The 61,523-nt window shown below is 37.7% G+C and overlaps 2 protein-coding genes across 3 annotated transcripts; both read right to left on the reverse strand.

Annotated features, from left to right (window-relative positions):
- Positions 1-530: 530 nt before the first annotated feature.
- Positions 531-32,733, reverse strand: phf19 (PHD finger protein 19). 2 transcript variants are annotated; one of them, XM_046871933.1, is made up of 15 exons: positions 32,341-32,733; positions 24,376-24,579; positions 21,382-21,463; positions 20,931-21,026; positions 19,531-19,625; positions 17,942-18,090; positions 16,955-17,050; positions 15,991-16,059; positions 13,533-13,653; positions 13,156-13,223; positions 12,791-12,940; positions 10,295-10,361; positions 9,460-9,545; positions 7,463-7,558; positions 531-1,735 (listed from the first exon to the last, which is right to left on the reverse strand). In XM_046871933.1, exons 2-15 carry the CDS (start codon positions 24,553-24,555, stop codon positions 1,402-1,404), a joined length of 1,689 nt encoding a protein of 562 aa, XP_046727889.1. In that variant the 5' UTR covers positions 24,556-24,579; positions 32,341-32,733; the 3' UTR covers positions 531-1,401. The 2 variants fall into 2 exon arrangements, with proteins under 2 accessions (XP_046727889.1, XP_046727890.1); XM_046871934.1 differs by lacking the exon at positions 32,341-32,733 and adding an exon at positions 32,046-32,240.
- A 1,903-nt stretch (positions 32,734-34,636) lies between these two features.
- On the reverse strand, positions 34,637-58,696 carry traf1 (TNF receptor-associated factor 1). Its single transcript, XM_046870276.1, has 10 exons — positions 58,421-58,696; positions 55,050-55,131; positions 53,515-53,613; positions 49,156-49,317; positions 46,088-46,141; positions 45,843-45,911; positions 45,140-45,565; positions 41,409-41,586; positions 38,259-38,407; positions 34,637-35,209 (listed from the first exon to the last, which is right to left on the reverse strand). The coding sequence occupies exons 1-10, from the start codon at positions 58,609-58,611 to the stop codon at positions 34,991-34,993; spliced, it is 1,629 nt and encodes a 542-aa protein (XP_046726232.1). The 5' UTR covers positions 58,612-58,696; the 3' UTR covers positions 34,637-34,990.
- Positions 58,697-61,523: the final 2,827 nt, after the last annotated feature.

Consider the following 61,523-nt stretch of genomic DNA (forward strand, 5'->3'; position numbering starts at 1 on the left):
GTTGCATAGCTGAGAAAACGTGTTAATAGTGCAATACAATAAAGGGGGCTAAACATTTGTCCAATTATATACAGGTAAATAATAAAGTATATTTCTTTCTTTTCGTTTTTTTTTAAACATTGTAAAAAAAAAAAACCTCGCCGTACTTTTATGATAGTCGTTTTTTTTTTTTTTTTTTTAAACTAGCTTAAACATTTCCATTCAGGTGATACCCGGGCAGATTCAACATTAGGGTTCGGATACACGTTTCTACTGAAACAGTCAAATAGGAAGAAAGTCTTTGGAAGTGATGCGATAAACCAGGATAGATTTCAGAATATGTACACTAACTAGACTTTATAGGCTTTAACGGGCAGGACGGGTCTTTTAGAGGAAAACAACAAATTAGTGTGTTCTCTGTTTACACGCAGATGAATCAAACAAGTTCATCACTGTGAAACAATTCTGAACTGGGAAAGATGTATTTTTCAGGGATGAAACCTGTAAACACAGGATGGCGCAGGCAAGGGGGGGAATTTTGGAATGGGGGATCAGTTGTTTGGAACCGGTACGACTTTATTTAAAACCCTTCGCTAATAGTTATAATGGAGCATCGAGGTGGTGCGAGACGACGTTATGGTCGAGAATGGTCATATTGTGAGAATCCCGTGCGCCAAGGGAATTTCAGCGTCATGATCGTAGTAATTAATAGTAATAATAGTGTGTGGGTGGGGATAGACATTTTTAATGTTACCATCCACTAGAATGTTGGCCAATGTTCGTCCTGATGACACCCTTGAAGGGTCAATATTTAATGATTTGTGTCATGGCTATATAATATTACATCATTATATCTCACTGACATGGAAATGTAACCAGTTCACAAGTGCGAAAACTGACACTAGAAAGAAGAAAAAAAACAAAACAACAAAAATAAAAACCAGGTATTAAGTACTACGATGTTAATGGGCTGAATGGGACAAGTGAGTTTTGTGCTGTTTATAGTGCCCTGTCAACAGGACACTGAGGAAACTTCGTTACCCAACGTGGGGTAAGTGCTCAAGCTAGATGTGTTCTTGTATATATATTTCTAGGATCCTTTAAAAAACTACAATTGCACTAGAAAACTAGATTTTCTGGAACTCCGTTGTTTAGATGTTTGTGTAACATAAAAAGAAGAGAGATGAGAAAAAAAAAAAAAAGATAAACTGGTTTAAATCAATGTGACATTCTAGAACGCTCGTGTGTTCTTCAATCCCAACCCTGGAAATTCACAGTAATCCAAAATAGAGAGGAGATCTATCATTTTACTGCCAGTTTGACCAGTTGCACCCAATTCTTCTGTTCATTTGCACCACTGTGACTCCCGAGGCCTGGAAGTGAAGAACCCCATCTTGAACCTCATCTCTGTTCTCCTGCCCCTCAGTAAGGTGTTGTGCCTTCCCATTCCACCAGGTACTGAACCTTGCCCTCTGGCGTGACCCTGCGTGCCAAAACCTGGTACTTTTCCCCACATGTGAGCCTCCCTGCTGCGCCGAAGTAACTGGTGATAGAAGACTTGAGGTTGGAGAGAGACGTGTCGTCTTCACTCAGGCTTTCGAAGGTGTGGCTGTCGATGGAACTGCCCATTACATCCCTGGACTCGACCACTGGGGTGCCCACTGGACTCAGCTCGCTCTCCATTGCCTCCCGCTTACTGGCCAGAGCGCTGTAATTAGATGATGGAAGCTTCCTCTTTCGACTGCCCACGTTCTTCCTATACATATGGAGGTGTCAAATGTTTAATCCAAAGATGAATAATGCAAATAAATTCATACAGAACTAAACACAATTCACAAATAATATTCAAGTTTTAGGATATCATTACAGGACTTGTCAAGCTAATCATCAATATTTTTTACTTCATTGTACTTCATTCAAGTTAGTTCATAGTTTAGTTGTAAATGTTGAAATTAACAACTAACAAATTAACCAAAAACTACAAAACAGAGCTAAAGTTCATTAACAAAAACACCTTTTCCCACTATATTATGTTTTCGTTTGAATCCACACTGAGAAGGCGACGTCATTCAACGGAAACGTAGCCTTTTAAATGCAGTCCTTTCACAGTGTGGACTGTAAAAACGAGGCTTTCGAAAACGATGCCGCATTTTTAGTCATTACCCCAACAACTCAAAGAACTGTAAAGTGAATAAACGGCGGGCGGAAATAATTGAAGTGTTTCACGATTTTGCGCAGTACAGGGACGTTTTCAGATATTTCAGTGTGGATGAGCAACTTCTGGGAAACGATTAAAGACAAAAGTTTGGACGCGGAACGTTTTTAGACGAAAACGCTGTTTTCAAATGTATCCGGTGTGAACGTAGCCTTCGTTTTATATTAAAAACAAATATTTGTTACAAAGCTTTTTGAGGGGGACAGAACACTCACTCTTCCCTGTCAACCACAGAAACACGAGTCATGAGGTGGATGGATGGATGGATGGATATGCACTTATACAAGACTTGTATTAACTCTGGATTCTACAGTCAACTAACAAGCTTGTTCCTTATTATTCTGTGGACCAACAAACAATAGCCTTTTTAGTCAGACTCCAAAAACATAAATTTGGCAAAGCCTAATATATATATATATATATATATATATATATATATATATATATATATATATATATATATATATATATATATTTTTTTTTTTTAAGGAAACGGATGCAAGTAAACAAAAAGTTTAAAAAAAATTCATCTTTAGCGGAATCCATTTTTTGTAATTGTGCAGTAGTTGAGCATAATCGATGTTCAATGCAGCACACAGCAAACTTCCAGAACACGCTTAGGATTAGGACTGAATGCTCCTACTGATTTCTGTTTCCTAAAAAACTCAACCAAAATGTACTACAGTCACCTACCACTAGATGTTTGTCTTGCTCTGTAAACGGAATTTCTTTTCTGTTTCTTGGACTGAGCGCCCGGATCGGTGTACGCTTCGCCATTTAAAGGTCACGATGCAGATGGACCTCCTGCTCTTCTTCTTTTTTTCGCTCTACTTAATCTTTCTGGTAATTTTTAGCATTCTGCATAGTTGCAGGCTGAAATAACACGGCGCAGAGGGTCACACGCAGCAAGGCTATAAACCCTCCCACCGTAGCACTCCATTCGAGGGTGATTAGAGCTGCTAAAACAGGAACTAGACGCTGCAGTCGGAGTAGATGAAAGCAGGCGCATGGGAAGCAGTTACTCATAAGTGGTGTGTTTGATCTATCCCGCAGTGAGCAGCCGCAGCAGGGGGCATCCTCGTGATTCCAGAGCCGGCTTCCACCCAAAATGTGTTTTCAGGCACACGCATCCGTTCTAAACCCGCTGAGTATCGAGGGACTACTAAGGAACAGAAGACGTCCAAAAATGCATAACGTTGGAGGGGGGGATCATTCATACATTGTGGTAGTAGGAGGAGACAAACTTTATCTCTTTCACATGAACACTGATACACACACACACACACACACACACACACACACACACACACACACACACACACACATACACACTATTGAAAAATGTTTGCAGACACCTAGTCATAAATATGGTATGTGCTTTTTGAGCACCGCATTCCACATTTCGTCACATATATTTTCTCGTATAATTCTATGATGTTCCACTAGATTTTGGAGTGTGCTTGTGGAAATTTGTGTTCATCAGCCACAAGGGTGTTAATAAAGGCAGGTACTAATGTAGAGTAAGGAGGCCTGGGGGTGCAGTCAGTGTTCCAATTCATCCTAAAGGTGTTCAGTAGGGTTGAGATCAGATCTCTATAGTAGACCATTCCAGATCTTCCTCTATACACCATGTAAACCACATCATCATGGAGTTCGCTTTGGGCACAGGGGCATCGCCTTGCAGGAAGAGGTTTGGGTTTCCAAGTTTAAGTGAACGCAAAGTTGTTATAGCGCATCTAAAGACGTCCTGTACAAATGTGTGCCTCCAGATTTATGGTAACAAGTTTGGAGAAAAAACACATATGCTAGGAAAGGTCAGGTGTCCCAATAGTTTTGTCTATATACTGTATTTATTTATTTATGTTCTTTTTTTTAAATAAATGCTAAATTGAGATTTGTAGAGCTGACGCAGACCATTTACTGCACAATGAACTGACTCAGGAGATACCGAGCATCACAGTTGGGAATTAGATGTTTAAAAAAAAAAGAAAAACTCACAAATGTTATAAATATGCACCAATATTACATGTAATCTATAACTTATTTAATGTTTCAGAAGGAGTCTCGAACAACAGCACTGCGTTACAGTTAAAGGTAAAGCTGCTGAAGATTTCTGATGCAGGAAAGCTTTCAAAGCGGAGGGCATTATGTCTTCTTAGCGAGAAGACAAGCTGCATTAGGGGTCCTTAAAAGAGTGAAAGAAACTGAGGTTGATGAAAGATTGACAACATTGAAAAAAAAGGATTCCCTTCTCTGCTTTAGAGAATGATTGAGTAAAACGTTCTTACAGCCTTGAACTGCACGTTTATAGTCACTGCTCACTAATCCCTACAGCACATTTTGCCACTGGCTAGAACCTGAACTCTTCACAGACTGCCTGGATATCTTCAATCCAGAGACATGTTGATCTATAAAAGGCCGTCACGCGTAATAATCCATAATGTGTCATCATATTTCTGCACAAGCTGGCAGGGGTGGTTAACCAGCACTCAGTGAGCTAATGGGCAGCTGATACTCGTCTCTGGCTCCAGCACTGTGCATGCAGGGAGGAACAGGGTAGTGACATGACAGGAGTTAGGATCTTTCCTGGCCTACCATTTTTCAATACACTGCAGGGCATTAAGATGGAATTCATGGACAGAGTGCAAGAGTGATAAAAACCACTAAAACAACATGGGGTTATGGTGGAGGGAATTTTGTGTGTCATATTTTAAATAATTCGAATAAGACACGAACCTTCTTCGTCAGTCAGCCTGTTGTGTCGTGACAGCCATGCACGTTGTGTGTCGCATGCCTTCGAGGTTATTACATCATCAAATTTAACGCAGGACTACACTACGCTTTACAAATCCCTGTTTCTTACCGGAATGCAGCAAACCTGCTGTTTGTGCCTTCAGAGTGCACACTCAGTTCCACTGAAATCGTGTTTTATCAAGTTTACGTGGCTTTAACACTGAGTCAAAGCTGAGCAATAACACAGTCAGGCAGCAGAAGGGTTGACTCACACGCAGGACTGACCACCATGCGGGAGAGTGCAACCCAAAATCTCAAACCATGCTGCAGCCTTCTTATGAGTTCATTTAATATTTTGATTTTTAATTAAAGGCTTCCAATATTGACAAAAATAAATAAATACAAAATAAAATGTTGCCTTGCTATTCCAAAACTAAAAAAAAAAAAAAAATTATATTACACACATTATATATATATATATATATATATATATATATATATATATATATATATATATATATATATATATTTGTTTGTACACACAAATCTATTAAACTCTTTGATATTTCTCCAAATTCTGGTCTCTAACAATCTCTGCCTGTAAATAAGTAGGATATGCTGTTCATAAAAGAATTGTATTCCTCTCAAAACCTTCAAAACAGGCTTCACTACATGCTCACACACCCGGCTTTATGAGTACTTACTCATTCTCAATACACTGATCACGTAATATTATGACCATCTGCCTAATATTGTGTTGGTCCTGCTTTTGCTGCCAAAACAGTTCTGACCCGTCGAGCATCAAAAGCGTTACCTTCTTCAGCAGTTTAAGCTACAGGGGCTCGTCTGTAGGATCAGACCACACGTCCAGCCTTCGTGCTCCACGTGCATCATTAAGCCTCTGATGCCCACGACCCTGTCACCGGTTCACCACTGTTCCTTCCTTGGACCACTTGGACCACAAGAGCTGCAGTTTTGGAGATGCTCTGATGTAGAGCATCACAATTTAGCCCTTGCAAAGCCCATTTTTTCCTGCTTCTAACACTTCAACTTTGATAACAAAATGTTCACTTGTTGCCCACCTACTAACAGGTGCTATGATGAAGAGATAAATAAGTGTTATTCACTTTAATGATCATAACGTTAGAATGTCATAATGTAATGCCTGATCGGTGTTTTCCCACAGACGTGTTTGGTTTTTGTGTTCTGTTGAAACTCATGAGGTCGTTATTAATTATCAGCTTCAGGGTCACTGGTTTGATGAGCCCAGGCTACTTTCTGCCTTCAAGTGGGTTTCCTGTTCTATTCCTCAGACATGATCAAATACAACCATCTCAAATTCCAGCTGAAATGCAATCTGCCTTTCCAAATTGCCCCTATGGTCTGAGTATGTGGCGTTAGGAGAAAAGAGCTGCCATCCCTTCCAGAGTGTATATCGGCTTAGAACCCATTGTTCATGGTTCTGGAGCGACTGCTAGCGTGACCAGGATAAAGTGGTTAATAAATATAAGTGAATGAATAAAAAACATAGTTTCACATTTGACTGTCACAACTTCAGCATGAAATAAGTTGCCAAGTGGAACCCCAAATGTAGCAGAGCTTTCAAGTCAAACCCTTGAGCACTGCTTAAAGAAGAGTTCACCTTCAAGCGAACGTACTGAACTCTCGGGTTCAGAAAAGGGTGAAGAAAATCTTCGAAAAAAAAACTTCAAAAAACAAAAACTTTTCAAGTTCATACCACAAAAATTCCATTTCTTTTCTAACACATAATGAATGTTTTTAAACATACGAGTCGTCCTCGTTCCTCATAATTCAACACATGCTGAAGATACCGAGAATGATTCCTAATGAGTCATATCCCTAATTCCAGGCATCAAGACACAAAGCGTTTGATACCAAACAAAGAAAATGATTCACATGAAAAGTTTGTGCCTGAAATACCTTGAAAGGTTTCTGTAGAGGAAATGAGTGTGTTGCTGCCTAACCATGGTACTTCCTCCTATCCTTGTTGTACTGCCTTCTTTACTGTGATACTGTATTCTTTTTTTATATCAATGTAATTGCTAGTTGGACTAAAATATTGAAAAAATACTGAACTATGCATACTTTTTGTATACAGTAAACCCGCGATAATTCATGGTTTAGAACACGCTGTTTGGAAAATTCGCAAATTCTCATTTGGAACTTAACTAAGTTCCAGATTATCTTAACAAGTCGCCGGAATCCGCAGTGGGACCGAATGTTCAGGAATGTTAGGAATAACATTTTAAACTGTATTTGGTCAAACACTGTACACTATTATGGTTATAAAGTGACAATGTCTAGATGAATGCACTGAGGTACCATAGGGGCTGCGGGGGGGACTTCCGAAATTCTCGGATTTTCGTAACTCGGAACAGATTCCAATTAAGAAAGAAATTATTTGACAATATATTTGTTTGGATTATTTAGATAATTTGTAAAGCAATAGCAAAATCAAATGCTGTGCATATTCTACATGAATGGAGAGACCTCTGAAAGTGAGACGTGCAGTACCTGAAGTCATAGGACACGCTGGTAGTGGCAGAGCCTGAAGTGCTCGCTGCATCTGTTGAGTCCTGATCCATACTGAATGTCCGTCCTGAACTAGTACTATACGAGAGAGAGAGAGAGAGAGAGAGAGAGAGAGAGAGAGAGAGAGAGAAGGAATAAAAGTGACTTTACTTGAGGGCCCAAAGCCAACACAATCTCTCTGTACTGTAGAGTACACAACGCTGACTGCATCTCATCTCACAGGCTGGACGCCTCCAGTGTAGAATAAAAATTAGAATGTAAAAGAACCCCGTTCTGTTCGGGAGCCGAAACAAACACGGCCTTTTCGGAATGGTCGAACTCTATTTCACACTCTTTTTCTATTTCACACTTTTTTTTTTCTAGACGTCAACAAGCTCTCAAAAATTCCCATACTTGTGCCTGAAAGTGCGGCTGTGCGCCGACGGTCCCCGCACTGTTTACGGCACTCTTATTATTCAAGCCTGCTAGGGAGATGATAACCTTTACCAAGAAGTGTAATTAAATCGCCTCATTCTCCGTCTTGCTAAAAATGATTTCGGCTGGAGGAGGGGAGAAAAAAAAAATAAAAAAACATTTTTAATAAAACCGACAAAACCCTTTTAGACTACTCTAAAGGGGAGAGTATGCAAATTAAAGTGATTGTTCAGAAGTCAATAATTGGCTGCTTAATTCAATTGGAAGAAAAGAGAAAGGTTAAGCGTGCCACATGCTCAGACACACACGCCCACAGGAAAAAAAAAAAAGAGGGAGAGAAAAGAAGGAAAAGTCAAAGGAGCAGAGCTGGTGCTCAAATATTATTAAAGGATTCAATTATTATAATGCGTGTGGACAAAGAGGGGCGTTGCTCCACTTCTTAGACACTGCAGTGCAGATAAAACAATAAGGCCGGTGGGAGGATAAAAAGATGAACCTAAATGTTACAGCTACAGCACACAAACCGGGGCAAAAGTCTGCATAGCCTTAAAACGTGATGAAGAAAACATATATATAATTAATATACATTTAAAGGTTTCATCAGAACATTTTTAATTTCCATTTCAAAATGTACTATAAATGTTACCTAATAAATATTCGACCCACAAACTGCCTCCAAACTCCGCCGTATCCATCATTTTAACCCTCTCCATTATATAACGCATTATGATTGGGGGCTGCGGTTTTGCGATGGAAATTATTATTATCTTTTCTGAAACTCAATTTTTGCAAGCAAGTTGCGAGAAACAGAGTTCGAGTTTCAGTTCCTTTTCATTCACCAACTTGCAAAAATGGAAGGCCTTAATAATGACTACATGGCTATATACTATTTTAAAATTATAACAGGTTTAAAAACACATTAACGTGAATATATTGAGGTAGATTTTGTTGCAAATAGAAGGAATTACGGTCAGAGGTCCTGTTTGAGGAAATTAATCAGCATCATCTTCAGATTTACAGTATATGGACAAAAAAAAAAAAAAGAAGACATTGTTCTATATGTGGTAGAATTACATTTCCCTGCACTTAAAATAGGAGACCCTTCAGGAAGCTACTAGGAACTAGAAAAACTGTTCCAGCATCACAGTGCCCCACTGCACAAAGCCAGCTCTATGAAAATATGATTTACATGATTCGGAGTGGAAGATCTGAAATGGCCTGCTATAGAGCTCTGACCTCAATCCTAGATTCAAGATTTCTTTTTTATTTGTCACAAACATTGTTATCTAAGAAATACAACTGCATCCCAGGCCTCCTTCACCTCAACTACAATAGTACCGGAGTTTACTTGAGCACAAATTCATTTACACAACCACACTCCAAAATCTAGTGGAACATCTCTCCTGGAGGCAGCGAATAAACGTCCAACGCGCATATGAATCTTTTCCTCCGGTCCCCACAATGTGTATCTGAGATCAAGGGCTGTGTTTTCATATATAAAGTATGTCCACTGCACAGTGAGGCTTTAGTCATGCTGGGGCATTTCTTCTGTCCTTTAGTCTCACCTTTTTAAGCTCTGCAGCTCGTCGAGTGTAAAGTCAAAGATGTTAGCCATGTGGTGATTGGTGCTCCATGTGGATGTCATCTCGTTCTGCAGAGAAAGCATAAATAAACACCTCCACCACCACCATGTCCATTATCCTGTTTTGAAACGCTGACGCTCAGGTAGAACGGCTCTTACTACAATGGCTATTATTAATGCAACACTGGTGCGCTCTTTGAAGCTCAGTGTTTCAGGGCATTTGGGATGCCATTTGGCGCTATGTGCTATTAGCAGAGAGTGACAGGAGGTTGTTGTTAAAGAAAAACAGGCCTAGGGACCGGAACTCTGAGGGATTTGTCATTAAAAGCTTTAGAAGCGAAGTGTAATCGCTTTAGGAGTAGACAGACAGAAGAGAGAGTCAGTGTGTGCAGGAGAGAGAGAGAGAGAGAGAGAGAGAGAGAGAGAGAGAGAGAGAGAGATGAAATGTAAAGTCTGTCTGGCATGAGTGCAATGTAGAAAATAAGATTATATAGGAGCAAAGGGGTGTCAGAATGCGAGCACGAGTGTAAAGAGGAAGCAGTGAATATATAAAATTAAACTGGAGTGGAGTGCGGTTTAAAAAGTCAACGCTGTCATGCACTACAGACCCGAAGGGAATAATGTGCGGAGGAAAACGCAGCGGCGACACAACAAGCCAGGATTACAGCAGCCAAATCGTTCCCGTGTTCAGTCTCATGGCACAGTTTGACACGGACAGAAATCCGGTTCGGAACGGTGCCGTTAAGGTGCAGGGTGAAAACAACTCTTTATCTTGAGCAATGACACACTGTTGTAAGGTGGTTAGAAGCCGAGCTTACGTTGGGAATAGCATCCTCCAGCAGCCACTTAGACCTCTTCTTCCTCCGCTTCTCTGCAGGAGCACAACTAGCGAGGAGACGCAGAAGCGGGGAAAAAAAATAAATAAAAAACTTCACTTAATCATTAGAGTTCAGAGGTGCCAACTAAATCCTTGGAGCAGAATGTTATGAAAAACAGCTCGTGTCAGTGGAAGCGATGACTCCGTTCTAACAGGATCGCTGAACACGCAGTTGCCTGCGGAAACGTTTGGATTTATATGCAACCAGCTGAAAATGATGCAACATGTACACATGTATAAACATTAAGTATAGAAGAACTGTGCAAACTTATACTGCACAGTCCTGAATATACTAAAGGAAAATATTTAAACTGCACAACACATTTTACTCAGAAATACTTGCACCCCCTTACATACACTCCATGTAAAACAGGACTAAACTTTATAAAAAATAAAATAAACTAAAATAATACTAAAAATGTGCTAAAAGAAATGAGTATATTAATGAAAATATTTATTTAATTAATAAACATATTGCTCTCAGTGCGGTCTCGCACTGTAAAAACAAACAGTCAGTGATTCACCTCTAGAGGTCGCCCTTATAACGATAGCGGAAGAAGGGCGGAAAAACTATCTGTATGGATTTTTGCAGATAGCTGATGGTTCCAGCAATCGACTATTGGTGCGGATTAATCTGCAAAACGGATAAACCGGTCGACCTCTAGTATCAACATACCTAGGCAAGTACAATACATAAGTAGTGTTGCAGGAAAGGCATCAGGATTTTTCAAACTCATCTCCACGCTAATCTCTAATATTAGTATTTTGAAAACGTTTACTCAATTAAAAATGTCCAATGATGCAGTAAAAGAGACAAATATTCTTTTTTTCAATAAATAAAACTCTGCTTTGATATTTCAAATTTCCGTTTTTTTTTTTTTTTTTTTTTTTTTAAGATCAATAACTGCAAAAAAAATAAAAAACAGCTCCGGTGTTAGAAAGTTGGATAAACCCCCATATCTGAGATTTCGGACTTTCTTGCATTCTGTCTCATCCTTTAGTTTTTGAGCATAACACTTTGTGAAGTTGTATTTCAGGTTTTAAACCTTGAAATTCTTTTTAAATGGCTAATTAGGCATGGGCATTTCAGGCAACGTTGCTATTCGACTATTCTTTAAAAAATTTATGAAAAAGTCTTCAAACAAGAAGTGACGAGTACGGCACAAAACTGTAAACATTTATCTGCAGCAGTGTTGGTAATTTGTGAGTAGATGCACAGTGTGCTGGCAGAATAAAGTCCACCAAATAACACTTTCTACACCAAAGTTCTTGATGCTGTTTGAACAAAAGGGGTTGATTCATGTTCTTTTTTTTCTTTTCTTTTTTTTTTTTTAAGAAGTCTGTTTAACAGTCCAGGATATACATTTCAATTTTCTGATGTTGGGAAAAGTCTTTACAGAATTTTTGGGATTCCTTAATAAAAATTTTAACACTGGGAATCTGTTGTTGTATAAACGTTATTGGAAAATAATCACTTTTTATAAGCAAACTCATAACCTGCACGTAGCTACAAACCTGCTCAACGATGGATTATGTTTTGGTTGATGTTCTCATAACCATGGTGCCTATTGCACTTTTTCCTGAATGTCACAAACAATCCGACTGGTCTGGGTTCAATTTGAGAGTAAATTCTGTAAAGTGTAGGTTGTACAGAAGTACTGCTGTATCTAAAACTGCCTGACTGAACATAATTCGAAAGAAAGAAAGAAATAATAATGAAGATATTTAATGAGAAATTTCTTCTCTAACAAGGCGTAAACGTCGAACTGAATGGGGAAAATACGTGAATTTAAATGTGTTTTATTTTTTTTTCCAGGGGAGCATTAGGTAGGGGAAGAACATCAACCAGCAGGGGATACCTGGCATAATTACTTCCCTGCGTGGGACTTTAATCCCAATCAGCACTTCAAAGCCATGCGGATAAGTAAAACAATTTTCATGTATTCGCAGCTGAGATGAGAACGATGAGAACTCGTGTAGGTGTTTGGGTAAACACGCGTAGCGTTGTTTCAAACGCAAAGTGCTGCAGTCTGCGAAATCTGCGCACAGGTGCGTGTTTTACAAGAGATGAGGTTAATATCCCAGACCTGAGCTGTGAGACTACCTGTGGCTAAAATACAAAATAAGGGACATACAGTTTCTTTTTCACTTCAGAAGAAGTGCTTTTACTTAGCATGTAGTGCCAGTGCTAAATGTTCAAACTAAACTGTTGAGGCTGCCTGAACGAAAACAAGCTTAGAGCACACTTATGACACACACACACACACACACACACACACACACACACACACACACACACACACACACACACACAATGTGATTTTGCAGGTCTTATAATGACATAATATTTAAATCTGTTTAATCTGTCAGTTATATTGTGCATAAATAGTTGCGCGTCTATAACTATTGTATCGTATCGTTCTCTTCTACCACTCACCCGTTGCGCGTCACTCCGTTCTTGCAGCCTCTGCGTCCTTCGCTCTTTGGGGTCTTCTCTGGAAAGAGCTTGGAGGGGGGGTTGGGGGGAACTCTCGTCCTCAGCCGAAAGATACATTTCCTCTTCTTGATCTCCTTTCCACAGAGAAACCTAAACAAACGTGTTTCTCATTAGAGCCACATTGCATTTTCATTTAGAAAAAAAAAAAAAAAAAGAGGGCATAATTTAACCCTTTATTATGAAGAACAGAAAATTTGAGTCTGTATTGTTAGAAACTGTTAAATTAAATTGTTAAACTGAAACCTGTCCAGACAACCTCTTTAGACAGACAAAAAAAAAAATAAATAAATAAATAAACATCTTACTTGCTTTTGTAGTTGTTAAGAGCATCAAGGATAAGCTGGCCTCTCTCTGAGGGAGGAGTGTTCGCAAGCTGGAGGAACAAGTATGAAAAAACACAAAAAAAACAGCCTTTTGGCCCACGGGTCTTTGCAGAAATATTACTATGATCCGTCATTTCTAAACACAGACGGATGAGTGCGACCAATTTAACACTGATGTATTGTTAAGCTAAGTATGCCAATGCATTTTGTCATTACACACACAAAACAGGAGAGCTGATTGCCTTTGTCTGCACTCAATACACCATGTCTGTGAACGCATGCCAAAACTACAACCAATTACACAGTCGGTCAGGAAAGAGATTTGCATCTGTTATGAAAGCGCTCTCTGGCTGTGTGACCTTGCCCAGCTGGAAATGATCCCAGTTGTTGCTGATGAAGCTGAGGATCTCCTCCAGTTCAAAGTACTTTTTCTTACTCTGCACTCCCAGGTTGTACAGGGCCAGATGGACCACATCCACCCTGACAAAAAAAGAAGACGGCGGTGAAGTTAAACAAACTTTAACATAAACAAAACAAACAAACCAACTAACAACTCCAGCCTGGAAAATAATCTGTTTATGCTGATCGGTTTATCTGTTTACATTTCTGATAATTTGTTGGTTGGTGTTGCATTTGTGATGTATAAGCCTTTGGCTTGTGCACCAAAATAGCATTATTTCAGCTCCAATGTATTTAAATTGGAGTTTATAAGTTGAATCACCTCAAACAGAAGTGATAGCAATAAGGTGTCAGTGTCAGCAAATTTCAATTCAAAAAGGCAAAAGTTTTCTTTCGTACTCAGTAATACGTAATTTTATTTAAATGAGAAATCAAATATAAAAGTAGCGGTGATGGTGAAAATGTGGAACAATGTGGAAGGTTTGGAAGCTAATCTATTGGAACAGAGTGTTCAGATGAGGATGTGAGGGATCTAAACAGACTAAAGGGACTAAAGCACTGCTGTATCACACTCTTTAGATAAAAAGTTGAAAAAATAAGAACATATAAATAAATAAACACATTACAAACCACGCCACTGAAGTTCACACGTTGATTACAAAAACTGGAAAAAATTCCAAAATTTTCAGACAGCTCACAGTCAATCTCCATTACTGTTTGCATGCTAGTTTGAATCCTAAACCTCTGTGGCCAAGAGATTAAAACCATTTAAACCTTAGATTTTCTTGTCAGGATGAAAGCTAAATTATGGCCATAATGGAATTAAAGGGCCAATGAAACAGCACTAAAGCCAAGCAAATTATATGACAAGGTCTTCTAAATATATCGTTTGTTTAGAATAATGATGCTAATCGTTTTATTAAATCGTTTTTTAAAGGGCATTAACTGAATTACTGACAAGAAAAAAGGTAACGTGTGACACGCATTAGGAAGCTTGTATTGTAATGGCTTATGGTGATCTGCTCTTCAACCAACCGACCTTCATATAATTAGTAAAATAATCAAGATGCATGTGGTTTTCTGGAATTACACTGCAATTTGAGGGGAAAAAACAGTTTTCAAATCATTCACCGTCTATTGTTTAAGATACAGCCACTTTTGGCATACAGACATTTGGCTGAGATGGTTTGGTGCCACATGGTCCATTAGAGAGAACCTTTTCTATACTGTTGGGAATGGTGTCTTCTGGTATGACACCCCCACCCCCCACCCCCATCCCTACATCACGAAGGCTCATTGGATAACTAACGAGGATGAGCTTGATGTAAATGATGTACTATGGTGTTCCCATTAGTCGTATCTTAACAGTCTTTTTATGGCAGACAGATATAGCAGTGCTGTTCACTATCAAGACTTGAACACATTTCTTCTGAAAGATATTTGTTTCATCACTTCTATACATTTCCAAAACCCCTTGCTATCTTGACAGCAATGTGTACTGAAGCTGTTCTCAGACTTGTGATGGTGCAACAACTGTATTTATTTATTTTTCTTGCATCTCTACAGGCAGTGCCCGACTTACTATGGAGCTGCGTTTCGATAATCTTATTGTATCTTGAAAATATTGCAAGTCGAGACATGGCCTAGTACACCCAGGAGTCTTAAACAAATAACAGTACATAATTTAGCAAAACAGAGCGCTTTATAGTACCATACGGTATAAACACGGTACACACCGATCAGGCATAACATTGTGACATTATAACATTATGAGCAGTGACGTGAATAACACTGATTATCTCCTCATCATGGCACCTGTTAGTGGGTGGATACATTAGACAGCAAGTGAACATTTTATCCTCAAAGTTGACGTGTTAGAAGCAGGAAAAACGAGCGAGTGTAAGAATGAGTGATTTTAACAAGCCAAATTGTGATGTCTAGACGACTGGGTCAGAGCATCTCCAAAACTGCAGTTCTTGTTATCTGTACTGTCAAAAGTAGTCTAAGGAAGAAACAGTGATGAACCGGCGACAGGGTCGTGGGCGGCCGACGCTCACTGATGCACGTGGGGAGCGAATGCTGGGCGTGTGGTCCGATCTAACAGATGAGCACCTGTAGCTCAAACTGCTGAAGAAGTTCATGCTTGAAGGGGGACCAACACAATATAGTAGGCAGGTGGTCAAAATGTTATGCCTGATCGGTGTATATATGTGTGGCTGCTACTTTTGCCTGCTGTGCAAAACCTAAAATATTTGTACACTTTCACAATCGTCATCGTAAACCGTAAGATGAACCATCGTAATTCGAGGACCGTCTGTACACTGGTTTAAGTCATCGCCAGTATTTCCAGTACTACCTACATCAATCTATGTCCTGCACACGGGTTTAGCTGTGGAAAAAACAAAAAGAGGCACTTACCAGCGCAGAGCCAGGCGTTTGATGTACTCCACTCCCTTATTGCACACGGCACAAACGAACAAGTAAAACCTGTGAAAAGAAAATGAGGGGGAAAAAAAAAAAAAGCAGTGGAAATGAACAGGGAGTACTTTATAAATAGCCGGGCCTCTGAAAGGAGATGAATGGTGTTTTATACACAAGACAGCAATTTTAACACAATGATCTCCATCCATCCACTAATGCATGTCATTTTCCCTTTGTGTGTCTGTGTTACTGCACATGAACATACTTTTATAAATCACTTATCGCAGGATGCTGCCTATAAAACGTTTCATTTTCTCTGCTATATGGATTAGATTTGTTTTATATCTAGGTGGTGCAATAAAATCGTTTTTCAGAACATCCCTGAGATTATAGGTTTCACTAAATTGGTCATGTCGGTAATTTTACAGATGACAATATTCAGGGTTTCTGCAAAAGTCTTTTGAAATCCATTTTAAGACCATTAAAAAAAATGTAATTTAAAACCTATATCACAACAAAAACATGCCCATACATAGATTGTTAGCAACTTAGCCTTAACCAAGCCCTAAATTCATATATTTCAAGCTAGGAATAGCTAAACACTTCCCCATATCTGAAACATTTAAATAAATTTTATGTCTGTGGTACAATCCAAGAGAGGTTCTCACCAATAAAATGTAGATGTTTACATTTTACACATTTTTTCGACTTTGTAAGAGCACACAGAAACCCTGACTTTATTTCACCTCTGTAAAAATATTCAGTGAGGAAAACAAATATAAATGTCTCTTATTTAAACTGCCATGTCAGCAAAAATTCCATTACATTTTTGTTGCAAAAATATTTTTGTGTAAATGCGAGTACACCGATCACAGCGGTGACAAAACTTCAGCTTTTTACTCCACTCCAAGTAATTTTTTTTCTGAAACGCAAAACTTGATCATGTGATACAGATACACACCTATCTCCGAACATCATGGACTCTTGCAGGCACTGCGTGCATGCTTCGTGAAACCACTGCTCACAGCGGAAACACTGCAACATTTTTAGGTACCATCTGAAAGGAGATGCAAGAAAATGATAATGGAGCCTAATGTTCGGTGTTCTTAAAAGACAGAAATTGTGAAGAAAATCGAAAAAAATCGTTTAAGAGTCAACGTAATCCAATCACAATTGCAAATCCCGCATTACCGTATTAACGCCAAATAGTCACTGCCAAATTTTGAATGGAAAAGGAAAGTCCAATTGCGACTGTATTTCCCGTGTCTCACGAGTTCTCAAATAATTCCCATTTAAATAATCAATTACCACCTTTGCTTTTTCACTTTCTGTGGAATCGCAATTACTTTTGCATTTGCATTTCCAAAGCCTTGCTCTGGAAGCTGTCGAACAAGTGTCCGGGGTGGGACCGTATTATTCGGCGTGTACGTTTGTATTGTGAAGTGACGTCACCCACAGTCGACAGCCAACAGGGAAAATGCCAGTAATAGACGATTTTGTGGAATGTTTTGAACAATGGAGATCGTCGGTGAAATTGTGGAGGACGTTATGAAGTTTGTGCTCTACATAGATTAAGAAAAATACAGTTTTCAGAAATGGATATGATTTGACCCTTCGCAAAGAGTTTGATTGACAGGCATTCTTTCCATGGCGGCACAGCTTGTCGGACATAGCAACAGTAACTAAGGAGGGCGGGATTTTGCGAAGGGTCACATGCAGGATTTGCAATTGCTTTTGGATGTCACAATTTATGCGTCCATATATGGAAAACGCAATTTGCAGTTTCTTTCAAAATTATCCAGAATAAACTTCCATAGAATTCTGCTGAGAGGCAGAAAGGAAATGAGAGACTGAGAGAAAGCGAGAAAGAGAGAGAGAGAGAGAGAGAGAGAGAGAGAGAATGACAGCGACAGGAGGTAATGTATAGAGGTTGAAAGTTGGTCCTCACTCTCCGGGTCCCCCGCAGTAGCAGTAGCACTGCTGGTGGTTGGTGCGGTGCAGAGAGTCCCACTCCAGTTCTTCAGTGTTGTAGGTGAGCACCTGCTTCATGGACTGCAGTGCTTTGGCGATAGGGCCTTTCTTCAGTGCGCCCCCTTTCTGCCAGATAGAAGAACACACAAACAAGCTAGAACGGCCCTGAAATGTTCATGACTCCTGCAGTCTGAATCTTTGTACCACATTTTTAGTGCATGAGCAATAACAAGAATCTGTTTACTCAAAACTCACTTAGTCAAAAGATCACAAGTTCAGCCAACACACACTGGTGGATAATTTTTGCAATAAATGTACAAATGCATTTTTTTTGCCTCAAAAACGTGCCACTAGTTGAATTTAGTACATTAGGTATGAACAAGTAGCTAAAAATGAGTTTGTGGTGCTTTGAGACAGACTGGTATCTCAGCTAACGTGTATTATTCTTGCAGTGGACAAAGAAGAAGACCTTTCCACCTTACACAAGGCTCTGGATCCACAGTGACTCTGAGCAAGACGAAGTGGTTCCTAAAGATGAATGAATTCTTCTGTAGAGCTCTTTTAAATTCTTTAAAAAGGTACATATGTGTAAAGTAAGACTTATGTTTTGCATGTTGCATATGGTTTGTAGTTATGGTTTAAAGAGAGAATTCTGGCCAATGCGTCCGAACATAATACAGATGGCCTCTGAGCTGCGACGGTTCGAATTGTCTTAGGACAACAGCTCGACATACATATGCACCTATAGACCTACATATGCAGGAATAATGCTATGCGAATGCTTACGATATTTTTAAGTTATGACAGGGCCATCGTAACCAATCTGGTAAATCAGGGACTACCTGTACGTGTTTTCACAACATATGGCAAGATCCCATGAAGCGATCAGGTGAATGATCATCCAGGGTTTCTAATAAATGATCCAAGTATTCCTCAGAAACCTGAGGTAGGTTCACAGATTATGCGTAATTCAGATAATTACAGTAAGCGGATGAAGGAAAAACACTACTCATACGAAAGGGATGGGAAGTTAAGGGAAAATGATGTGAGGAAGTTGTAGGTTGGGACTCATGGGAATTTATAGGATGCGCCCTTGGGAGTTGACACAGATGTGACATTAGCTGATTTATTGGCAAGGTCTACAGAAGGCAGCGTTTTTTTTTTTATAATAAATACAGGTTTGTGTATTGTCGATACTGTGTTTTAGTCTTCATTCATTGCATACTTTACAATGTGGTGTGGTGATCTTTTATCTTGCGTCTCTCAGGGGAATTTTTACCATACTCATACATATCCTGTGCATTTCCACCCTCGGAAAACCAGCAGAATTTTATTTGTGTATTAAACGGGTCAAAAGGTGTAGTAGACGTCGGCACCTTTGAGAATTCGATAACTGCCCTTGTTTTGCTTTGTGGGTTTTTCTTGTCTGTGGTAATCACCCATACCGTAGAGATGGAGTCAATACGTTTAACACTTCCTATAAGGTTATGAGGTTTTTATAACGTCTGGATCGATCGTAAGGAAAATGACAGAAACGTGGCTGAAAGCAATGAGGTGCACACTCACTCTCACTGCTAAGGCAAAAATGCACTTTCTGCAAAACCAAGGCGAGAGGTCTGCTGAACTCTCCACTTGCGGCATGTGGCACAGCTGGTGGTAGCCTGTCGGAAGAGGATGGGGGTGAGGGGGTGGGGTGAGAGACAGAGAAGACATTTAAGGGTATTTGACAGGCTGCTGGACTCCGAGGCACTTTAGAGCTGTAAATATGAAGAGTCTGAACTAATCCTAATGTAGAGAGAGTGTGGGGAGTGCCAACTCCCCCGTGAGCAATTACACGCAGCATAGCCTTCCCCTCTGCCTCATCACCCGAGCTCAAAATACTCCTCTGTTTGCTTTAAAGACTGCATGGATTTTTACTCAGGCTGATGATGCGACAGCTTTGTCCCAGTTTGCTTTTTTTTTTTTTCCCTCCATGTTTAAAACTACACGGTTAACAGTAAACACTGTTACATTCTATCTGCTGTCAGAAGAGACTACTGATATGTAAACAGCACAAACCTTGGAGCCACCTCATAAATAAAATCAATCAGCAAAATGGTTCAATCGTTTTTTTATAAACAAATAAATCCTTTGATCTCTTGTTCATAGTTAGCCGGCAAGTTCTACAGGTGACACTGATTTATTCACTAGCGAAATTAATTTCCTAATATTTGGTCCGTTTTTTTTTTTTAATCTGAGGTCACGTTTCACAAAATCGCTACTCCGGGATAGCTCTCGTGCGCTTTGATTCAATCGCAAAATGGAACGTGATTAAACAAACCAAAAATAAAAAAGCGGCCAAAATGTAAAACTTTGTTTGAATTCATTTTTTTTTTTTAATTGTAAATAAAACTCATTAACGGTTTTGCTCATTGAATTTGGCGTGTTTTCTCTTTTATATCGGCGCTACGGCTCTGTCCGTTGGCCCAGTCTGTAAATCATGTGCTGGTTTAGCAGCCGCATCTCACAAAATGCACCCGGGATTCACTTCCTGCAAACTAATTTATTTGGTCTTATTGGGTTTTTTTGTTGCCTTTTTTCCAGTGCCATCGAACTGCATTTGAACGTGGACTACTTCACAAAAACATATTTTTTTTAATCCACGTTTGAGCACGAGTGCCTTGTTCTTACATGCCTGAAGAGAACACGCCAGATTTCGACTTAAACCCTGTGCATGTAAAAGCACCCCAATTAGAAATACCGTCTGATGTTGACATTTTTTGATCCCCCCCCACTTTTTTTTTTTACACGCTGCTGTCTTGCTACGTGTGTATTCACCCCTGACGTGTAGCTCTTGGTGCATCTGCTTGGTTATTTGCATAAATGAAATTTGTTCCGCAGACTAACTTCATGTAAATGTGGGCTGGAAAAAAAAAAAAAAAAAGGAATACTAATAAACAAAACTATTCTGCTGAGAAGTGACTCACCGATTCCACATTTTCCACAGATAAGGATTTTATTCTCAGACACTATAGTCATCTCGGAGCACACAGAGCATTTGGGCTCTTCTCCCGGAACACCAGCTGAGGTTCACACGCGTACACGCAAAAGGGGGAAAAAAAAAAAACAGTGCAGCATAATTACACGTTCACATCATGTATATCACAGTGCGCACACACACACACACACACACACACACACACACACACACACACACACACACACACACACCCCAAACAACAATAATTCACCTGCACTCTGGGATCATCCAGGTTACATTTACTGGCTGAAAATCACATAACGCTAATTAGTGAGTGCCCTGAATTACATTAAAGTGACAGAAATTGACGTTTTCTTCACAGCTCCATGGAAACAGGAGACACGAGTACAGTACTGCAGAGGAGTGGTGGTGGGACAGAAATCGTGGATGCTGCCTACCATGCTGTATGTCCTTCCAAAGCACCCAGAACTTGGAGTTGTCTTCGAACGTGACGAAGCAGCTCTGCTTTGACGAGCTAACCTGCACACACAAACATACGCACCATCTAATGATTCAGGGGCTATAAGTGCATTAGATGTTCGCAAACTTGTAGAATCCGTTACGTGAGCCAGACAAGAGGAGCGAAAAGATGCTGGAGTTCGGTTAAATAAGTGATGCAAGCAGGGAATCACGAGTCTCTGAATGTGGACAGTTTAGACAAAGGATATTAAATGCTTGAAAGAAGGGCTACACAATAATACCGAAAGAATAACAACATGCGACCCATTTACACACAAAATCACGTTTTACTTTCAAACGAAGAAAAGCAAAGCACGCCATAGTCGCCTTAAACAGAGAAGCCATAAGTAACTATTTCATGCCACAGTGCTGCTGCATGGTGAACCTCTTCACATCATTAACATTGTGATGTGTAATTTCTTCAGCTTTGGAATTTCCCCTCAATGACTCCATAATAATACTCGCCATAAATATAATTGGGAGCAATAACAGGAAAGTCATGATTCAGTGGAGTTCCACAAGAAAAAATTCACTATAACTGGATAAAAGTCCATCCCATTATTCTTTATGTAATGAAGCTTGGGCTGAACCGCTGTGGTATAAGAGGAATGTGTTGTTGTTATTGGAAATTGGGAAGTGCGGTTGGTAACGGAAAGACCGCTTCATATTGGGCTGGAACACACGGTCACGCTGTTGACTGTTTTCCCGTCGCCGCATTCTCAGGTTTTAGTTCACAAATATAAATAAATGACAATTTAATGGGATTTTGTTGGCCAGAGCGCACTTTGAATGGTCTGATAAACCCTTTTAAGTGTAAAACCAATATATCCACAGATATAATACATATAGATTTACATTTCGGTACAGTTAAGGGGAAGAAATGCAAAACATCAAAATTGCTTGTCGTTTTTAATTATTATTTTATTTCACATTTATGAACAACAATTTACACAGTTTTTTCATAATTGATTACATTTAGCAATCGATTAGGCACAAATTTATTTGATTAAATTAAATTAAACAAATGGAAAAAAAAGAAATGTAATTAAATAGTTTACACTAGTTTGACCCTGTTTGGGTAATACAGATGTGTATATAAGTGTGTGCTTTAACATTTATTATTTTTCTAAAGATACGTTCTGCTACACTGTACTTATTTCAGCATCACATGTCCGGATTTAAAAAACATGCAAGATAGTTATTTAGTTGTTCAATTTATTTATTCATACACAAATTAATTTCTTTCATCCTTCGTTCATTCATTCATTCGCGCCCTCGGAATGCATGTGGCAGCGGGTGAGTGGAGGAGAGGTGGTTTGCGAGAGGAGGGCGGAGCCTGACTAAACGACCGGTAAGTCTAATTTTTAAGTCTCAGATTTATCTATGTTCCGCACTTAAAAAGGATTGCGTTCGGTACGCAAGTTTTAGTACTAATACATGTACTGTTACACCCCTACTTCATATACATTACAGGTAGTCCACGAGTTATGATGGTTGTCGATAGTAATATGAACATTTCTTTTGAATAACTACCGTATTTTCCGGACTATAAACCGCTACCTTTTTCCCACACTTTAAACCCCGCGGCTTAATCAATGAAGCGACTAATTTATGGATTTTTCCGGGGTTTTTCCCGGTTTCACAAGCCTCAAGCCAAAAAACTTAGCCCATAACATTAGACCAATGAAATTGCCGAACGGGTTCAGGTGAACCAATGAAACTCTTTATATTAAATCAGATGCGCTCCCACTGAATCGGGTCGAACCACATCATAAATATGGATGATGTTCCTCTGACGTTTGACCTGCCGCTCACTCCGACTGTCTACAGGAAATGCGATCATTCGTCACGCTGAAAACAACCGGGCATGAAAACACACACTTCACCTGTGTTCTGAGCTGCACGGCATCGGGAGACAAGATTCACTGACGGAAAAACTCCCGAGAGAAATTGTTGTGAAAGGAAGGAGGAAGACAGTGAACAATGACTTTCTTGGTAGGCTACTGTTTAGATACAAGTCGTGTAACAGACACTGTCTTTCGTAAAGCCTGTGTAAAGTTCATTAGTTTCATTGTAGACGGCTTATAGACAGGTGCGGCTTATTTATGTTCAAAATAAAAATCTTTGTCAAATTCAGTGGGTGCGGCTTATATTTGGGTGTGCTTAATAGTCCGGAAATTGCGGTATTTACATTTTTACGTATTACGTACATATTTTTAGACAATACACTGGGACGCTTCCGTGCCTTGCGAGATGCCTTACTCTCGCTAGCGGTCGACAGGGTGCAATTGGCTCAGTGTTGGGGCACGTATTTGTTTCTGTATTTATATTGTTTCTAAGCCTGATTTTATCGCTTGTCTCTCTCCTTTTCTATCGCCATCACCAGGCACCAAAACAGGCCTCGTCTCCGATTACGAGTTTTGCATTTATAAGATAGGCTCGTCGTAAGATCGTAAATAGCACCCGTATTTATTCGTGTTGAAGAATACCGTTCAAACATTTCAGGGCAAAACATGTCGTTTCAGAGTAAAGAATAAAAATATAAACCAGCAGATGGATGGAGAAGGTTGTGGGGTGAAAAGAAAAAAAATCTAATCTCATCCAATTAGTTAACTTTAGATAAGATCGGCAATATCGCGAGCAATTGGGTTGAATTAATTACTGTATTTGGACTCGCAATTACAATATAAATTAGTCTCATACAAAAAGTGTGGTGTAATTAACTTTTCTCCTAACAGTGATTTCAGGCAGTTCGATTCGTAATCAAAGTTTTGCGTCCTTTTAAATTTGACGGAAACCCTGCTGATGAAGAACGCAGAACATTAAAAAGATGCGCAGGTTCAGTTGCGATGACCGCGAGAGAGATGCATTAGCAAAACCAACACTGCGGCACACATGGCTACACTCCAGCGCTTCCAGTCACACTGACTCACCCTTTGGATCTTTCCCAAGTAATACAGGCCATCAGACCAGCGGCAGAGTACGTACTGGCCCACGGTCAGCTTGCTCTCTAGGTCACTGCAGATTTTGTCATGCTTTGGCAGCAGCCGCTTGTCCTCCAGGTCCTCCGCACCTACAGCCAGGTAGCCATCCCGGCACGCTCCGTCCAACATCCTTAACGCGCTCGTCTGGATTTCCTGTGAAAAAAAACACAGAAACGCCAAGTTATATTCATAACATTCCAATGGCTGCATGGGTCAATTCCAGACATAGAAGAAGAATAAAAAAAGATTTGAATTCATCGTCTGCCAGTTTTTAAAAACAGCACTTGCTCAATTATAATAAATTAGTGCACATTCCATGGTTTTTGCAGTGGCTGGACTCTCCAACATGTGACTGATTAATGTTATGGGAATTTGGGCATCGTCATTGTTTTCGTCTTTAATATTTTTATATTATTATAATAAAGTGTTAAAGTGTTACAAGTCGTTTTTTTGTTGTTTTTACAAAGCGGTCGTTCATTAATACAGTTTCTGCTCACTGAAAAAAGAAAAAAAATATTTCAAAAGAAATAAACGCTATAAATCATGATGCAGTGGCAAATCATAGCCTAACACCGCTGTTTTGGATTTGTTTGAGTTACTTTATTAATCATCTTATGATAAGTTCTGATAGTTTCACTCCAGGTAGTGTCCTGGGAAACAAGCATGAAAAATAACATCTCCTACTTTGTCTAATTGTAAATGCACATAAATTCAGAAGCTTTTATTATTTATTATTATTATTATTATTATCGAAAGTGAGTCCGGACTTTTGTTTTGAAATGAGGAGGTGCTGCATTGTATCGCTTATGTTTGCTTTTGGTTATCAGCAGGTGTAATATGCATGTTATTACAGCTGCATAACAAGAAAAAAAAGGCGAAACATCAGCACGGTAAACAAAATCTGTAGAATCCTTATCATGGGGAAATGGTGTAGTTTAATGAAGTGCTATTGTGTAAACTGTTTGTAACTTTGGGGAAATCCCAGCATGAGGGAATCTGTTCAAAGGAGAAATCCCTCATACACTCCTTAACAAGCCGCCACTATAAACTTTAAAATGTTCAAATTAAAGACGGTTTAATTTTTTTAAAAGTACATTTTTATACATGAATTTCCTGAAATTAAGCTTTTATATAGTTATATAGTTAATAAGCAAAACATCAAATTAATATACAGTGGAACCCGCTTATCTCGACCTCGGTTATCTTGACAACCCTATTAAGTCGACGTTTTTGAAGTGGAACCGCCAAATTCTCGCTTTTTCTAAGCATTTTTTATCGGTAATGTCGATTCTTTTATGTCGCCGAACCCTGATATCTCGAACACAAGGGGGGAAAAATTTGCCATTTAACGTCGGTTATCTCGGTGCAGCCGCAGAAGAACTCGCGAAAGTGGCGGAAAAATCAAGTCTTACAGCTGCTACAGGTGTTGTATTGTATACTGGTGAATCTCTGCTGTTAGTTAGTGCACATATGCCTTTTGTTGTTAAATGTTATGCGATGGCGCGCGGAACGTGAGATGAGCAGCAAAATCATAGAATGAACACCGCAGGATCGGGGAATTGCGCGCTTTGGGAAGAAAAGAGCAGCCGCTGAGAGAGTGCCGGTGGGAAGACACGTACCGGGATACGCATGCACGATAACAACGACCGCCGTGAACCAACATATACCAACAATAACGGACAGTGAGAGTGTGGAAGTTTAAATAGGAGCTGGTGATGATGATAAACAAGCACCATATGTGCGCGATTGAAGCCGGGAGCTTCAGAGAAAGCGGCCGAGAAAACACCTGACACGCTGAAGGGGGCCGAAGGGGGCGTGGCAGGTGGATTCCTGACAGATAAACATGTACTGTATGTATTTTTATAGCATGCCTTCATCAAACAAATCGCGGCAACGCTGTTGTGTAAAAAACCCTTCAATAACACGTGCATGCACATTCTCATTTATTAACGCACATCATGTACATAAAGAAATTTCAAGCACGTTAATATACTGCCGCCATTTTTATTTTCGTTTATCTCGATCATCGGTTACCTCGATGCTTTTTCGCGACCCCCTAGGACATCGACATAACCGGGTTCCACTGTAATTATATTTTATCTGATTCATTAAATTGAAAGAAAGAAAGAAAGAAAGAAAGAAAGAAAGAAAGAAAGAAAGAAAGAAAGAAAGAAAGAAAGAAAGAAAGAAAGTAAAGAGAAAAAAAAGGAAGAGAAAAAAGAAAGAAAGAAGAAAAGAGAAAAAGAAAGATAGAAAGAAGGAAAGAGAAAAAGAAGGAAAGAGAGAAAAAAGAAAGAAAGAAAGAAAGAAAGAAAGAAAGAAAGAAAGAAAGAAAGAAAGAAAGAAAGAAAGAAAGAAAGAAAGAAAGAAAGAAAGAAAGAAAGAAAGAAAGAAAGAAGGAAAGAAAGAAAGAAAGAAAGAAAGAAAAAGAAGAGAAAAAGAAAGAAAGAAAGAAAAAAAGAAAGAGAAAAGAAAGAAAGAAAGAAAGAGAGAAAAAGAAAGAAAGAAAGAAAGAAGAAAAGAGAAAAGAAAGAAAGAAAGAAAGAAAGAAAGAAAGAAAGAAAGAGAAAAAGAAAGAAAGAAAGAAAGAAAAAAGAAAAGAAGAAAAGAGAAAAAGAAAGAAAGAGAAAAGAAGAAAGAAGAAAAGAGAAAAAGAAAGAAAGAGAAAAGAAAGAAAAAAAGAAAGAAAGAAAGAATGAAGGAAAGAGAGAAAAAAGAAAGAAAAAGAAAGAAAAGATAAAAAAAGAAAGTAAGAAAAAAAGATGACGTGAAACCTGCATTTTCATGCCGAGTCGTAACTTTGTTACAAAAGAAATAATACAATTTAAATATGATCTACTTTTACTATTTCAGAAACCTCATCTGTGTTACATCATTCCACATTTTTTGCACTTTGGAATTAACGAATTTTTTTTTTTAATCAAACTGAACTTTACTCACGTAATTTATTTGTAAAAGGTTTGATGTCTCTTGTTTTCTCTCTTTTTTGACTTTTAGTTATACGAGTCCGAAACGTTTGACTCCAGTTTGGGAAAATCACTCAAATGTAGTTTTTTAAGTTACAGATCGAGTGAAAGTGGATTAATGTACCATGCAATTATATCTCATTGTTACATTAAAAATGTAAATATTTTAATGTTGCAATGTAACAGTTTTGTTACATTATGTTTAATATTAGATTTGGTTTCTTGTTGATCTGTTACTCGCTGTTACACACAGGTTTTAAACAATTGCTTTAATTTATGTGCTGCATTATGTCCTGCTGCTTGCTTATTTTTTTCTTGCTATGCAGATATCATCCAGGCTTCGGTGACTCAACAGTTAAGGCTTTGGGTTACTGATCAACAGGTCAGGACTTTAAGCCCCAGCAGCACCAAGCTGCCACTGTCCAGCCCTTTTTAACGACTCCAGGGGTGGTGTATCCTCCCCACACTCTGACCCCAACTTTCTAAGAAGATGGGATATGTGAAGAAGAGAATTTCACTGATATATACAGTATGTGGCTGAATGCTTGTAGTCACTTCTCCTTTAGCGATGGATTTTTTTTTAAGAAAGAAGAGTCTCTAACTTGTCATATAGACATTTCAGCATAGTGAAACTCTTTTATCACAAATCCCAGCTCGTCAGGAAGCAAGGGGCCTTGTGCAAGGGCCCAATATCAACATCTCGCCCAGAATGTTTGATTTTTATAAATGGGAGCTTCTTGAACACGGGCGGTTAAATATCAAATCCACCAAACACCTAAAGATATCCGTAACACATCTGTTGTGTTCAAATTGCTCAATATTGTTGAAGTCGTTTACACTCCTGACATTTTTCCAGCCTAATTATCCGTTTTTCTGTACTATTTACATTTTTCACATATCTCAAAACAAAACTTCCTACTTACAGGAAAATGATCAACAACAGGTTTGTATTGCAGCCTGACACAAAGCCAAGTTTTTTCTTTTTAGCATTACTGCAAATTAAATTCCAACAACAGCACTTTTCCTAAAGGTTTTATCCACGAAACAAGGGCTAGAAACTTTGCCAGTGAAGTTTGACCTTCCTTATGCTATACATACCCCATACCAAGAACAAAGAGTTAGGAGATAAGACAACCTGCATGGGACTAGTGTTAGGGTTAGCCCTGGGTCATGAATGCCTTTTGAAGCCATCAAGAGGTTATCGGCAAGAGCAGGATGGACACAACAGCCCTGAGAGCAGAGAAGAGCTTTAAATATAAGCCTGTCTCTCTAGGAACGCAATGTGCTAGAAAGTCATCAAAGTCTCATTTGTTTGTATGATACTCCATGTATGTGTAAACCCCCTTCATTTCCTTGAAAGCACAGGGAACCCAGGCTACCAGTGACGAGACTATAAGATGAGAAAAGTAAAGGGGAAGGAAAATATAATTAGAGAGAAAAAGAAAAGGAAATGACAATCCTAGTCATCGTGATTGGTGCTTTTAAGCAACCCAGATTAAGACCCACCTACATCCTAATTTTTGAATGCGTGAGAGAAAGTTAACTGCCTTTTTTTTTTTTTTTTTTTTTTTTTTTTTAGGTGAGAGAGGGAGTGAGGGGAGGAAACTACACAGAGTAGGAGGCGGATGAGTTGGGGATTCGTGAAACAGAGACCGATGCGGTGCCATGGAACACTAGAGTGCCGAAGATGAACTTTCTTGTCTGAAAAATATACACAGGTTCTTACCTTGGTGAGTACATTTTAAGCATTAAGTTGATGTTATGCAGGGAAAATTTTCTGATCGGGAACCGAAGATAGAGCCTCTCTGATTTAGTACACTTGTGGTCAGATATCAGGTTATTCGGCTTAGCGAATGAGCACATGAGCGAGGGATGAAAAAATAAAAATAAATAAATAAATAAATAAAAGGAACAGACTCTTGCCAATAAAATCTGTTAGCAATGATCGGGGCACGTGTAAACACTGCTTACTTTATAAATTTGCAGTTCTCTCTTCTTGTTTTCTGTTTGGATGCCAAATACAGAATAGTGCCACCTGCTGGTATGGGAGAATTATGTTCTCTCTCATGCAAGTGCGAAGCGTACACGCACGGTTTGGTGTGTCATGTGGGTCTGCTAAATAATTGGCCTAATTTGCAGCACAATCGGTCAATTAATAAAAAAAAACACTAAATTGGCCTGATCTATCGGTCGACCTCGATGCCACGTGTTAACTGAGCAATGAACAGTCACTGGGATGCATGTAATTGAGAAAATGCAAAGCCATTCGTTCTAATGACTTTCTCATGTTGGAAAGCTTCACACAGACACTAAAGACTTCTCCCCAAAATGCAATCTAAACACAGAAGAACGTCATCGCATCTACATGCATGTGGTGTAAGTGTGAGTGAGCTGTTGCTATAGAAACGGTAGCATAAGAAATTCATGCGAACGTCTGCGCTTCTCTTAAGAGAAAACTAATCAACTTCTGTCCAAGAATCGAGAATTCGACAGTGTTCATTACTCAGAAACGACAGTGCTACTGATGACATGTCTGCAATGCGAGTGTGTGAAAGGTTAAACATGAGAATATTGTATCTGCTGAACAAGGCTTCACAAGGCGTGATCGATTTTTTGGAATATAGCAGAAACAGGTTAAACAGAAAGCTGAAATACTGTAATTTATAACTGAACTGTGGCTCGCGTGCGTGTTCGGTTTTCAGAAAGGCACGCAAAACAGCGGTACGTTCAGGCATGCTGCAAACGGTTTTTTATACCGCTCTGTACATTTTGCATGTAAAGAATAGACAGAAAGTACCAAGCTGTGTTTCAGGGACAGTTTGATGAGTCAAACGCAGCCAGCAGTGACTGAGACAGAAAGCAGCAGGGTTTCAATAAGGAAGTCAGCTACAGAGCAGGCGAATCGGGGGCCTAGCTTTTCTTACAACAAGACTGTAAGGCAAAGGGGTCCTCAAGTGTACCCCGAGCACACACGTGCACCTAAAAATAGACAGATATGAAAAAAAGGAGTTCAACGATTCAGAGCCTGCGTTAGCTGCACTTTTACCAACACTTTAGAAATTGCCTTAATCTCTTATAAGGTGTATTAAAAAAATAATTACGAAACCACAGTTATGTGAATTTGGGTTTGATCAGAGATGGATCTCGTTCTCGTTGGAATCATCTACCTTTACTAAGCACAGTGGGGGAATCCCGAATGCACACGTCCACGTGCCACAATCCACAATCGGAGGCAACCAAAGAACCAGGAAGAACATAGAGAGAACATGCAAACACACTGTAACTGGGGATCAGAAATCAGAGTGAGGTGACAGTTGATTATAAATTGTATAAAAACCAGAGCAACAACAGGTTTCAGGATGAAGAAGCTTAATGTTGTTATGAAAAAGAGCACACGTGAGATGGCACCGGTATATAACACACTATTAATAACACACTTATAAGGAACAGCCCAAGTCTGCTACTATGGTGAGGTGGCAAAACTGTGCACAGCAACAAAACAAAATATAGTTATACTGCATCAGCAAGGTCTCTCCCCAGGTTCAACATGTGCTGCTTAAAGCTATTTTGAAGAAGCACAAAGATACTGGGAATGTTAAGGACTGTAGTGGTCAGCCATGGAAACTTAATGCAGCAGGTGAAAGACGCATCATTTACTTCCCTTCAATGTTGGAACAACATGGGACCTGGGTACAACCCATGCACTGTCTGGAGAAGTCTGGTCAGAGATGTTCTTCATGGAAGAATTGTGGGCAAGAAGTCAAACCTCCGACTTGGAAACAAGGCTAAGTGACTCAACGTTGCAGGCAAACATAGCAGCAAGTGCTCTGGACTGATGAGTCAAAATCTGAAATATTTGGCTGTAGCAGGAGGTACGTAGAAAGCGGTGCATTAATGAGTGTCTGCAGTCAACAATGAAGCATGCTGGAGGTTTCCTGCAAGATTGGGGCTGCATTTTTGCAAATGCAGTTGGAGATTTGATCAGGATTAACACCGTCCTCAATACGGAGCAAAGCAGGCGGATATTTATCCATCGCGTAATACAATCTGATTGGGACAACGACCCGAGATTAAGAACTACCTTAACCGCAGAGAAGAACAAGGAAGTTCTGGAAGTAATAGATTTTGGCCCCAGTAGAGTCCAACGTCATGGAGGATTTGTTGCAGCCTCCTACATCCACAGATCATCTCTGGTTAGTTCTCCATGATGTTAAGAAGAACCTACCTGCCAAGATCCTTCAAAAACTGTGTGAAGAATTCTCTTAAGTTCATTTACTTTACTTTGCATTTTGTTATAGAAATTAAGACTTAATTATTGAAAGCATTCGTATTTTACAGGATTGTTGCATACCTGCCTAAAACTTTTGCACAGTACTGTATTTATCCACACACACACACACACACAAACACACACACACACACACACACTTCATTGACAATTCACTTTCGAAAAAAGTTCACATGTCAAAGAATACAAACTAATCAATGCAGCTAATTGTTCACTGTATAAGTCTGGTTTTGAAGTTTGCAGTATTAGCACTGATGCTAATTAAATGAGGGGGAAAAAAATGGAGTCTGAGGCAGTATTAGCTCTGAAGCTAATCATATTTCCCTCCCTGATTCAAGATTCAAACTGCAGCCCACAGGACTCACCTCGTTTTCATGACCAACTTTTCATCCCTTCTTTAAAATGCAATAAAATAAAATAAAAACCTCACTTTCTACACGAAAAGTCAAACGCAGGAACCCCTCGTGTTTGAGTAGTTTTTGTGAGGAATAAGTGTAAAAAAAAAAAAGGGAATACAGTATGAGCTCTGCACTGGAGTCGCATCCAGGCTTAAGAAGTTAGCTTCGCCTAGCTCAAACACACACACACGCACGCGCACGCACGCACGCACACGAGCGCGCGCGCGCGGAGAGAGAGAGAAATCCGTTAAGTGTACAGTACCGTCCTGCTGGTTCTCCTGTCCCGTAGGGATAAACTCTTCCCTCTGCAGTAGAAGCCCCCTGAGCCCCGGGCGAGATGTGATGTCCTCCCCCTGGCAGGCGGAAAAGTTTGCGCCTTCAGCCGGACGCACAGTCCGCGGACTCAGTGCGAGGCGCCATTTTTTCACCTTTTCCCGCGAAGCGTTTACGTTTTGCTTATGTAATTACCATCACCGGAAGTCCCGCTCCTCGCCGCCTCCCACCGGCTGCGTCCCAAACCGCCCTCCAGACCACTGCGCAGTCTGCAGCCCGAGCAGGACACTACAGCGAACGGGACCGCAGTTGCCATGGTGCTACAGGTGGCGCCTCGTGCTGCTGGTTAGTGGAGGTGAAATCGGATTGGGATGCGGCCCGGTGCTATATCAACTGCGCATCAGCAGCCTGAAGCAAATACACTTAATCTGTATTTTAATATGACAACTATAAGGTATAAACGCGTAAATATTCGTTTTAATATATACGTATGACTGATTAATTTTTGTTTTTGTGTGATATTACACATCTACTAAACTGATGATTTATTGTAAATAACAGTAATGTCTAAACTATTACATTATTATTATTATTATTATTAAAATTTTACCAACAAACACAACAACAATAAAAATGTTAATAATAATAACAATAAAAATAATATTAATGAATATATAATAGTAATTCTATAATAATTAGACCCATTATTACTATTATTATTATTTTTATTGTTGTTTTTGTTAACAATGGTAATAATAATAATAGTAATCATAATAATGATTACATAATTATTAGTAGCTATTAGTATTAGTTTTATTAATCGGAACCGACTTCATCAAATCAGACGTCACAGCTGTGTTAGCATTATTTACAGAGTAAATAGTGGGCTGGAGTGGTATCTATAATGGAATAGCATGCCCAATCTGAGGTCAGAAAGAAATAGAACAACATAAGAAGTTGAACAACTGGACATGTATATATTAGTTTGGTCAAAGTGAATCTCCATAATGATAAATTACCTACTTTGTTGCATATTAATAAAAGGAACATGCGTTTGTGTAACAAAAACGATCAAAGATTAACTGTTTCTAAAACTTTGGACATCACAATGCTGTCAGAATATCGTCATATGTTAATCGTAACTAACGCCAAATGATCCAAACTGAATGGAGCATCATTGGGAAAACAAAACATGCAAACACTCACAACAGCTATTTCTTCATTAACATTACTGTTACACCTGAAATGATTCACAGCATCACATCTGGACGTGACTCTAACATCGTCAACAATACAAGGGAGCATAAGAAGTTAAAACATTGTGAAAAAAAGAATTAATCCTCAATTTTGAGTAAAATATCTTCTGTTTATTTATTTTTTTGCATTTATGCAAATAATATTATATACAACAAAAGCAACTTTTTTCTTAAAAAGGTAGCAAAAAAATAAAAAAATGAAGACGTCAGATTTAAACATGCAAATACGAAATTATCTCCACATATTTCATGAACAAATATGAAAAAGTTAATATATGTATATATTTGGGCTGTCAAAATTAACTTGTTAACGCAAATTCGTTTTAATAGCACAAATTTCTATCAACGTGCGATTGATGCAGCACACGTTGTCGTTTGACCGTTTTTATAAAAAATATAAATAAATAAATATAAAAGAGGCAAAATTCAAACCTTCAATGCGACACACATTTATTCACGACATCCTTTCTTAACTCAGATAAAAAAATATATATCTAAACTCCATCAAAATATCATTTTGAATCACTAAGCATTTGTTTTACTGATGTCTCAAATCAGCACCGAAATCCGGCAATTAAAACCGTCTGTGTGGAAACAAAGCAAAAGTTCCATTTGGTGTCCTGATGATTTACAGAAATCAAAACACCACAATTACGTGGAAACATTTACAAGAATATTTCTAATAATAAACATATATTTCTATAAAATATCTATCTTTGTCCATGCCTATGTTGATTAGAGTATTTTAAAACGTATAATATAAATATATATTTATAATATAAAACTTAAAAGTATAAATTTAAGGTAAATTTAGAACAGATAATAATAGGCGAATGTTGCGATTTATCACGAGTTAACTCATGACAATCAAGATATTAATCGCGATCAAAATATTTAAACGATTGACAGCCCTAATATATACATATACAGTATATACTGTGACAATGTTTTCAATTTTTCTAATTAAAAAAGAACTGCGGCGCCTCCTTTAAAAACGACTCCATTGATAATCTATTTTTGTATCAGAGATTGAATTATGACTTTTTTTAGGTTAAACAATATGATTTTCTAGTTTCACTGCTAAATAACAGTTACCTCAAAATGTTTTTTTGTTTTTCAGAAATTTTCTGTAAAATCACATACTTCTATAAAGTCAGTCCTATTATTTTTGCATTATATAGAAAACTAAAAAACCCGTCAAAATAGTTCTACTACTAGTTCTATAACTAGACCCTAATTCAACCTACAACATGTCAACATTATGCAGCATTTATATACCACCACAAAAGGATGGTTCAGTGCACTTTTGTGGAAGTCGGACTTTCAGCAGGAGCAGCCCGCTCATCCTGACCTCAGTCCCTTCTTCCTCAACATCCTCATCATTCAGGATGAAGGGTCCACCACACACTTGATAAAAAGTGTGTCGTCTTTGCAGTACGCATGCTTCGGAGATCGAAGCCTGGACAGAGGGCAGAAGAGAGGGCACCCGCTGGCCACGTTCATCTCAGAAACGGGCCGCTGGAACGACACGGACGAGAGGTCAGGACGAAAGGTGTCGATTACATGCTCTTTTTGGTTCTGGTCAATGAGGAAGAAAGTCACCTAGAAAGAGGGAGAAGGCCGTCGTCACATCAGACTGTAGGTGAATAGGAAGCTGTGTTGCTGTCTCACTTAAAGTAACATCAGAATCAGTCCTAGAGCTCCATAGGAAGCAAGACTCAAGAGCAAAGTTATTTTTACATAGTTGGCCAAATATAAGCAAGAGGTTTTGTATGGTATTTTAGGAAACCTATTTAAAATCTGAGGCCCAAAAAAAAAAAAAAAAATCTTTTTTCACATTTTTTATTTTTTTGCCAATAAACCAATCATAACTATGACGGCATTTTAGTGCCACATTAAAAAAAATAAATAAATCTAAGCTTCAGAGATTAAAGTCGTAACAATATGAGAATAAATTCGTAAGGTTTTGAGAAAAAAGTAAAACTTACGAGAATCGAGTCATAGCAATATGAGAAGAAATTCGAAATTACGACAACAAAGTCGGAGCAATGCGAGAATAAAGTCGCAACATCTTCAAAATAAAGTCCAAATGTGTTTACATGAGACAATGAATTTCCTCATTGCGAAATCCTAACCTGAAGTAGGATTTAACCAAATCCTCCACATCCAGTTTATGCAAAACAGCGAAACGTTTCTGGCAATCCTGTGATTTCTCTCAAAATATTACGCCTTTAATACAAATATTTGTACTTTATGATCAAAATTTCGACTTTATTCTGGTAATTTCGAGTTTATTCTCAAAATAATTCCAATTTGTGTTGTACTGCTATGACTTTATTCTTGTATTGCTACAACTTTATTGTATTATAAAGGTCTTGCTCAGGGCATTCGATCTTATCTAATAACTTACAGGTTTTATATACAAGCTTTTTTTTATATTTAAAGTTGTGTTTATACTTTTAAACACCAATAAAATCTCTATTTAAAGAATAACACACAACTAAAGAGGCTCTAATGATCATAACAGATATGTTTAAATGCGGCCATTTCCGGTTGCCAAATCAATTCGATCCGATTACACGTACCGTAAACATCGCAATTCCACTGTAATATTCATTGATTGTATTACGCATACTCTAAAGAAAACTCCTGTGCAGGCACATAGCATCTATCATCACATTTACACCAAATAAAATAAAGAATCTGTGAGGAGATGATACCAAATGCACTAATAAATGGTCCTGCCGTATTGCCATATATAAAAAATATACCGTATTGGGCAAAAGCTTTAGGAAGGTGTGAATAAATGCTGTACGGTAAAAATACTTTTACAAATATTCGGCAGCAGTCTCATGAAGCCTCGCTGCTACTAAGCTTGATGATTGCTCCGTCTTATTGACTGTGTTTGGATTGTTTTTGAGCGCAAATCTAAACTTTTAATGTACACACAAGTTTACCGTCGGCTCCTAGTCGTGTTAGTCGAGTCAAAATTGTGTAATGTGTGATGATATAACGAGGAGTGTGTGCATCAGCCTGAACCTCTGTTTATTTTATTAATGACTGTCATGTAGGGCGTTTTGGTGACAAGGTGAGGGAGGAGGATTGAGATGGTTTGTACATGTGCAGAGGAGGGACATGGGGTATATCTGTAGGAGAATGCTGAGGATGGAACCACCAGGAAGGAGGAAAAAGAGGAAGACCAAGGAGGAGGTTTATGGATGTGGTGAGGGAAGACATGCAGGTAGTTGGTGTGAAAGAGGCAGATGTAGAGGACAGGGGGGTATGGAGACGGATGATCTGCTGTGGCGACTCCTAATGGAAGCAGCCGAAAGAAGAAGAAGAAGATGCAATGCATTATCAATGATCTGCAGTCTGTCCCAGGTATGTGTTTTATCTCGGTTTCATGTTCTGTATGTGAATCGGTAGCCGTAAGCATTAACACACGTGCTGAAAAATCCTTTTCGGTCCAATCAAAATGTCATTAAGATCGATTGAGGTGCGATTGAGGTTACTTTGATTACTAATAGATTATTTTTGTCTGTTTTAAACCTATTTAATGTGTCATTTATTAATGAATGACATTCAATTTTTTACTATTAAGATTTTATCTTGTGGACAACTGTTTGTGGACACCGGACCATGTGCTTTCCAAACATCCCATTCTACTCTTCTGGGTGATGTTCTAGATGATTTTGGTGTGTGGTCATGGAAATTTGTGATCATTCAGCTATAAGGCAGCATTCCATTTCATCCCAAAAGTGCTCAGCAGGGTTGAGGTGAGAGCTAGATAGCAGACCTTTCAAGATCTTCCACTTAACTTTCATTTAAATCATATCTTCATAGAGCTGGCTTTGTGCAGGGTCTCCTAGTTCAAGATAAGGAACCGCATCCAAGGACATCATATACAATTGTGTGCCTCAATCTAAGACTGAAAAGTCAGGTTGTCCCAATACTTTTGACCATATGGTGTATGCGAGATTATAGCCATGAAAAATGGTCTTTCTCTTACAGACTCTCTCTCTGTCCTGAAAAGCATACTGCAGTCTTCTATGAAATATCCATAACCTCACATGAATTCAGGCCTCGAAGCAGCACCATGTCGACATTATGCAGTGTTTAAAGGCAACGTTTTTGTTGCGGCAGCAAAAGCGGATTTTAAAATACTAGAACTTGTGGAGAAACAGATTGCAGGAAAATCTGTCACTTTCCGAAGTTTTCCAATAATATCCCCATACGTAGACTGATTTAAATTCAGAAAAAACGCCTGAAATCTCTCTCTCTTACAGAATGCATTGGCTGAAAATATTAAAAACGTTTTATAATTCTGAGGTCCCGAAATATACAGTGATGGTGATATTCTTGACAAGACGATCTCTCCATTTTAATTTGATTTCCACTGCGGTCTGTATTTTTTGGACGCCGTCACTTCAAATCCGTTTGCATTCGTGCCAGAACATATCGACCTGTTTTGCTGTGTCAACTGCAGCCATAGCAACAAGGATTTTATTCCAGATCCAGAGAACAGAGTCCAGTGAAGAAAATCTGAATAATCCTGTCTGGAGCTCTAGTTACAGTGTCTGAATTTTTGGGGTTATACATCATTTGTAAGTTGCAGGTTATTGTGTGCTGAGCGACAATCATTCATTCTTACCTTGTGTTTGAAAGGCCATGAGAGAAGTGGGTCATACTCTCCTTTCATAATCACGAAAAAAAGAGAGATGTGCGTCCCTTTTCCCACTCCGTCTCCGTACATGTACAGACGCATGCACACTTTAAATCCGTACCTGGATGTATAGAAAGCTGAAAGCACACAGACAGAGCACAATGTATTTATACCTGTTATGTGAACGTTTTTGCTTGTTTGGACTTATATTCTCGAAGTTTTTTCCAAGACAGAATGTCCCAAAGTGCTTTATTAATAATGTTACACAATACACACATTTCGTAACACTGTACCTTTTTTTAATTCGTTAAAGAATCGTCATTCTATCATTTCAAAGTTATATTTAATATATATATATATATATATATATATATATATATATATATATATATATATATATATATATATACACATACATACGTATATATACACATGTCTATACGTGTGTGTGTGTGTGTGTGTGTGTGTGTGTGTGTGTACATATATATATATATATATATATATATATATATATATATATATATATATATATATATATATATATATATATTTATTTATTTATTTTTTTTTTTTTTCCCCTCAGGACTGCAACTTTAGTTTGTTTAGTCTCCGCCTCGCACTTTGCATTTTTTGAAAAATATTATTATTATTAAACTTAAAATCATACACAACACCAGGGATAAAAAAACATATCAAATAAAAACTAGATTTAGTGCATTGTCACTGTGGCAAGAAAACAAAAAATTTGTTTAGTCCATTAAACTACGCACGGAGGACTGCGTTTCCCCACGGACTGTTATTACTGACGCACCACCTGCTAAACTCTGTTTAAACCCTGTTTCTGCCACATAAAAAAAAAGGTTTGCCTAATTCCGACTTTATTTCTCGCAATTCTGGCTTAGCCAATCGGGCAGCGTCACCCCCACTGTACTACCAGAAAGCTTTACACATTGAAAATGAAATGGGCTACAGTCAATAGAATCGCATGGTAATAAACTGAGCCTCCGATCCCTGGATAGAACTCTGTCTAACAATCAGCTCTGGAGGAGGTTGAACAGGACAGAAGAAGCAGAGGAGCCTCGTTCATACACCGACAGCTTCAAACTGTAGGCCGCCAACATGGTTACCGGCGGATGAACCAGAAATGTTGGATGTTTACAGGAAATAAAGTCAAAATTCTTAGGAATTAAATTAGAATTGCAAGGAAAAAAGTCGGAATAAGAAGTTTTTTTTTTATGTGCCACAAACAGGCATCCATAAGATTCAGGCCAAAGAAAAACGTCATTTTGAAAATTTGGGATAATTTCAAACAAAAACAAAGAAAACACTGTCCAGTGCGTTTACTTTTTTTTTAGAGTAATCTGAGATGTATTTATATATTTCTATTTATGATTTCTCATTAATATATTTGTATTTTGATGTAATATGGAAATTAAATGCACTAAATTGGTTTAGTTTAGTAGTACAGCTTGTCATGTTAACAAGAAAAATTGAACAACTAAATGACAGAAAACTTCAAAAAAGCTTAATAATCTTAATTAACATCAAACTTAATAAACGTTTAGAATCATGGCCTTGTAGAAAACGTACTCCTTTTCAATAATTAATTGACTGTCTTTGTAAAAATAACTTTTTAAAAACTGTTTGCATGCAGCATCTGACATTTCTGGCAAGTTCCTGTGTTAATATAAAAAAATTACGACATGTTAGAACGAGTGCATCAATATAAACCTGAAATTTGCCTTGCAGTGTTATTACAGGAAATAAATCAAAATCTTCTAACCAGAATCTACAGCAGAAAGAAAGACTGCATTCACATTTTCCTAAAAATGTTGCACTGTCTAACATACTGCTACTACTACTAATAACAATAATAATAATTATATTAATATAATAATAGTTATGAATAAACAAAACAGACAGACAGACAGACAGACAGACAGACAGACAGACAGACAGACAGATAGATGGACAGACAGACAGACAGACAGACAGACAGACAGACAGACAGACAGACAGATAGATAGATAGATAGATGGATGGATGGATGGATGTTGTACACGCACTCGCCAAATCTGATCTGTTTTAAATCTGGTGCTAACTATTTAAAAAAATGAATTTAAAATTAAATGCTGACTGAGCACAAAACACACACTGGACAAAAAAAAAATAAACACTTTAAATACAGTAATTTAGCAAATCATTGAAGCATGGAATGTCTATATTTTAGACCAAAAGGTTTGAATCCACATATAAATGGAAAAATTAAACATTTTCTTTCTAGTCATTCTTTTTCTAAATAACAAAACCTTTTAAATCTAATATAAGGCATTTGTCTGAAACACATTGGACTGATAACAAAGGCAGGAATGCTCTTCCCATAATGACTAGAAGCACACGACGACAAACTGTATAAACTCATTCAACTTCAGAAAGTGCTTTTTCCTGGGCAGGGTTACACTGAATACTGAACATATCCTAGCACAATAATTACAAGCTAGCAATGTTGAAAAATACTTGAGCTAGGAGATAAAAACTTCTGCATGTCAATGTGTACAAAGTCAGCTCCATGACGATAAGGTGTACATGGGCTGGAATGGAAAATCTTAAAAGGCCTGCTGTAGAGATCTGAACTTGACTTGTTGAACACCTTTGGCATGAATTGGAACACTGAAAGCACCCCATGATTCCTCATCTCCCCTACATCAGTATCTGACTTTACTAACACCCTTGGGGTGAATGAAAACAAATATCCACAAGCACACGCCAAAATCAAGTAAAACATCTTCTCAGAAGAGTGGAGGGAATAAGAGCAAAATGGGACTAAATGTGGAATACTTTGCTCATAGTATCATTTAAAGGTACTCTTTAAGGCTCATATGGGTGTGATTCTTCGGTGTGCAAAAATACTGAATAGTATATGTGCTTCAATGGAAGAGAAAAGACCATGGTTGTGGAAGTCTAGTTCGAATGCATATTACAGTACATGACTTACACGGCTGATTTTGGGGCCCGGTGTGTACACCCCCAGCTCACTGGCTCATTTTCTCAGTCTGCACACCATTGCCAAGGCTATTTTCAAGCACGTTATAGAAAATGTCAGAGAGGACTTTCAATTTATTATGTGTGTGTGTGTACCTGGTGAGTACTGGTTGCTCCTTTGCCCTGTGGCTGCCTCTCTTAACTTCTGACTGACATCACAGATTTTCCAGAGAAACGTGCCATCATAAGACACGTCCTGTTGCGCATTGATGCTCTGCTGCAGGGACGCGATGTGCATGTCTTTCCGGATCATTCTCTGCTGCTGCTCTGCGATCTAAAAAACAAAACACGATCCAGGCCTCTGCTGTCAAACGGGACATTCCTCAAATCCAGTGTAGCTTTTGAAACCCTACACTGAACACACTTACCATACACTGGCTATAAAAAACCCTGAACTCTTCCACTGCACTGTGATCTTATCAATGAGTACCAGCTCTTGAAATGAACACCGTCGACGCAAGGATATAATCCTGCTAAAGCTACACATCTCCGGACCGATAACAGGCTGCCTGCGATAATGATACGGATTTATCACCTAACCGCTCCGAGCTCATGGCCGAGACTCACAAAGTCGCCCGCTGATACTATTATAGAGACCCACAGGAGTCCCGAATAAATAATCTCTCCATTTATGTCTACGGGAAATGTAAATCAAACAAGCGAAATGATTTTATAGCATGTTTCACGCTAAATTGCGTTCTATATGTTATATGGTTAGTTTATAGTCAGCCACATGTGCATCTTATTTGCAGAACGACGGCCATACCGGAAACAGGACGAAAATAATGAACTTGTTTGTTTTACAGGGGAAAAAAAAGGATTTTGATGGCTGTAATGACTATTTACATTATTGATTGAGATGAAAGAGCAGGAAGAGATGATTGTGTTGCGCACAGGTGCCAGAGCAGCTTTTGTTAAACTAATTAGCATTACCAGTAACAATAATTTGCAACGGAGTCAAACTGCTTCCTAATTAAAACAAACATAAATTTACTTCCTGGAACTGGGGGGGCTGTGTTTACCCAAAATGTCCTGACCGGCCATTTGTTCTGCTGAGTGCTGCTAATTCGCTTTTGAATAGATTTTGTACTAAAAACATGCTTTTAAATAAACTCCTGCCTAATGAGTAAATAGCAGGCAAAATGTAACCTATTGTTTTTACTATTCGTGCCTTCAGTGATGGTCCAAGCACACGTTTGACCTCACCATACTCATCTACCTTACCAAGCGGGTTCCAAGATTTTCTAATAATAAAGAATCCACGTCTCCAAATGTTTGACTGTAATAGCTGGTAGGTGATTATCATTATATCATTACTGTATAATCATCATACCCGTTATATTAGAGGGAAAACTCTCATAAATGCGCAACAAGGCGAAACAACAAACTCACAGATTTCACCCTGATTATGAAATAACGCTTCGACGTGACAGCAATGAGAAGACCGCACGCTTTAATCCGTTAATTGTGCTACAGGAATGAGATAAGGTATTTCATATGAAGCACTTTGGTAGGTTTATGGCTTTCTTAATGAACTTTCAGCAAGAGATAACAAGAGAGAAATCCGTTAATGGTGTTCTGCAATGGGGTCTAATCACGTTAGGCTGCAATTTAAACAAAAGGAAAGTTGAAACTAATTAGTAAATGAGGGAAGCCAAAATGCAACGAGAAACAGTGGCGGAATTATGATATAGAGGAAATGCTAGATTGTCATAAATAAATAAATAGATATTCAATTTATGCTACATTGGTTTAGTTGGTGATATAGTATAGCAAAGCAAAGCTATAATTCCATATTTCTTTGATATTGACAGCGATGGACGAAGTACACAAATCACGTAGTTGAGTAAAAGTAGAGATACACTGGGTAAAATATTACTTCAGTAAAAGTGCTTTCTTTAAACTTTCACTTCAGTAAAAGTACAGAAGTATTTGCCTTCGAAATCACTTAAGTACAATGATTGATTATGGCTATAATGTTCCTATAAGGGCTGTAACAATTCCTCAAATAATTCAATTACAAAAATTCATTGATTTAACTAAACACGGGGCCCTGTGTTTCCCACGGACCATTATTACTGACACACCGCCTGCTAAACTCTGGCGCACTCTGGACAGGTAACACAGAAGACGCTGCAAAACGAAAAACGGAGGAACAGGCAGAAAACTGCGAAGGGATGAGGAGAAGATTCAGGCCAAAGAAAACGCCAGAAAGGTTCCAAAGTTTGGGATCATTTCAAACTAAAACAAAGAAAACGCCATACAGTGCGGTTACCGTTTTTAAAGTACAGTAACCCCCCGTTTATCGCCACAATAAACGAAAAAAACGCAATAAACGGACAGCAACACAAAAACGCTATTTTATTTTTACAGTATTGTACTGTATTAAAATTTTACTTAATTTTATAATTAAAAATCATATTTTAATTAATACATTTCATTATTTCAACATAAAACTCAATAAAAACAATTCCCTATAAGTTTTTTGGTCTATCATGCTATCTGCGAGAGACCGGGAAAATCAGCCAAACTAATGAGTTATGTGGCAAATGCAATTCCGCGATAAACCGGGGCGTGAGATTCCAACCTCGGTAAAGCGGGGGATTTCTGTAGTTTGAAATCGATTTTTATATTTTAATTTCTATACAAATAAACAGTGCGTTTAAGAGGTCCCTCAGCAGTGGCCGTGTGGAGCACGGTTTTAAAGCTGGCGATAAATACACGGATTTAGAGCGTGGAAAATTTCAAGTAGCTTTTTCGAGTAAAACCACATCGTGATACCGTGCGAGATTCAATCAATAAATACGCGAGTGAGAATAATTGTAAGTTTCATTAAACTAATATTTTCCCATAACCTACTCTACACTGCGGAGGGACTTTTTAAACCCACTGTATTTGTATTTTAATGTAATATCGCTATTAAATGCACTCAATGGGTTCAGTTTTCACAGATATTCTTCTATGCGATTTCATCAAAAAAAAAAAAGTAATAAAAAAAAAAAAAAACGACTTGTTCAGTTTAAGAGACCCGTCTTATTTTCTCTCTCTTATTAAGTTTTGCTTTTTAATAAAGAAAAAGTCACTTCTTATCTGATTACTTGATTAATCGATGTAATATTCATTAAAATACTTAATTACTAAAATAATCGATAGCAGCAGCCCTACTACAGTACTATGATTTATTATGGCTATGATGTTCCTATTATCATTGTTGTCACAAGACTCTTTGCTTAATCAACACATTTTATGTAAAAGGACTGAAATGTTACACTTAACACATTAATCTAATAGAATGATATTAATGAATCAAACGCTGATTGATATCGAATAGAATTATTATGAGCCCAAAACTAAGGCCACAGGTGTTGTGGCGAGTTCGAGTCAGTAGTTTCTTTCATCAGTTATTCCTCTCAAAATGTTCTTCTTCCTCTTCAACTGATGCTCAACTGTATGTTGATGATCAGTAGACACCAGCAATCGACAATGGAAACAAGTTTAAAACAGAGCGTGCAATCGTGTTTGACCAGTTGAGATTTTAATGTAGAATAAAAAGTACGATATTTGAATTTGAAATGTAGTGAAGTTAAAGTAAAAGTCTCCCCAATGGAAATACTTCAGTAAAGTAAGAATACGTGAAAAAAGCTACTTAAGTACAGGATGAATTACATTTACTGTATTGTTACTGTCCACCACTGGATACTGAAGGCTACAATCAATGCATTAATCCCTTAAAGCTTGCCTAAGCAAAACATTTGACCCGACTTGTCCTTTAGAAATCACGTCAAATTTAAAACAAAGCACATAAATGATAATCCTAAATGACATACCATGTTCCCCAAGTGCTCCACCAGCTGCATGCTGTTCTGGGAGTCTCTGTCAATGGCTGCCACTGTGACCTGGGTTTTCTCCACCTCACGGTTAAGTGCAGAGATGATATTTTCCATGATCTGCAGCCTCTGCTGAAGGGCATGAAGCTGCTGCCCCACTTCAAGCTCAGCCTGGTCATCGTGAAGGCTGAGTGCCATGTCGTTCCCTCCTCTGTCGCCTCCGTCGACCTCTAAATCATCAGCTGACTCAGCACTCACGGAAGGTGTGCTCTGGCCGTGGAGGAGCATATCTAAGCCTGGGAAGTGCACACTCCTCTCAGGTGGGGTGGGAACAGAAACTCGAATGCTCCTGAGGGTTTCGAGGATTAACTGGAGGTGGACAGCGGAACTGCAGTTTTCATGTTCTCGCACTTTCTCCACACTTCCCTGAAGGAACCAAATAAGCCGTCAGTTTTATTCATGTTTAACGCTGTTGTAAATAAAAATTGCAAAACATAGTCTAAAATAAAACAAACTAGTCAAATTAATTGCACAGAAACATTTTAAATGCATTGTTGTAATAACATACTTATTATAGGTCTATCAACCCATTAAACTTTTTACTTACAGCACCTTTAAGAATATTCCACAGTTTCCTAATTAACTAAATTAAATAATAAGGGAAATCAGTGCTTGCTCATAATCTGATCATTTTAATAGTTACCTTAAATGTGCACCCAACGTCAGAGAAGACACACGCCTCTTTCTTTTTGGTATTTCCTTGCTTATTATCCTGCAAAAATAACAAATATCTTTCTAAATCTTAGGCATACACCCACATATACAATATACATATACAATCCAAGCCTTTTCATTACGCGTCATATAATGTTATCACCCAAAAACGTAGAAATTAACGTTTCATTACTGACTGAACTTTTACTTTTTTATTATTATTATTATTTTCACCTTTTGACGTTTTTCTCCTTTCGTGGCCTTCTTGTCACTGGTACACACATGCTTCTGTAAGAAAAAAAGCTTAAATTGGGCTCACTGGTTTCAAAATGTTCACCAAAAATACACTACCGCTGTTTAGCGCTCCATTAACAGTACACCAGTGATGACAAATTGAGGAATTCATTTACCGTACTGTTCTTCTTTTTATATATAAAATATAATATATACTTATATATTCATATATAATATATCCATCCATCTATCTATCTATCTATCTATCTATCTATCTATCTATCTATCTATCTATCTATCTATCTATCTATCTATCTATCTATCTATCTATCTATCTATCTATCATCAAGACATTAAAATGTCTTGTTTTTATTAAAGTAGTTTATTATTATATATATATATATATATATATATATATATATATATATATATATATATATATATAATATGTGTTTTTTTTTCTCTGTTTAAAATCCCTTTAAAAAGTTTTAGTCATTGAAAGTCTAAAGTCTTCTTTAAGTGTAGATTAAATCAGTGTCAGACTTCTGAGATTTAAACCTATTATTACATCTTTCCTCTTTTGCTTCTCTAATCCATGTCCCTGAGCTCCAGGATCAGTTTGCATGACAGCAGAAGAAATATGGCTCTGGAGATTCTACAGCTTACAGGCACCCACAGGGGTTTCACCAAGGGCACACTACCCCTCAAACTTTGTCTGGCTACTGCGAAGGCGAGAACTCTATGAGGGCAGGCAATATCTGTGTTTTCGAAAACTCTCAAGATAGTACTATATTCTATTCTCTTCCTCATATACAACTGCAGATGTGGACACATTTATTGGTGCCCCATCAAAAAAAAAGAATATAATGAACATCTGGATTAAAGTGATGTTTTAAACTAATCTTTGAAATTTGTGACGATTTCGAATATTGACCAAACATTGGAATCATTACAAAGCATCCCATAATTTTTTTTCCATGTCCTTTTTATTGAATTTATTATTTCAGATATTCTTTTGAATCAAAAATCAAACACAAAATCTGATTTTATCTATGCAACAAGCTACACAACAAAAACAAACACCTACACACTGATCTATGATCAATCCTGCTAATTTCACATGAAATCTAAAGACGTTTTTGACACGAGGTTCTTGTCTTCTTTAACGCTCCAGACACGGCTGGAAAATGTGCACTGAGTCTGGGTCATATTTATATATATATATATATATATATATATATATATATATATATATATATATATATAAATGTTTGTTTGTTTTTTTAATCTATTTGTAATGTTCTGTTTCAGACCTTTGCCTTCATTTCTACCTTCAACCATTCGAATTTAACTATGGTGACCATCTATGTTTTGACTCCTGATTCTTGACCTGAATTTATACACATCTGCAACTTTACAACATCTCAATCCTACTGCAATATACAACACACAAGTCAACGTAGGGATTCTACACAGCACTGCACAGCACACATTATAAATAATGCAACCGTCTCATAACAAACAACCGCTCCATTAGAAATGATGGTTGTGCCGCTAGGATGCGGATATGAACTGAAGTGCAAATTTTTCTCTTATTGTCACATAAACATGTATACATACAGTGCAGCACATTAGTATTTTTGTACATTTTGGCTGCTTAATTAGGTTGGTCAGAGCACAGGGTCATGATGCTCCTGAAGAAGAACAGATCAATGACCTTGCTCATGAACCACAATAACAGCTTGGTGACTTTCAGTAATCCTGGATTGGCAAACTCAGCCCTTTTAAAATGTAATGAAATCAAATTGAAACATTTTTTTAAATCTAAATTTCCTATTTCTATGAGACACAAGGTATTTTCCTGGGACTTGCTTGTCGCTTCCTTATTTATGGCTCAGCACTTGCGTTTTCTCTAAAGCAACCCAACAGAAATATGAAATATCAATGGAACCAAAGTTGACATTTAGATTTTACACATCTGTTCCCAGTTTTCCTTATATCCCATTAATCCTAAATAAGGATTAACAAACTGGTGTGGTTCAAGACTAGGATTCTCCAAAACCCAATACAAATAATGGAAGTAGGAGGTTTTTATTTTCATGAGGTAGGATTGGGCAGTCAGATATGAAGCATGCCGGACATAGAAAGTGCACTTTGATTAACACGGGAGGCAACAGTTCACTCGTGAGGTCATGTAACCCGACTGAGGTCAAGCAAAAACAATACTGATGGCAAACGCACAAAAATAATAAGTGCGAAAGAAATTGGGATTGGTCAAAAATCTTTACGTAGAAGTGCCATAGAAGTAGTGTTTGTTAGAACATTCTTGTAAAGCTATAAAATGGTGCAAGATTTATAGATAGAACTATAGTTATAGATTTTCATGCCACACTTATGTAGTGTTAATATATTGGGCAATTATGTGCAATAATTTCAGTGCAATAATAATAATAATAATAATAATAATAATAATAATAATAATAATAATAATAATAGTTTCACGTGCAATATTCTGCCATCAGTTTTACTGGTGCTACACATTACATACAGTTTATTTCAATAAGATTGGAAATGAATTAATGAATATAATTTATACTTAATATATAACATATATATTTTATTTTACTTTTTTTTTCCTATAATCATTACTTTCATTTTTACTCTGAGCAACTGCAAAACAACAATTTCCCTATGGGCATAATGAATAATGTATTCTGATCATTCTACAAAAACTACACAATTCAAACTTACATAAGATTAGTGTTAGAATCTCTTTTCATTGCTCCAGTTCATATCCTTAAATACAATGGATGTAAGATTAAGTGACTTCAGGGTGAAGCAGAACTAATATAAGGGTGTCACAGCAATAAGAGAAAATACATTTGCAATAATTTTCCAAACTATATTATTTTTTCCCATCCCTTTTAATATCATGAGTCATACCTTCATGCCATATAATCCCAACTGCATAAATCTCAATTCCATCCTGTGACACTCTATAATGTGCAATAGTTCAAGTATGAGTGAATATTTATTTGAGTCACTGTACAAAAATTAGAAGTTCTTACCTGAAGTTCTGAAGGGGTCAGAGGGCAGGAACATGTAGGACATGTGCTCTTATTATTGGGACAGCCTTTCTCCAGGTGAGTGGCCAAAGTTTTCCTTAGAACCATCAAGCCACAGCCAACATTGCAAGGGATTAGCGCATACTCACACTGACTCTGATGCTCCTGCAAAATGTTCACAAGCTACAATCAGGATATTTCAGAAATAGCGCTGGCAACAATTCAATTTTCCGTTTTCCAGAAGGGCAAATGCAGTTTTGATAATTAACATGTATGTGGTACTTTAAGTGGGATAAAGTTTTATACGAATATATTCGCCAATTTTCCAGTAAAAATGTCAATTTTATATATTCCTTTTTTTTATGTTCAAAGAGCACTTCAGGACTAAATCACATCTGAATAACGTCTTTTAGCTCAAAAGGAAAAAAAGGAAATGACTTTTTGAGATAAGGTCAAATAATAAAAAAAAATCAGACAAAAGATTTAAAAGATGGTGAAAGTTGACTGGAATCTAAAAAGCTTGTCCACTTCCACTGAGAAAGTCTTTAGAAGCTAGACGAGTAGGCCGAGAGGAAAAGAAACATGCCTTTGCTTTCTGACTGGCAGATTTATTGAAACTGAAAAAGCTAAAAAGCTGCTGTACTGCTTTGGAGAAGTGCTTGCGGTTGGATTGTGCAATGAGGTGACCACAAAATCCAGCTCTTATATCCAAACCACATTCCAGTGGTGTCCTTTAGTAGTAATGTAGGCCAGCAGACCATAAAAAAGCTGAGCTAAAAGGTTAGTGTGTCTCAAAGGCCCTGAATGGCCAATTACATCAGATCAGAAACTTTGCAGATCTCATTTTCAGGTTGGGTTCCAAATGTAAAAGTGCACATCTCATTTCTCATTTTGGCCTGAAGGTACTGTATGTGTTATGGGAAGAGCTAATTATGGCCATTTTTATGACCTTTCTTCACTGTTGGGGTTGCCAGATCGATCTATTAAGAAAGTATGAAGAAATAAGATAGGCCCACTTTTTTAATTTATGCATGCCAGTTAAATATTAAACCATATCCCCTGTGTGTCTTTCAGTCAGCGAGGAAACAGACCCAAATTTATATCCTTATTTTACATACATATATTTTTACAAAAATGATATCACATTTCATTTTCAAAACAGACTACATGTAAATATACAATACACAATATTATACTGCCATGCAATGTTTACTTTAATTTACATGTTCTCTGGACTCTCCTCATTTTAAATGAGCATGAAATTGGTGTACATTTACACTTTTAGACTTATGTTCGACAAGTTTATATATAACATCTGCTAACTACTGTATATTTCTTGGCAGTGCCAAATGTTTCTGCCAAAAATAGTCAAACTGGACTAAAAAGATAAACATTGACAATATTTTTGGCTTACAAACAGTTACCTACAACTTAGTGCCAAATCTAACACTACAAAAGTGTTTAAGGTAATGTTAACTAGAAAGTCATGAAATATGCTGTTTTGGGGTTTTTTCAGGAGCAAAGGTGAAAAAATTCAGCCATGTAGACATCAGTTTACATAAGTTTGTAATGTATTGTTACAAAATGTTACAATTTTATTGCTATTTACTAAAATTTTCTTTTAGATCACCTTTGCTTTTGCCACTGCCAGCAAGTTGTTCCTGACTGCACATTGAAAAATATTATCACACCCTCCCATTCCCTTCTTACCCCTTATGTGGAAGAAACACTATTTTATTCTGTATTTTGGAAGCCAATCTCTCTGAACACAAACTGGTCATCAATATTCAATAAAATTCAATAAAATATTTAATAAAATTAATGAAAAATTGTGAATTGGAATATCAATAACTTTAATTTTTACACTGTGTATATGTAGCACTTGCTTTTAGAGTTCTGAGTGAAAATCGGATTTGTGTGAACAGTATAAACTCCAGAGTAAAAATAATATATCAATCATTGAGTTTAAACCAGATGATAAACTCAGCTACTTGCCTTAAATTATATTATTCAGTAAGTGCAAATAATTATTCATTAAATTTTACAAAACTTAAAGGAGAGTTGAGAACTGTGAAATAGTGTATTTTTTATTTTTTTTCAACTTTAACTTCAAATGATTCTAAATGTAAATGTGAAAACTACAGAAAGGGCAGCAGAGAGAATGCCTACAGACTACCTTCCCAGCAGAAAAGTGAAAGGTGTCCATTAGCTTTCCCAATGCAGGTGCTGTACGGCATCTTTGGATTTCAATAATTTTTTTAATCACAAAATGACCTGGCAAATAAAATGCAAAAACGGTTTGATATTGATATGCCTCTATACTACTCTTTTGTTTTGAGAGATGAGTGCCCTCTCTGTAGCTGTTCTTGCCTCAAAACATGCCAACACAGTATCAGTTATTACTATAATTCCCACATAGTATTTTATGCCACGATAGAAAAAACTTTCATGAATGCGTATGCAATTGGAGAAAATAAACAGCGTGAGAAGCCTTCTGATCCAGGGCCATGGGTTCCCCAAAGAGCCCCTAGAGGTTCATGATGGAACTGCAGGGAGATTGTGTGTCAGATTTAAAGTTAAACTAAATGTCCATATATTATGTTTGGACTTTTAGCTTATATTTAGCTTACATTTAGCTTATATTAAATAATATAAACTAAATGAACCAAAACCATATTGTATAAATTTAGTACAAATTAAATCACTTTACATATCCTTGCTGTTGTTTAAAATCATTGGGGTCAGGTGATTTTTTAGTGTTTTTAGCACTTGTGACTGGCTACAAGTTTGCTGTCTAGTTCATTATTTGTAGCAGAAAAAAATATAATATAAAAAAATAAAAATTACAAGTGAGACTGTCAGAACTCAAACTAAAGATTGAAACGTTAATACATTGAGTGTGACGATGTGTGACAATGACAAAAGTCTTCATAATAAGTACAAAAGCAGAAAATAAGTAATATGTAAGTAGTAACATTTCCTTCAAGCAAAACTCTCACTTAACGTAAGGCTGATTAGAATTTCCTCCAAATCGTTGTGGTTAAAGGTGTTTACAGGAGATGCAAAAGTTTGGGAATTTAGATTTTAGGTGATTTTAATGATGATTTGAAAAGAAACTAAACATGAAGTCTGTTTTTTTATGTGTAATAAATTATTTTTTTGCATCAGGGTTTAAATTAAATTAGAAGCCCACAAGATTTGTAAAAAAAAAATAAATAAAAACACCCTTACAACAAGGAATATTGAGAGAAACGCAAAACAACATTGACAGTAAATTTGCAGATTTGTTTCAGACCAAACAACTTGACTGAAGCCAAACAATGCAGTCAAAACATCTTTTTTTTTCCTCACCAAAATGTCAACCAGATTAAAACCAGACATAAACAAAAGCTTTTCTACAGGAAATTCTTTTTTTCATGTCGCATTTTAACTGTAGATAAACGGCATATAAGCTCTATAAATGTCAAGCGGCTTCAGCAAAATATGTGCCTTGTTTACTGTTATAATGTGTAGAGATCCGTTGACACATTTAAATTAATGTTTTTCTCCTCAACTTGTGTCTAATATATTGTTTTAACACATTTTCTTGATTCGTTTATTTTAGCTGTTCTGGCAACCAGGAAGATCTGGCAAGCCGAAAATAATTTGATTATACCTGTCATCTGCCAATAGGTTTTATGTACAGTGCTAAGATTAGATTAAAGTGGCTAAGTGCTAACTTCACAGATGCCTCATTCGCCATTTAACTGGCTTCGTTGCCAGAGATTATAAAACTCCAACATTTTAAATATATAATAAAAATTATTATAAAAAAATATTATTGAATAATAATTTTTTATAATAAAAATTATAATATTTTTTACATTTTATATTATTTTAATTATATTATATTCTTTTCTTCGTTAAATCCTGTTAAACGATCATAAAACAAGCTGTTACTTCACCAACCTCATCTTTTATCTCTAAAAGTTAAAACAGCATGCTACTGTTGTCTTTCCAGAAAACTTTCCCATGAAACTTTCTGAAGAAGCAATGAAACTGGAGACCTCTTCTATATACGTTTAATATTAACATATTAATCATTTTGTATATTTCTGTAAACCCTTTAGCTTCTATGTGAAGCTCTAGTTTATACAGTAGCATTACCGTTATAGAAAATGAAAATAAAATCAATCTGCTTCAAAACTTTTTTATGGTGCTGTGGTATTGTCAAACTTAGAACCTGGGTGATCCCTGGGTAAAGGTCAGCTGTATTGTGCTTTATCGTAACAACTTCATTTTCTCTTCAATCATGACCTGCCATTTACAATCACGCAGGTTGTCTGTTACATGGTGGGTTTTTTTATGCACACAGGAAAGTACCTCAAAGTCCTTCAGGGTGCTCTTCCAGGTACAGCCGTGGTTAGCACAGTGCACTCTCAGTGCTAGAATCTCTTTATTGATCGCTGCGTCGTTGAAGAACTTAAAAAAAAAAGCAGAAAACAGGGGAAATTATGGCAAGCAATTCTGTGACTCATAATTTTTCTGTAACTCGAGTCGGTTGACTGTAAGTATTTTTGACTGTTTCATGTTGTTTTCTTTAGCTGGAATGGATCCAAACATACGTTATTTCTTACTCAATCCCATTCATTACAGTAGCTAAGGAACTATAGAATGGAGGATGAACAAATATCCAAATCGAAAGAAGGAAAATCAAACAGGAGGCACTCGTAATGTAGGTTATGGTTCCAAAACTAGGGGTCATGACCCTATAATATACTAATAAGGATTGTTTTTTTTTTTTTTAAGTTAAAACACTCCAATTTGTTTTACTTGCTTATTGATTTTTTTGAATGAATAATATTAATAATTAAATTAATATTTCAGATTGAGTTTCTCTGCAACTCACAGGGCTAATGATGAAAAAAAAAACATATTGGTAGATTGATCAGAAAAGAAATGATGATGAGTATGTGGTCGAGATTTCTCCACCACCATATTTCCTCCCCACTCTAGGTTATGGACACGTCTCTAGGTTAAAGCATCTTCGTGATGCCATAAATTTACATAAGAATTTAATAGAATCCACCTTCTCGATGCTCAAAATTTCCCTTTCCATTCCTGTTGTTAACCCGAATGCATGTGTTTGTGTGTATGTGTGTGTACACACAACATTTTCATGGCTGTGGTATGATGTCATACTCAAAATTACCACCTCCACTGTAAAATTCTTAATGTCAGAAAATACTCACATTTGCTGGCAGTGGTGAACTTATTTCGATCTTCACTACACTCACTACACAAATTATTATGACTAGCGCATATTGTCATCACCCCGTATGACCTGAAGCTATAGAAAGCACCAATGAACACGGTAGTGTGTATGATGCTAGTGGGAGTGTTTTATATGCACATGCCATATACACCTCCTTGACACAGAGACTAGAACTCAATATGTGTTCATTCTGTAAGGTTTCTCAACCCAGCAGTGACACCAAGGTGTTTTTAAATAAATCTCATATCAGGAACATGTGAGATGCTACTATCAGGTTCGAGTCACTGCTGCGCTGGGAATGATCCAAATAATATATCAGGAGTGGTCCTGTGGTGGTCTCTCCCCACTGCTGCATGAAGTAGCCAGAGCCTGAAGCTGCAATAAGTAATAAAACACCGCAAAGTAACCGATACCTGGTTTTACAGTAAATATATGACACTTTTTGTTTTACTGCCAAAGATTTTGAATTTGTGAATGGTATATTCTGGTAGTCTTGTTCCCCATGAAATAAATAATAAACTAAGCCACAGACCGTAAGCAGTACGACACATGATTAAGAGGTGCAATGATTGCGATGAAGCAGCTACTTAAGAGTAATGGATCAATAAATCAGAATAAAAATGATCTAGTGATTATACTGTACCTGGTCAAGAGTCAGTAAGTCCTGGCTCTGTTGCTGGTTTGGGTCCTCTTTACATTTAGTGCACGTAAGATTTTTGTTGTTTCTGTATTTTTTTTAGAAAGAAAGAAAGAAAGAAAGAAAGAAAGAAAGAAAGAAAGAAAGAAGACGATAAATAACCTTTAAATTAAGTATTGAATCATTCGACAAGCAAACAAATGGAGAAAAAAAAGAAAAGAATAAAAAAGGCATAAACAAACGACACATAAATACGCAAATATATCTAAATAAATACCCTCATTTAAAATCGTTTTTTTTTATTCTCTAGATGTTTACTAGTTGTTTACAGTTCTTAATCATATTTCTTGGAAACCTTTCAGTCATTTTCTGTACCGTCAATGTTCCCCAAAGTAACGGTACTTTTTTTCTTGCAGCAGTCCCCACACACATCACACACATTATTATTTGCATGCCTGCTAATTATTTTGTTCTGATTAGGTGTCCTATAAGATAAGGGTTTTCACAAGTTACACAAAATGGACAAAAACTCTTGGGATTATTACTTTTCCAACTATATGTGGTTCCTCCCCAAACTGTTACCACCAACTTGGAGGGACACAATTGTGTAGGATGTCTTTGGATGGATTAAAATTGAATTTCAATTGACTTGAACTAGGAGACCTAGACCTGTTCCGGCATGACAGTGCCCCTGTAAACAAAGCCATGAAGATATGGTTTACATGGGTTGGAGTGAAAGATCACCAACTTTAGAGCTCTGACCTCACTAATCACTTTGGGGATAAATTGTAAAGCTGACTGCACCCCAGGCTTCCTCACCTACATCACCTACATTACTAACACTCTTGTAGCTGAGTAAACACAAATCTCCACAAACACACACCAGAATCTAGTGGAACATCTACCCAGTAGGTTTGGAGGTCATTCTAACAGCAAACGGGAACTAAATGCGGAATAGGATGTTTGAAAAGCACATACTGTACAAATCTTATGGTCAAAAGTCCACAAACTTTTGTGCATATAGTATTTGAGACACAAAGTGTGTGATGTTTGTGTCACTTTTTCACAACTGGATTTCTTCATTGTGCAAGTAACAGCGAATCCTTATAGATGAACCGCATACATTTTCACATGATCCATAACTTTGTTAAAAAATGACTATGCGAGAATTATGTGGCGACACAAACGGGGTAATGTAAAGAACCATGATCCCGTGGGTACCGCATTCTGTCCTGAAGCCGCACAGTGAAACAGAAACAGAAATATGTTTGAGGATCACCCTTGGTTGGTTTTGGTTTTTTGTTTTTTTTTATCTCTATTTAGCATTCGGTACCTCTTTGCATATGTTTCACGATGTCAGGAGGAACTGAGCATAATCTCTGAATTGTGCTGTCGATGATTCACATGTGAAATTTTCACAGGGGATTTCACACGCAGGGAACCCCTTTGAATGCCGTTCGTGAGTTTTCCTTTGCGTGAGTTATTTTATGTAAACACACGTGCGCATGCTTTTTTTTTTTTACAACTTACATCCCATATGAAGTCATCCACAATGTCAATGCCAAGTTTTGACTTCATTTGCCCCCCCATCATAATGAATCCACAGGAGACTTCTTGTAACAAAATCTGATGCGTCCAACAGTCAATAAGAAAACACACACAGATTATCTGAAATCCAAAACTCACAGCAGCTACTGTAGGATAAACATGGCAGCATCTAGGTTTCTAAAGGTTGATAATTTATCCAAGGTGTGTGTGTGTGTGTCTTTATAAACAGCACTACATAAAACATCACAGAGAAATACAGTAAAGCAATGATGTATTATTTTTCAAGAAAAATCTTTTTACGTTTTAAAAACGTGTCCATTTTTGCAAGAAAGTACACTTTTATCTAACCATCTTGGAGAAAAATTTTAAACGACCTCAATCCCCTACTTCTTCTGACTGTTTTTTATATTTTTGTTGCTTTTTTTTCTAACCAGATAATGCAGAAGCCATAAAAAGACAAATCTAAGACAAGATCTGTACAAAATGTCTGATTCGCACCCAATACTGCTGTGTATACAGTATGCAGAGCGTGCTGTAAAAGTCATTTCCAGAGAAACAGGATGTACATGACGAATGTCCTTCGTCTGCTACGATTTGTTGACAACACAATTTATTTATAGATATTTGATCTACAGCCTTATCAGCACATGAATGCACATTTGGGAATGTAGTGTGATCCATTAAATGCAAGCAGTTAGTAATTGTTGGAAGTAACAAATATCTCTTAACCCAGTTGAGTATCCTAAATTTGTCCTAAATTTCCTGTGTTGTCCCAAACTGTGTTATCTGCTAAAACTTCTCATAGTACACTGAACCCCGGGTTATCGTTTTAAATCCTGCGTAGAGTGAATGTTTCACACTTGTGAAGTGGGTTTAGCATCGGTTTGTTTTGGGTTTTTTTAACCCTTGGTTATGAAACCCTGCTTGAAAGGAGGGTTGGGACGTCTTTTGAGATCTGTGTGAAGTGCAGTAATATAGTAGCGCTCTGTATTTATTGAATCATGGATGTCGACTGTGAAATTTGTTTTTAACCCAGGGATCAGGCATGTACCTTGTGTCAGAGGTCATATTATGAGATGTGAGAAAGATGAAACTGGATAAACCCAGGATTCAAGTTGCATGCCTTTTACACTAATCATTGATATACACACCGACCAGACATAACATTATGACCACCTGCCTAATTGTGCTGGTCCGACTTTTGCTATCGAAACAGTTCTGACCGTCGACCGTCACCAGCGTTAACTTCTTCAGCAATTTCTATTGGATCGGACCACACGGGTCAGCCTTCGCTCCCTACGTGAAACAATGAACCTCAGCCGCCCATGACCCTGTCTCCGGTTCACCACTGTTCCTTCCTTGGACCACTTTAGATAGATACTGAGCACTGCAGACCAGGAACATCCCACAAGAGCTGCAGTTTTGGAGATGCTCCGATCCAGTCGTCTAGACGTCACAGTCATTAAACTCACTCAAATCCTTACGCTCGCCCCATTTTTTTTTTATCAACTTTGAAGACAAAATGGTCATAAAGTTATGTCTGATCAGTGTACCTATTAATCCAATTATTTTCTAATATCATAAGAGAATTGCATGTCAAAAATAGACCAAAATGCCAAAAACAAACCCCAGAAACATAAAAAATGAGCCAGAACAGGATCAAAGGAAGCTTTTGGCGAAAAAAAAATAAAAAAGTAAAATAATAAGAATGAAAATAATGCTGTTGTTTTTCTTGTTTTGACTGATGTGCTTGATGATGAGACGGTGGTGTGTTTATAGTCGCCCAATAAGTGATGCCCGCAGGCCCTGGCGGTGAAGCTCGTGCTTACCTGATGAGCCAGTGGACGCACGCGAGGCAGTAACGGTGGCCGCACGCGCTCTGGTGCGCGCCGTTGAGCACGCAGTCGCAGTGGCTGCACAGGTACTTCTGCGCCGGAACTTCATCGCAGATGCTCTGCGGGAAGCCGGACGGATACTCGTTCTCTCCCGGGGAGCTGGGCGCGAGAGGAGACGACGCCATTCCGCGCAGCCTCGAACAATCCAGCCGCGTGCGAACCTGAGCACTAGTGACGGCACTGTTCACGAGCGCGACGACGCTGCGGGAAATTTATGACGTCATCTAGGTGTTTTTTTTTTTTTTTCCGGCTAGATTTTACTGTGGGTTCCCCCACGGAAATAACAAGCTCTTACTAAGCTCTTCTGCAGAGTAACAAGATGAGCACGTTATCATCATTTTTTCTTTCGATTTAGATTTTTGTATGAAAAAATCTTTTTTTAATATATAGAATACATCATTTTTAACCCCCCTCTTCTTATACCTATTCTATTCTCTTTCCTGCTCTCGGAAAGTCCCCAGAGTAAACCACACTGACACTTTCACTTTTGCGTTCAGTCCTCCACATCAGTGGTGTCCACATAATTGTAGAGAATAAATACTAAGTCTAAGTACAAGCCAAATACTTTAAACATGTAAAGAACAACAAGCCGGACAGAATAAAGTGTGAAAAAGCAACAGGAAGTAAAAGCAGTACATTCTGCTCTCGTGCACATTCACCCATATCACTTGGCTGTCACTTCATTCATGTTTGAGGGTCAGATTCATTGATAGAGTGAAGGTGGGCATCGGTGCATTGACTTTGCCCACACAGATATGGCCTTCGAAACATGCAGGGCGTTCGCCCAGTCTGTAGGCAAAGAAAGGCATCGTTTCAGAGAAACTGTGGCACCCACAGAAACCAACTCTTCTAGTATGAAATCATACTAGTCATATGTCTGATATAACCTCATGTGTGGGATGTTGACATCATGGGCCTTGAATTTGACATATCTGCCCTACATCCTATGCATAAATCTATACACTGATCAGGCATAACATTATGACCACCTACTAGTGGTTCACCACTGTTCCTTCATTGGAACATTTTCAACAGATACTGAACCCTGCAGACCAGGAACAGCCCATAAGGCCTGCAGTTTTGGAAATGCTCTGACCCAGTCGTCTAGACGTCACAATTTGGCCCTTGTTAAAGTCTAATCCTTATGTTTGCCCATTTGTCCTGCTTCTAACATGTCAACTTTAAGGACAAAATGTTCACTTGCTGCCTCATTTATCCTACACACTAACAGGTGCCATGATAAAGAGATCACCTGTCATTGGTTATAAAGTTATGTCTGATTGGTGTAAGTTCATGATAATAATAATAATACAACCACGATTCCAAAAAAGTTAGGACACTGTGTAAAAGGTAAATAAAAACAATGCAATGATTTGCACATCTCATAAATCAATATTTTATGCACAACAGAACATAAAACTCTGTTTAAACTGAGGAAATTGACCTTTTTATTGAAAAACTTTGGTCATTTTGAATTTATTGGCTGCAACAAGTCAAAACAAAAAAAAATTGTTTGAATTTTTTCTGGAAAATTTTTATTAAAATGAAACAGTTTGAGAATCATTTTGCAACCAATCAGGCTCATCAAAAACAGGTCAGTAAGATGATTGGTTATAAATAGTTGGGTATAATTGGTATAAATAGTATTAATAATTGGGTAAACATCATTGCATTCTGTTTTTATTAATAGCTTTTGGTATTTGCTTACATTGCTATGCTGACAATACACAGTTGTATGTTTTGGAAAAGTTACATGAGAGACATCAGGCTCTCAAGTCCTTTCACTAGGACCACATGTAGCTAAAAAGTAGACTTTCTGATTATGTGGTATCTCTGGACGGTCTTTCTGCCTAAGCATGTACAGCAGTAAAAGAGTGTTTAAGTCAGTGCTCGAATTTAGAGAGGGAATTGGGGGGATCCAGGACCCCCATAAGGCTTTAGGGACCCCCCATAACAAGTAAAAAATAGACTTGGGGGTGGTAAAAATATATGAATTACACATCTGATTAAATTCAAGCAGTTATGCTATGGTACATTTTGAGAATTAATTATTTACAATCATTCATGTGACATAAGCATGTTTATTTAAATATTCGTCTTTAAAATGTAAACACCCCCACATCTAAAAACCACCAAACACGTGATATCATTTACTGCTTGTTTGGTGCCGCTACATGAAGCAGCTGTGAAATGGAGAGTAACAAACTGCCACTTGGGAAAAGAAAACTTACTGACTTTTTTAAGGGGTATTTTTCAATTTCATTCTTTCTACAATATTTACTCCATGTCAGGTTTTTTTATTCAACTTAAATTTCACATTTTTCATTATTATTGGCCCGGTTATGAAGAAGTGCTCAGAAAAAAGAAACCCTCATTTGAAGCTAGTAGCCCATATTTGAGGGAAGAATTTGGCAAGAAATCAAGTACATATTTGAGTTTGCACTCAAAAGATGGCCATCGGCTGTCAACTGCAACCAAAAACCAGACAGCACAGACAAAACCAGACAGACCACTATGGTTCTAGGTGGAAAAGTTACGCATTAACACGTATTCTTTCCCTGACATCGCCTGATACTTTGCCATCCTTTTGATGTTTTAACTAAAACAGTCTTAAACAGTCACTTAAACACTTTAAATATGTAAATAGCTGAATCTGACAGAAAGAACCCCCATCCTGCTCACCCCAACAACTGGGGACCCCCCAAAAGACTTGACTCAATTCGAGCACTGGTATAAGTCTAGACTTAAAGTCAATTTTTTTTCTCAGATAAAGGCAAAGAAGGCAGAGCAGATCTGGAGGCATCATTAATATACAGTGTTTTGGTGAACTGGGATGTTTGGATTCTTTCATCCCTCCACTCTCACATGTTTTCTCAAGTTTGTTGATGATGGTGTGTTTGGGACATCTTTTATCCCAGAGGTCCCTCATGTCTCTGTTACCTTCTGACTCTCACTTTTAGTTATGCTGCCATAGCTAGTCTTGCTTAAGTCCCTATTTACATCCTTTTTCGGATTTGCCTAATTCATCCCGAGCCGA

This window comes from Silurus meridionalis, chromosome 17, assembly GCF_014805685.1.
Source record: "Silurus meridionalis isolate SWU-2019-XX chromosome 17, ASM1480568v1, whole genome shotgun sequence".
NCBI lineage: Eukaryota > Metazoa > Chordata > Actinopteri > Siluriformes > Siluridae > Silurus > Silurus meridionalis.

Coding starts and splice junctions, on each gene's coding strand:
- phf19 (XM_046871933.1), bottom strand. CDS start 24,555: ATGTTGGACGGAGCGTGCCGGGATGGCTACCTGGCTGTAGGTGCGGAG. Junction 21,464..24,375: donor ACTTGGGAAAGATCCAAAGG/GTGAGTCAGTGT, acceptor TTGTGTGTGCAG/GTTAGCTCGTCAAAGCAGAG. Junction 7,559..9,459: donor GAGCTGCAGAGCTTAAAAAG/GTGAGACTAAAG, acceptor TCTCTCGTATAG/TACTAGTTCAGGACGGACAT.
- traf1 (XM_046870276.1), bottom strand. CDS start 58,611: ATGGCGTCGTCTCCTCTCGCGCCCAGCTCCCCGGGAGAGAACGAGTAT. Junction 46,142..49,155: donor TGACCCCTTCAGAACTTCAG/GTAAGAACTTCT, acceptor TTTTTCTTACAG/AAGCATGTGTGTACCAGTGA. Junction 41,587..45,139: donor TGGAGCACTTGGGGAACATG/GTATGTCATTTA, acceptor TTTGTTTTTTAG/ATCGCAGAGCAGCAGCAGAG.